Raw genomic sequence first — 72089 nt, forward strand, 5'->3', positions numbered from 1 at the left:
ATCATATATCAGATGTATAACCTCAGACTCTGAATAGAGACACACACATGCAAACATGCATATTAAATAACCAAAAAACACAAGGTCACACACATCACACAGAAATCACACAAGAAGCACACCATTACACAGACACACCTCTTCACAGTCTGGCAACAAACAACATACATGGTCACACCCACACACCCTCATTGCAAAATAAGATGTTCTAGCCTCTAGGTCTACACACAACATAGGTGAAGGTGGTCAGTGAGTGAGATACGTGGGCCCCATTCACTCACAAGAACTACCTGGTAAACACTACCTGCAAATAAAACATAGAGCAAATACACACACACACACACACACACACACACACACACACGACTCATGAAGAAAACATACATATACCACATTACAGGAGCAAAGAAACACCACGCAGACCCACATGGAATGATACCCAGACTTCCAGGCACAGAGATACACCTTGCCCAGCTAGAATTCCCACCTTACTCTGACCTGTGCCACTTCTTAGTGAGCTCAGGTACCTTCTAATCCAAGCAGTTTCCTGAGTCTTGAGCTTCTGTTGAGAATGCCGGGAAGAAAAAAGTAAGAAGAAAGCCTCTATGAGCCCATGACCTCCTGAGATTTCTGTGTCTGTCCCTGAGCTCCAGAGCAACAGGCAGGAGGACACCATTTTACAAGCCTCAGAGAGGATTCAAAAATGTCCCTAAGCTCCCGGTTGAAGAAAGAATCACAGTAGACTAATTGCCTCCAATTCCTGCCAGAGCTTGGGGAGGAGCCTGTGCAGGGGCTGGAGGGACTGAGCTGCTAGAGCCACCTGAGAGGGTGCCCAGATCTCAGCGACACCCTGGGCTCCTTTCTGCCTGCGCACATTTCCAGCTGGGAAGTAGGAATGGCTTAGGCATCCTCCACCACTGCTGCTGCCAAGGCACTGGGTCAGCCTCTCCCAAGAGCACACTGTGGTCCATGAAAAGAAAGTCCGACTTCTGCAAAACCCCACAGCACTTAACACTTGCTAACACGAGAACACAGATCCAGCTTTAACTTCACATCCTGCAGTAACCTTCTCTCCCTGGGGAGGGACTCCAGAGCATGGAAAGGAACCTTTTCCAACAGTGCAGAGGGAGGAGATTGAATCCTTGGGCTCAGTACTCAGAAGAACTGGATCTGGGCTGTGCCACTCATTATCTTTGGCTCTGAGCAAATTAAGTATCCTCTCAGCCCTGTTTCATCAGCTGTAAAGTACAAATAATAACTGCATTATCATCATGACATTATTGAGATTAAATGAGGCGATTCATGCTAACGCACACAATAAGTGCACAATAAATATCAGCTCTTGAAATCACTACTTTTGTATTTTCCAGAAATATATAATTGCATCTAGAATCATTGACATTGATATAGGACTGATATTGAATAAGTGACAATTAATTGACTAATAAATTCTTTTGATCTTAGTAAGAGCCTGCTCCCTCACTAAGAAAGAACTAAATTGTCCCCACAGAATACAATTATGTGACTCAAATTGCAGCAGACTAAGCTATCCACCATTACTCCCCCTTCATTTAACATATATTAACTGACATCCTCATTGACTGGATGACTGCAAACTCCCTCAGTGCTGGAGAAGGACCTCAAGCAGAGCAAAAATGCAAGCACTTCAGTAAGAAGCTGTCAGCATGCTGAAAACTGTCTAATTCAGCATCCAATAAACCCAAGTGAGACAAGGAGCTTCAGGCCAGGCACCAGCTACAGTCTACACCATGTACTACCCACACTACTTGAGTCTGGACCATGGTAGCCAGTCATACACTCTATAAACAGAATTTAAAAGCGGAAGTTAGTGGAACAAACTCCAATCTTTTGCTGCTACAGATGATCCCAAGGCTGTGATTGAAATTCATCATTGCCTTCCTCTGCCATCCACATTGACTTCTTTTATCCTCCTCTAACATGACCAATAGTCAAGATTGCTTCCCTGATGGAGACCCAGATCTTCATTTGTGAAGTGTCAGAATTCTTGGTTTTCCTGCTCTGTTTACCTGTCAAGTGGCAGAGCTATAATTGCATGTTTAATGTTATCACTGGTCAGGGAAGCACCCTAGTCCTTCATGATAATTAGGGTCAATTACTCCTGAACTTAGAGTAACCCTTTTCTTTGTCTCATGCCTTCCAGAATGAAGAACCCAAAATTACCAGGCATCCATCATACTTTAATATCAGGGAACCACTCACATGTTTTCTGTGGAAGCACATCTACCACAATCAAAGACCAAGTCTTCAAAACTCACACTAAAGTTGCAGGGATAGGAAGTAGCCATGGGATGAAAGAGCCATGGGGTTGGATCATAGACCTAAATATAAAACAAAGAACTATAAAACTCCTAAAAGATAAATGGCAGAAGAACCTAGATGAATTGGCCATGACTTTTTAGAAACAACACCAAAGGCACCGTCCATGAAAGAAATAGTTGATAAGCTGGACTTCATTAAAATTAAAAAGTTCTGCTCTGCAAAAGACAGTGTCAAGAGAATGAGGAGACAAACCATAGACTTGGAGAAAATTTTTGTAAACGACCTATCTGATACAGGACTATTATCTGTAACAGGACTATTATCCAAAATATACAAAGAACTCTTAAAACTCAACAATAAGAAAACAAACAAACATTTAAACATACCCCAAAGATCTTAACAGACATCCCACCAGAGAAGATACACAGATTACAAATAAGCAAATGAAAGAAGTGCCACATCATATGTCATCAGGGAAATACAAATTAAAACCACAGTGAGATACCTCTACACACCTATTAAAATGGCCAAAATCTGAACCACTGACAATACCAAATGCTGATGAGGACATGGAGCAATAGAAACTCTCACATATTGCTAGTGGGAATGCAAAATGGGACAACCACTTTGGAAGACAGTTCAGCAGTTTCTTACAATATTAAACATATACACTTGCTATACAATCCAGTAGTCATGTTCCTTGGTATTTACCCAAAGGAATTGAAAATTATGTCTACACAGAAACCTGCACACAGATGTTTACAGCAGCTTCATTCATAATTGCCCAAATTTGTAAGCAACAAAGATGTCCTTCAGTAGGTGAATGGACCAGTAAACTGTAGCACATCCAGACAATGAAATATTATTCAGCCCTAAAAAGAAATGAGCTATCAGGCCATGAAAAGACATGGAAGAATCTTAAATGGGTATTACTAAGTGAAAGAAGCCAGTCTGAAAAGGCCACATACTTTATGATTCCAACTATATGACATTCTGGAAAAGGCAAAACTACAGAGACAGTAAAGATATCAGTGGCTATTGTTGGGGGTCTGGGAGGGGTAAGGATGAATGAGTGGATCCTGGAGAATTTGTGAGGCAGTGAATATATTCTGTATGATATTCTAATGATGGATACATGTCATTATGCATTTTTCCAAACTCATAGAATGCCCAGCATCAAGGGTAAACTCTAAGGTAAACTATGGGCTTTGGACAACTATGGTTTGTCAAGGTAGCTTCATTAGTTGTCATAAAAGCATCACTCTTGTGAGTGATGTTGACAATGGGGGAGGCCCTGCCTGTGTGGGGGCAGGGAGTATATGGGAAGTCTCTGTACCTTCCTCTCAATTTTGCTGTGAACCTAAACCTGCTCTAAATATATATATATGTGCATATATGTGTATATATATATATATATATAGTCCATAGGAGTGAGAACAAAGTGTTTGCATCTTTGTGTCTCATGTCAGTGGCCACCAGAGTGATGGTAAAAAGCCCAAACCTACTTCCACACCTAAGACATATGTATTCTGCACACAGCACTATGCAATGGCCAGAACTAGTGTCTTAGTGCCCTCCTGGTCAGTTACCACACAGCACTATTAATCAAATATGAGGAACTGAGGATTTATTTTGAATACTTGAGAAAAAGGGATGAATATCCCCAAAGATCCATTCATTTTTTAAATACAGTAATTACAAGAAGGTCATTTGATTACATAGGAATAATTGTGCAGCTATACATTGAGAAGACACAAATGTATTGCTATGGTAATTGGTATGTACGAACTGTCCTTTTATAATTGTGGAGGAAAAATGTCTTAGATGTACTTAAGTAAATGAAGAAACAGGTTCTGTATACCTCTATAAGGAAATGTTATCCAAAATATTAGTCTCATATTCCTTTCTTAAAATACTTTGTATCTCTCTGGGGATCTGGGACCTCTCACTGACTGTAGCTAATTCTTGCTACCTTAGGGTCCAGTTAAATCATATAGATAATATGGGCTAAAAATATTCCTATATAGAATACAAAACAAAGTGTAATTATTAGTTTTAGGATTACAATTAGTATAGTTGGAACTTATAGGTGTGGCTATAAGATCAAATGTTTTTGCTTCCATAAAATGGTAGCAAAAAAATAACTCAGATGCACTTAGTTTAGTTTGAAGGTTTGCTAGACATCTGCTAAAATATGCAAGAAATAATAAATAATAGACAGCTATCACTGAAATGGCAAAAACAGGATGGATACAGATAGAAAGGAAAGAAAAAACAAGAAAGTCTGGCTAAGCTGATTGACCAGAAACTTTCAAAGGGCACAGTGTGTCTAGAGCTGACCAACTGGGTCGTTAGGGAAAATTATGGAATATCTGAGAACTCTCAAATGTTCATCTGTGGAGAGTGTCTCTGTGCAATGTTCGCCAGTGTGTTTTCATCAGCACTTCTTGTTTAGATAACTCGTGACCGTACGATTTCTCTCATTAAAATTGCTCAGTGAGAGTAACAGTCGAAACCCCCTCTTAAAGTAGTTGAAAAGACTAAATGAGTTGAAACACATGATGTGCTTAGAACATTGTCTGGCATTTTGTTTATTATCTTGTTATTGTTTACAGACTCATCACCTTCAGCTGCTCACACATGTATACACCATTTGTTTCATGACCATTGTAGGTCATGACAACTCCATGTTGTTCAAACCAAAATGTAGGAATCCTTGACTTTATTTTTCACACTGCTTTCAATTTGTGAGCAACTCTTACTGGTCCTAACTTACAACTAAACATAGTCTTTACCAAATTTTTATTACTTCCTCTGCTATTATCCTAGCCTATCACTTCTTTTTTTTTTTTAATTCTTTTATATTTATTTGTTTATTTTTTTGGCTGCATTGGGTCTTCGTCGCTGCACATGGGCTTTCTCTAGTTGGGGCAAGAGAACAGGGGCTACTCTTTGTTGTAGTGTGTGACCTTCTCATTGCTGTGGCTTCTCTTGTTGTGGAGCACGGGCTCTAGGCATGCAGGCTTCAGTAGTTGCGGCTCACAGGCTCAGTAGTTGTGGCTCACGGAGAGCACAGGCTGAGTAGTTATGGCTCACGGGCTTAGTTGCTCCATGGCATGTGGGATCCTCCCGGGCCAGGGATCGAACCCGTGTCCCCTGCATTGGCAGACAGATTCTTAACCACTGTGCCACCAAGGAAGTCCCCTAGCCTGTCACTTTTTTTTTTTTGGGGGGGGGTACACCAGGTTCAATCATCTGTTTTTATACACATATCCCCGTATTCCCTCCCTTCCTTGACTCCCCCCCCTCGAGTCCCCCCCACCCTCCCTGCCCCAGTCCTCTAACGCACCTTCCATCCTTGCGTTGGACTCCCTTTGTTATATAACAACTTCCCACTGACTATTTTACAGTTGGTAGTATATATATGTCTGTGCTACTCTCTCGCTTCGTCTCAGTTTCCCCTTCACCCCCCGCCCCCTCCCATACCTCCAGTTCTCCAGTCCATTCTCTGTATCTGCATCCTTATTCTTGTCACTGAGTTCATCAGTACCATTTTTAGATTCCATGTATGTGAGTTAGCATACAATATTTGTCCTTCTCTTTCTGACTTACTTCACTATGTATGACAGATTGTAGTTCTATCCACCTCATGACATATAGCTCCATCTCATCCCTTTTTATAGCTGAGTAATATTCCATTGTATATATATGCCACATCTTCTGTATCCATTCATTTGTTGATGGGCATTTAGGTTGCTTCCATGTCCTGGCTATTGTAAATAGTGCTGCAATAAACATTATGGTACAAGTTTCTTTTGGGATTATGGTTTTCTTTGGGTATATGCCCAGGAGTGGGATTACTGGATCATATGGTAGTTCTATGTGTAGTTTTTTAAGGAACCTCCAAATTGTTTTCCATAGTGGCTGTACCAACTTACAGTCCCACCAACAGTGCAGGAGAGTTCCCTTTTCTCCACACCCTCTCCAACATTTGTGGTTTCCAGATTTTGTGATGATGGCCATTCTGATTTGTGTGAGGTGATACCTCATTGTGGCTTTGACTTGCATTTCTCTGATAATTAGTGATGTTGAGCATCTTTTCATGTGTTTGTTGGCCATCTGTATGTCTTCTTTGGAGAAATGTCTATTTAGGTCTTCTGCCCATTTGTGGATTGGGTTATTTGCTTAGCCTGTCACTTCTTAATTGCAGGGTTGCTGTAGCTCCTCTCTGGTCTTCCTGCTTCCACCAGCCCCCTTCAGCTTCAGTCTATTCTCAACACAGTAGCCAGAGTGATCCTTTTTAAAGCTGAATCATGTTACTCTTCTGCTAAAGAGCTTCCAAGAGCTACACAAATAATTCACAATAAAAATCAAACTACAAAGCTTAAAGGACCTAGTCCCCTGTTAGCCCTAAAATGATCTCCTACTGCTCTTCTGCACCTTCCCCTCCCATCACTCTGGTCTTCTGTTTGTTCCTGGAATATAACTGGCACTGTCACTTCTCAGAGCTTTGTAGTTGCTGTTTCCTGTCTCCAAAATGTTTTTTCCTGCAAGTGTCCCCATGCCTCTGTTCCTTGGTGCCTTCAATTCTTTCAAATGTCACCTTCTCAGTGAGACTGATCCTCTTCACACTATTTAAAATTGCAACCTATTCCCCTCATTCCTGATGTCTCCACACTGCTCCATTTTACAGCACTTAAACACTGTGACATTTACTTATATATTATGTTTATTTTTGTTCTCTCCCCACTAGAATATAAGCTCTACAAAGGAAAAATATTTTTGTCTGATGTGTTCACTTCTAGTAATTTCCATAAACACAGTAGACACACAGTAAATACTTGCAAAATAATGAATTACTTCTATATACATTTAGCTTTGTCTTATCTGGAAGTCAGTTCTTGCTGTTTCTGAAGCAAAAGATATCTCATTTTCACAACCTAAAATTAAGCAGGCATCAGTAGTCTGTCCTCACAAAGAAGACCAGCTTAGAAATACATCCTACCTTGGTTTAGGGAAATGAAGTTCAATGCCTTGTGCTCCTCCATTGGGCTTTTGTCACAGACAAAAACAAATTTAAGAATAATAAATCCAAAAGGTTTGTAATATATTTAGATTTTAGGAAACAGACACAACATATAACTAGCAACTACATTAAAAACGCAAACATTCTCAACTTACTTTAAGTAACATTTGCTTTCTATAACTATTAAAAATGATAGACAAAGGGACAGAAACAAAAAAGTTTACTGCTAGCTCATTTACATATATAAATACACACTATGAATTACCATTAAATTTCATCTTAGCTATTTTTATGACATTTTATTTATCTGAAACAATATTCCACAAATCTTGATACTAACTCAACTGTAAGAAATTTTATTCTAAAGAAGAGTAACATATCACATTCAAGAATTCTTACCTTTTCAACTTGATATCAGTAAATTAAGGAGTAAAGAAGATGTAACTTATACAAAATGCAATATTATTGAAACCTCTAATCATAATCTAAGATTGTTTCTCTTCTTAAAGAGGAAACATACATGTAACATTTTCCTTAAGCAAAAGGAAGTTTATGTATTTTGATAGTCTAGTAAGTCATTCATATCTCTTCAAACAGATAAAGGCAGTAGTTTAAGATGTTGACTTGACAAAAATTAGAGTTGCTGGCAATGCAGATTCCAAGGGTTATTAGAGAATAGTGAGGACAAGAGATATACCCAAAGCTAAGACCACGGGTTAGGATCTCCATGATGTTTTAAAGTCAGTGGGTTCTAGAAAAATAGGCAAGGAATACAATCCACGCAGAGGACCTAAAAGGCAGAGAGACCATTGAAATTAAGGAAAGTTTGGAGGGTACCAGGGACAAGGGCAAGTATCAGTATCAGCTGGCTTTGGCTGTATAACAAACCATCCCAAAACTTAGTGGCTTAAACAACAACCACTTGTTTATATGACATTTCCATGGGCTAGCAATTTGGGCTAGAACTGGTCTCAGCTAGATGGTGCTTTTGGTCTCGGCTAGGTTCAACTGTTCTCAGCAAGGGCTCACTCGCACCTCTGCAATCACCTGCCAGGTCACCTGGGAGCTGGTTGATTGTTAGCTGGAGCATCTTGTTTCTCCATGTGGATCCACATCTTCACATAGCCTAACTTGGACTAGCTCACATGGAGGTCTCAAGCTTCTGAGAGCAGCAGGAATAGAGTTTTCCTAGGCTTGGAACTCTCATAACATCACTTTCACTGAATCTATTAGCCAAAATAAGTCACAAGTCCTGCCCAGATTCAATGAGTAGGGAAATAAACTCAACACTTGCAAGGAAGGGCTCAAAGTGTGGTGGCCATTTTTGCCATCTACCACAGTCACCTACACAATTTTTCAAGGGCATGTCTCTGAAAGCATCCCTAGGAAAATTAAAAACATGAGTGGGCAACTGTCACTTGGCAAAAATAATCCCCCTCCTGTAAAGTATCCCCAAAGCCAATTTCATGTCTCGTTCCTCAGACTATAGATAAAGGGGTTTAACTTGGGCGTCACCACAGTACACATAACTGAAGCAATTATGTCTTTGAATTTGGAATTGTTTGATGAAGGAAAGAAGTAAACCATTGCAAGAGTCCCATAGTACAAAAACACCACAAAGAGGTGGGAGCCACAGGTGGACAAGATTTTGCAGGTTCTCTTCATGGAAGGGACCTTCAGGATGGTGGCCACAATGCAAATATAAGAGCCCAAAATAGCACTCAGTGGAAGGGAGGGAAGCACTCCCCCCTCGATGAAGATAACTAACTCATTGAGGGAGGTGTCTGAGCAGGTCAACTTCAAGAGGGCATTGACATCACAAAAGAAGTGGGAGATGGTATCATCAACACAGAAAGACAGGTGAGACAGAAGGAGAGTGTCCAACAGGGCATGGACACAAGAGAAGAACCAGGATCCAGCCACCAATAAGATGCACAACTCCTCCCTCATGATGGTGGTGTAGTGGAGTGGCTGCCATATGGCCACATACCTGTCATATGCCATCACTCCAAGAAAGAGACTGTCAAGACAAACAAAGAGTATCATAAAATACATCAGGGAAATGCAGCCCACATAGGAGATGCATTGTTGCTGAGTCTGCATGTTTAAGAGCATCTTTGGGATGGATGAGAAAGAGACATTAGAGAAGGCCAAGTGGCTGAGGAAGAAGTACATGGGGGTGTGGAGGTGAGAGTCCAGCCTGATGAGCAGGAGGATGAGCAGGTTCCCCAGCACCATGGTCAGGTACATGCCCAGGAACAGGGTGAAGAACAAGCCTTGCTGCTCTGGCCGGATGGGGAGCCGCCAAGAGGAGGGACTCAGACATGCTGCTCTGGTTCTCCCTCCTCATTCTCTTCTTAATCTCTGCTGGGGATGAAGGGAGTAGATACTGAGACTGAGATATGGTGATTATCGTTACCATGTGTACAATACAGCCCCGTGCTTTTCTTCCTGGAGACTGTGTCATAATTCAGACAAATTGCACATTTCACTGGCTGAATTTCCTGTGTGCACCATTCTGGTCACTGAGTACATGAGATTTCCAGTGGCAAACAAGACAAAGGAGACCAGTGTAAATGCCTTCACTTATTCAAACATATTCAAGATGCTATTCTTGACACTGGGAATAGATCAGAAAAAAAAATATCCATCCCCTTCCCTCTTGGAACTTACAGTCTATGAACACATTACAGAGTACTGGTCAAGAGCTAGAGCTTTGTAGCCAAGAGGCTTGAGCTGGATTCCAACCTCAACAATTTACTACCTGAATGGCCTTGGGCATGTTCTCTATCTACCTCAGTTCCTCCTCTGTAAAATGAGAATATTATTACCTGGTTATGGATAGTTGGGGGATTAAAGGATTGAATGCATATAATAAATTTAGAACAGTGCCCTGCACAGAGTAGGTACTCAACAGTGCTTGCTATTATTATAACAGGATATGTTAAAAAGATAAATCTGGCATCAGACTCCAGGAACTCAATAGAACAGAAAAGTGATACGGGCATCAGACAAGACCCATTTGCTGGCCAAAAATCTTTGTTAACCTCCTGGACTTTAACACTCCCTGGGAAACTGCAAAGGCCCAGACCATGGACCCTGGAAACCAATTCCCTGATGGCAATGATCTTAGAAACATTTGTTTCTTATTCACTTCACCTGGCTCTGTTATTCTTTGTCTCCATCTCCCTCTCCTGCCCCTTCTCTCTTTTCCTCTCCTTTTGTTTTCTCTCTCTCTCTCTCTCTCTCTCTAATATAGACATATGTAAGCAGTGAGAGCCTTGAGAATTTGCCCAGGGACCTTTCCAGAGACTTAAGAATATGCTGATGATGTAGGATTTGGGGTATCTATTAGAATTCATAGCCATCTGATTAACTATGACTAATTCCCAAAATTTACTTTAGCATTGATAATAATTCATCTTTAATGAGCACCTACTAGGGAATAGGCATTAATAACGTTAAATTTAGGTTTCAGAAAACTAAATCTCAGGGTGATTACATAAGTAGTCCAAAAATACAAAGGTAATACCTGATGCAATCACAATTCTAACATATGACCATAGACCCCACTCTTCACCATTCCACTGACCCTGACCATCATTTATTTGGCAGAAAATCCTGGGCTTTGTTTGGAATTATTTCATGTCTTCAGAATTATCCCAGCCACCTGTTTGATTATCTACCAACATTCAATACATATAATGACCCTGTATTTTATTATCCAAGTCAGGATGCTTTTAAGAGTGAGAGGAGATGTTATATAGTAACTACACCAGGATGACAGGTCTACACCAAGATTTTCTTGGGCAAACCCGAATGTCTGGTCACTTACTGATGCCACATTTTCCAATTTGCAAAGGACTTTTACATTGAATTCCAATAATCAGTAAACATTGATGGAGTGCCTGTGAAGCAGACATTCCAATGGTTAATTCTTTCACGTTACTATTGTGGAAACAGGTATGAAGTCACATACTTGAGAGTACATAATTGTTAGGGGATCCTGATTGTAAGCATAGGACTACTGATAGTCTTTGCACTAGAGGCCTGACAACTCCTTCACTGGGAGTAAAGTCAGAGTTAGAGAGGGAATCCAGTGAGAGACCATCTCTCAAGGGCATAGGCATCTGACCAAAGAGCCTCTTCAAGAACAGAGAGGAACTCAGCCAACGCAAGTCATCTCCATCAGTCGGGACAAGGAGGAAGGCAGGGACTTAACACCATCGCTGATACTTGGCTGCCCACTGGCATTTATTGGCTCAGACTTCTCCTTGGAACTCAAACATCTCTGGGGAGAATCCAGAAGTTATGGGTCAAGTAGGAGCTTCACATTCAATTATTGGATCAGGAGGAATAGAACCTTGATGCGAGCCACCTCCTGTCTAAGAGGCAGCCAGATACATGCTCAGAAAGGAAGCTGCCAGCTGGAGTTTGACAGGGACTCTTGGGATGTCTTCCCTGCCTTTACATAAAATACTCTGCATTGAACAGTCAAGAAATGACTGGCAAGTTGATGCAATGCTTTTAAGGAATAATCATGATGCTAGCACCCATTTAACGCAGGCTTATGACATGCCACATATTGGGTTAAATATTCTCATCAGTCTCATTTCACAGTTCAGACTTCTAAGCCTCACAGAGGTCAAGCCCAAGGTCATAAATCTATGAAACATCCAAAATACAAGATGTGAATCAAAATGTGTGACACCAGAGCATAAGCACTTAGCCACTACCATATTCCCAAGAGTAAAAAATATGGCATCGTTGAAAGCCAGCGAAGAAAAGTGCCCTCAGAGCACTGTGGGGGCTTCAAATCACATGGACAAATGGCTTACAACTTGGCTTGAGCAGGACCTGCTTAGGGCTCCCTATCTCTGTTTAAAATAAGAGGAGATAAGACATAAGAGGAGAATATAGCTGTGAGTCTATTTACCCCCCGCCCCCCCTCCCCCCCACACACATACACTGCCTTATCATGGTTCTAGTTCCCTCTCTTCTACATCCATTCTTGGTTAAAACAGAGTGTGAGTGTTTTATACATAAAACACACATGTAGCCTCACACACACACACACACACACCATCACAGACCTTGGAAACCAACACCCAATCCCTTTATGATCTATACTCATTCTAGGTAAACAAAGACAATCAGAATTTGCGTTACTTTCACTTTAAATATATGCAGTTTATTGTATGTCAACTGTATCTCAATAAAAGTTCTTTTAAAAAAAAAGAAACCATGAGGTCAAAAAAAAAAAAAAAAACAATTCAACTCCAACCACTGTATTATTCTTCTGTGATTTCCCCTTCCCCATGTGCCTCTATCTCTTATTTACTATATGATTCCTTGCCTGAAGAACTGTTCTTTCTATTCAAACTCTTATGTTAAATTATTTTTTAAATACTTATATTATCTGGTGCCTAGCACAGGGCCATAGAAAAATGTATATAGTCAGCACACTTTTTTCAAATAAATGCATTAGGTGTTTTTTTTTTAAGCTCTTTATTGGAATATAATTGCTTTACACTCTTGTACCAGTTTTTGAGGTACACCAAAGTCAATCAGCTGCATTTATACACATACCCCCATATTCCTTCCCTCCCGCGACTGCCCCCCACCCTCCTATTAGGTTTTTGAAGAAAAAAAAAAAAAGAGTTTGCGTTACTTTCAAACAAATTTACACACAACACACATATACAATGCAATACATAAACATCACACCTAGTCATTGAGACAAAGCACAACCCCCACAAAAAAGCATGTACTATATACACACAGGTGCACATGCAGTCATGCAGTCAAATACAAAACACAGACATAAACCCAAACAGCATGTGCATGTAGACGCGTATGCACGTGCACACAGACACACACACACACACACGCACGCGCAGTACCAGGAAGATTTTTTCAGCCCTCCATAATCTATCTAAACCCTTCCTACATAAAGAGAGTCAATGTATGATTCAGTTACCCACTAAATACACTGGGTTATACGAATACAAGAATGCATACATGCATACACATTCTTGCATAAATAGATACATCCAGTGCCAAGAGATGATTCCCCATCTTCCTCTGACCTGTGGGACAATTGTTAGGGAGCTCAGACACCTCTGCTCAAGGTCGTTTCCTGAGCCTTCACTTTCTATTCAAGAAACCAATATCCAAGGAACAAGAAGAAGTTCTCGTGACCTAAAGATCTTCTGAGTGTTTCATGCCCGTTTTCGAGCAGCAGAAAAATGGGCAAGAAGATCCCCACTCACCAACCAGGTTAATACCAACGGGAAAGCGGCCTGAGCTCTGTTTAGAGAAGGAGGCTACCTGAGCTAGTTACCCAATTTCCTGCCTTCCCCCAGAGAGGTAACCTGTGAAGGTACTAGAGGGGCTGAGCCATGAGTCCAGGAGAAGGTGGCCTTGATGTTAACGTTTATGCCTCAGAAAGCAGAAGTGACATGGTCACCTTGGCTTCTGAAGGAACCACAGCATGGAGCTGGCTCTCTGTACATCACAGAATGGCCCAGACATCCCAGAGAATGCCTGGCACTTGTACATTCCCACATCTCCGGCCCCGGCCTCCGTTACAGCACACATTCCAGGACCCCCTGAGAGTTTACAGGTCTCCCCACTCCCGCAGAGCAAGGGCTGAGGCTTGTTCAGAAAGTAGCAGAGTGGTGGACTTCCCTGGTGGCCCAGTGGTTAAGAATCCGCCTGTCAATGCAGGGGACACAGGTTCGATCCCTGGTCCAGGAAGATCCCACATGCTGCGGAGCAAATAAGCCCGTGCGCCACATCTACTGAGTCTGAGCTCTAGACCCCATGAGCTGCAACTATTGAGCCCTTGAGCCACAACTACTGAGGCCCACACACCTAGAGCCCGTGCTCTGCAACAAGAGAAGCCACCACACTGGGAAGCCTGAGCACTGCAACAAAGAGTAGCTGCTGCTCGCCACAACTAGAGAAAGCCCATGTGCAGCAAGGAAGACCCAATGCAGCCAATAAATAAATTCATTAAAAAATAAAGTAGCAGGTTGTTGAGCTTGCGCCCATGGGCATTGGACACAGATTGACCAGAGATCAGTACCAGCCCTGCCATTTACCCACCGGGGGCCCTAAGCAAGGGCTTAAATTCTGGGAGGTCCTGTCTCCTCAGATCTGATAACAGTACCTGGCTCATGAGGTTATTGTGAGGGTTCAATGAGACACTGTATGTTAAAGTACTAAACCCAGCCAGTTTCTTGAAAACCAGTTGGCCTAGGGTACTCATATCCTGATCAATTTGCCAAATGAAACATTCACTTTAATCATTGTGCCAGTCGTCATCGCCATGTAACATAGCAACCCAAGTCTTCATTTAATTTTAAATTATGATAGTAACTAACTAAAAGCAGACTGTGGATGGGAGATAGGAACACAAAACTTTCATTTTCATTCTTTGCTTTTGAGAGTGCCTGGTCTTTTCTCTGTAAGTAAGACTGGTGGGAGGTTATGTCATCGTAGAACTCGGCTCACTGACAGCAGTGAGGATGACAGCATCCAAGTGGCAGACCCCAAACCATAGTAAGCCAAATGGATCCAATTTTTGTAATGAGTTGGGTATGAGGCAGGGTTCTACAGAGAACAGAACCAATGGGACGTAGATAGATACATGGGGGGTGTGTGTGTGTGTGTATCCTATTATATACATACATACTTTCATACGTGAATGTAACTGTGTGTATGTGAGTATATATATACACACATATATTACATATATAATATATAGTTTGAAAAGATGCAGGCAATCTGAATATCATACAGAACTTAACACTGCTCCACTATATCAATGACACCATGGTAACTCGACCAGAAAACCAGCAAGTTGCTAGCAATTTGGAGCCTTAGCAAGACACATACTATCCTGAGGGTGGGAGATAAACACTACAAAGATGCAGGGACCCTTCGCATCAGTGTCATTTTTAGGTCCAGTGATCTAGGAGAGGAATCAGAAAGCTATGGCTGCATAGAATATTCAGATGACAGAGAAGGGGAAAGCCTGAATGTGGTTTACAAGTGGGTCAGCTCACTGTGTAAGTGCAGGTCAAAAATGGATAATGTCTACACTGTAGCTCATCAAGGGTTGCTTTGCAAGAGAGTCCTCGGCTTTAAGCTTTCTTTAGAGATGGTCTCGGCTGAAAGAAACTGCTTCACCAAGGAGCATGCTTCCTTCCAGGGCAGCCTACATCCAGTGAGCAATGTGAGGGTATAAAGAACCATCCTCCTTGGGACTTCGCTGCTGGTCCAGCCATTAAGACTCTGCGCTCCCAATGCAGGGGGCCGGAGTTCGATCCCTGGTCAGGAAACTAGATCCCACACCCCACAACTAAAGATCCTGCACAACACAACAAAGATCCTGCAAGCCACAACTAAGACTTGGAGCAGCCAAATAAAAAAAAAAAAAAGAACCATCCTCCTTGACATCCTAGCTCCAGAGCCCCCAGTAGAGTCAGTTGAGAACTTCATGGGGACTTCATCACAACCAGCTTCCTCTTCCTAACTCTTCTTCCTTTCCCTCCCTTCCACAGATGCAGATCCCAAAAGCACCCCCTAATAAAATCCTGTGTGCTAGTCTCCATCTCAAAGTCTGCTTCCTAGAGAACCCACTCCCGATTCACCAAACACACACACACACATGCACACACACAATGTTCTATGACTTCTGATTACCCACAGTTGAGGAAACTAAAGCATGTCCTGGAGATTTTAGGGTAAGTTTGAAAGGCTCTGAAAATAGCCTCAGTCTTCAGAAGGGGCCTCAGGAGTCCCTTGCCTGATGGAGGGCAGTTGCACTCAATTTTGCTTCCCGTTGTGGTTTCTGTACCTAGAGAGGTCACAGAGCAACCTCTCTTAAGGGGGCGGTTTGGAATAAGCACACCTTAGCTCCCTCACCAGCAAGGACCCAGAGGAGGCCAGGAGAGCCAAGCTCAAACCCCTGAGAAGCTAGCTGACAGGTTTCCCCAACCAAGAGAGCTCCTGCCACAGTGAGTCCGGGCAGCTCTCCTTCTACAGTGGGAAGCAGAGAAAAACAGAAACATGCTGAGACAGAGGCTGAGAAAGAGACTGTGGTGTGAGGCATATCAAGAAAATGCTTCACCCCTTTAGAATCTACAGAAATCTGCTCTTTCCTCCTTCCTCTCAACTCTTCTCACTTATCACTGGCTAGAAGGTCAAAAAGATCATCTTTGACTGATATGTGAACTTAACCAATTTGGTATAGGATGAACAACAGATTTTTTAAACTGGGAAAGATGAGAAGATGTCTGGATATGCATCAGTAGACTGGCGGCCCACCTGACCATCCACCTCGATCAGGTACTTATTTCAGGAAGAGAAAGAGAAATATTGTATGATATTGGTTGTATGTGGAATCTAAAAAAAAAATGATACAAATGAACTTATTTGCAAAACAGAAACAGACTCACAGACTTAGAGAATGAGTGTATGGTTACCAGGGAGAAGGGTAGAGGGAGGGATAGTTAGGAATTTGGGGATTGACATGTACACACTGCTATATTTAAAATGGATAACCAATAAGAACCTACTGTATAGCGCAGAGAACTCTGCTCAATATTACATAACAACCTAGTTGGGAAAAGAATTTGAAAAAGAATAGATACATGCATATGTATAACTGAATCACTCTGTTGTACAACTGATACTAACACAACATTGTTAATTAACAATATTCCAATACAAAATAAAAAGTTTTTTTAAACGTAATCAAACCCATGGGGGGAAATTCAGTTTTTGAATTTGATTCAGATTCAAAAATCACATGGACACCTGCATATCACAGAGTTCAGCCTAACATTTAAGTACAACTTTGTATTTTACTTTGTATTTTACCCTATTTAAGCACTGGGCCAGGGAAGATTGTTATCCCACGGTTCTTGAGGAAGCAGGTCCCCAATAAGTGGATACAGGGGACTTAGTAGAAAAGAAAAAAATTCCACACGTCCTCCAGACACATCCCAAGCTTTTAGAATTATCCCTCAGATTCTCAGTTCCTAAAATTCCTTCCAATATGTATAACTGAATCACTTTGCTGTACACCTGAAGCTAACACAACATTGTTAATCAACTATACTCCAATATGAAATAAATTTTTTTAAAAAAAATTCCTTCCATTCTCTTAAGTATTCAGCATAGATGAAATGCAGAAATTCCAACCTTACTTGAGCACTTTAAATCTTCTTCATTTCACACTCCCCAGGCATTCCCTTCATGAATAATTTTTTTTTGCTTATTTATGTTTAACAAACTGCACTTATACATGATATTTCATTATCTCTTTAGAATACCTAAGATTACTCAGTGAGCAGGCAATGAAGGTCAGGCACAAACCCCCACCTTCTGCTTCCAAATTCAGTGCACTTTCTACTAAACCCTCAATCCCATGCACACTTAATGTCCCAGCCACCAAAGACCACATTCTTCCTTGTTGTTGTCAGTGTTATATAATGTTATACAATGCTGTATGTTAGAATTTTCAAATTCTACAATCTGTTCAACACGGGAAAAATAGATTTCCCATTGTAACAATAAAGGTCTGTTCTTACCCATGGGATGAAAAACATTTAAAGAAAAAAAATGTGATATGTGTGTGCATATCAAAATAATCAAAATTGGGAAAAAATAGATCCTAAGCATGATTGTTTCAGATATACTTTATAGCTTTACAAAAATATGAGAACATGCGTAGTAGTTAAATCTTGAGATTTAGAATAAGCCTAGAGTTTGAATCCTGTGTCTGCTATTTATTTGATGTATGACTTATTACTTTGTCTCTATATCTGTTTCCTCATCAGAAAAAAAATGAGAATAATAATAGCTTGTGCCTTACAAGGTTGTCATGAGAATTAAAGTACAGCCTATACAAAGCAAGTGTTTAATTACAATTCACTCTCAGGTTATTCAAAATATGGATGAAAATACCATCCAAAAAGATATTATAAACTCATAATGAGGTTAATTTGACCATTAGAGCATTAGAGTGTGAAGGCTAGGGTCATTTTCATATTCAGATTAATTACTTTTGAGAACAGGCACAAATACCTGGTTGGGGGAAATGTCATTGGCAATGACAATGACAGGGAGAGAGGATAGTGGTATCAAATATTTGCTCTGTCCCTAAGTGCTTTAGCACGTGATATCATAAGAACCTCATAAAAATCTTATAGGGTAAATATTAATATGTGCTGTTTACAGATGAGAAAACTGAAGTTTAAAGATTTTTAATAACTTGCGTGATGTTAACCAGTTGGAAAGTAAGCATTTAATTGTTGCATGAATGAATGAATGATAATTCCTTGAATTGTGATTTAAAGTGTCTATCCAGTGAACCCAATCTCCCAGGCTGGATGAATAACTTAAAACACTTTGTGGACATGAGTATATTTGAATCAATGTTGTTCACGGTATCAAAGACTTAGAGGCCATCTAGGGAAACATATTAAGTCAAGTGTGCTGCATGCACAGTGGAAGGAGTGAGAATTAAAGAAGCAGAGCATAGACAGGTCTCAAAAAAATGTATGTAAAGAGAAAAAACAGAATGAGACATATACCACAGCACTATTGAAGTAAATGGAAGAAAAACACACACAAAGCAATAGTGTATATTTTGCAAGGATATAGACATAGGTAAATAAACAAGTGGATGATGGCATCAAAGGACATGTGCTTGCTTCATGGTGTCCAAGATGTGGAAACATGATTAGGTTTAAGGAATTAGAGGAAAAATAGGTAAAAAAAAGTAAATAAAAAAAGATTTGTGTGGACTGGTAGTATAATTTGATGTTCACTAAGGAGTATGAGCTTCTAAATAAGTGACTCTGAAGATAAAACAAACATAGCAGTAAAACTTTGTTGGGTTAGGTCTATTATTCCTTTGATTTCCCTTTTGATTATTTTATTGAGCACCTTTTTTGGCAAGGAAGTTCAGAGGTAAATCTTAGCATGTCATCACTGAAAATTTGTTCTGAAATAGAGAGAAAAATCAAACCACCTTATCTAAAATAAATAAATTCCCCACCTTGTTTCTGTCAGTCTCTATCCCCTTATGTGGCTTTATTTCTCTTTATAAAATGTAGAACTATCTGATCATAGATAAATGATAGATGATAGATAGATGATAGATAGATAGATAGATGATAGATAGATGATAGATAGATAGATAGATGATAGATAGATAGATAGATAGATAGATAGATAAATGATAGATAGATACAGATGATAGGTAGATAGGTAGGTAGGTAGATAGATGATAGATAGATGATAGATAGATGGTAGATAGATAGATGATAGATGATAGATAGATGATAGATGATAGATAGATAGATAGATAGATAGATAGATAGATGATAGATAGATACATAGATAGATGATAGATAGATACATAGATACATAGATAGATGATAGATAGATGTAGATAGGTAGATGATAGATCCTCCATTAGAATGCAAGACCCACAAACAGGCCAAATTCACAATTAGTTCCCCACTCCCAGAAGATTTTTTATAGAGTAGGTGTTTAGTAAACAATTATTTCTAGATTTAAAATTAAACTGAATCAGGAAGGTTCAACTCTGTTCTTTCTCCAGAGTTCATGCTACCAACACAAGAAGTTTGTGAAGTCTTAAGAGTTGGAAGGTAGGGCAGATTCAAGGACCACGAAGTTGACAAGTTGCCTATGTGGTAGCTAATCAACCCTATAGGTGGAAAGTGCTTCATACAGAAGCACAGACTCATCGGCTTGTTTGTGGTTACACTTATGAAGGAGATGTGTGTTACATTGTAGGAGCTTCTCTATTTTACCTGATGCCATGATCATGGAAAAAGTCAACCTAACCAGTAGTGTCTCTGAGTTCATCCTCCTGGGACTTTCCTCCCGACCTGAGGACCAGAAGCCACTCTTTATCCTCTTCCTCACCATGTACCTGGTCACCATAACAGGGAACCTGCTCATCATCCTGGCCATCCGCTCTGACCCCCAGCTGCAGACCCCCATGTACTTCTTCCTGAGTTTCCTGTCTTTTACTGACATTTGCTTCACAACAACTATTGTCCCCAAGATGCTAGTCAACTTCCTATCAGAGAAGAAGACCATCTCCTATGCTGGGTGTCTGACCCAAATGTATTTTATATATGCCTTGGGCAACACTGACAGCTGCCTTCTGGCAGCCATGGCCTTTGACCGCTACATGGCCATCTGTGACCCCTTCCACTATGTCACCACCATGAGCCACTGCCGCTGTGTCTTGCTACTGGCCTTCTCCTGCTCATTTCCTCACATCCACTCACTCCTACACACACTTCTCCTGAATCTTCTTACTTTCTGTGACTCCAATGTTATCCACCACTTCCTCTGTGACATCAACCCTCTACTGAAATTGTCCTGCACCTCCACATTTGTCAATGATATCACAATAAAGACAGAAGGGCTGGTTGTTTTGGTGACCCCCTTCCTATGCATTACTTTCTCTTATTTGCGAATCCTCACTGCAGTTCTCAAGATAACTTCAGCTGCTGGGAAACGCAAAGCCTTCTCCACCTGTGGCTCCCACTTTACTGTGGTGATCCTGTTTTATGGAAGCATCTTTTATGTCTATTTACAGCCCTTGTCCAGCTACACTGTCAGGGACCAAATGGTAACAATTGTCTACACAGTTCTGTCTTCCATGCTCAACCCTTTCATCTACAGTCTGAGAAACAAAGACATGAAAAGAGGCCTGGGGAAGCTAATGGGCAGGGAGAAATCCTAGCCAGAATCTTCGTGGCCATGATCATGGGTGTCTCTGCTGTTCTGGATCCTGTTTCTGCTGGTTCCTGATACACACAATAAAATCTTGTAAGTCAGCAGGTATAACTCACATGTGTCATGGATGTTGGGTTGTGTCCACTTCTTTACATGTGCAACTATCAACTATTGAGACCCTATTATGATTAAATAATTGGCTCCAGGTCTACCAAAATCATGGCTTCCAGTTTACATATAGCTTCCTCTCTCTTCCCATCTTCCTCTTCTCCAGGAAACCACATCGTTTTCATTTGCTCTAAGTGCTATTGAAACCTTTGTTTTCCCACAAAATTTCCTGAAATTGATTTATATCTGACAAATGACTTTTGATTCCCTTGATACCTTTCTAATTTTAATGAACTTTCTGTAATGAAATAGCTTTTTGAAAGTCCTTACAGTGATAGAGGAAAAGAGATAAGCACAGAGACACAGTCAGACACAGCCAAAGTGAGACTCTTATACAATGGAAACTTGCACCAAACAAGGAATGTGTCTGTTCCAACAGTCATGCAAGGATCATGCCTCTTCCTTCTTCCATATCTTAGACAACAGAATGTTCTGGGCTCTGTAGTGAATAAAAGCCCAATGCTTAGCCCTGCTTAGCCAGGTGACCTAGTAGCTCAGCACACAACTGCCCAGATGATCAGGCCAGCGTGCACTGGGCTAAGTTGCCTCTGGATCTCTACCCTGGTCATCTGGTATGTGTGCCTCACAGGCACTGGCTCCTCTTGTCCCCTCTTTTAGCTTCAGTTCCCCTAGAAATTCCCCTGTTTTCACCATCACTACCATTCAGATCTGTCTGCTTCCCAGGGAAAGATTTATTGCATTGTACTTAAACTATTCTCAGTAGCTTTTGAAGAGAGAATTAAAATTCACATGTGAACACTGAAGGTAGATATAACTAGGGGCTTCCAGAACCAGACAGGGACATACTGGGCTGCTCTGGGCAGTAAAGAGTCATCCTGTGCTCCAGGCAAGGACTTTATTCTGTTCACTTTTGTTTCATCCTTTATTCTCTGTTATTCATTCCATGATTTTAGACTTTATTTTATATCTTAATATTTTATCATTTACTATTCTCCTACATTCATCCCAGAGCTATTATTCAGTAGGTCGCATGTGGGACATGTGAATCTGCATTTTAATAAGCCCCCCCACCCCCAGAGAAAACTAATCTGGTCTTTATGTAAGAAGCTGCATGATTGAAATTTTCTGGTCACTCCTTATGTCACACTGTTTGCATTTCTTGGACTCATGCCTATAGTAATACTATATGAACTGTATAAAGCTACACGTATACAGACAGTCACTGATCATAGCATTGTTTATAATAGTAAAAAATTAGAAAAATTAGAAACAACCTAAATGTCCATCAATAGGGAATTAGGTAAATAATGGTGCAATTTTTCCATGGAAAGAAATAACATGTAATAGTTACAAATAATGAGGTATATCTCTATCACTGACCTGAAAAGCCATTATGAATAAAGAGCAAGGGAGGATGAGAGGGAGTCGCGAGAGGGAGGGGATATGAGGATTTATATATAAATACAGATGATTCACTTTGTTGTACAGCAAAAACTGGCACAACAATGTAAAGCAATTATATTCCAATAAAGAGCTTTAAAAAAATGTTTAAAGGTAGGACTGTTAGGGTAAACATACACACACACACACACACATATATATATATGAATGTGTATATATACTTGATGAATATATATGTGTGTATGTTTGTGTATCTGGTGAGATTATATACTCAGAAAGAAAACCTCTCATTTAAAATGGTTAATTCTAGGAAAGAACAATGGACTAGAGAAGAAGGAAATAATGTAAGCTTTTCAGTTTGTTCATATTTGTAATATCTGAATTTTTTAAAACGGGACATGCATTTTTGTATAATTAAAACACTAATCACTAAGAAAAATATAATGAAATCTATTGCTCTGTTATTCATCAAAACTCATCATCAAGCTTTGTTTAAACAGCAATAATATCGCTTCACAATAGGAAAGAAGTGACATAAAGGAGGTCAGATCAGCAAAGGCATCCTCCACTGAATGCCTGATTTTCATTTTGGAGAGAAACTAGATAAAGAGGAAACATTCCATGCATGAAGCAATCTTGCCTCGACACAACATAGAGTTGTCATCACCATCAACACTTTGGCTTTGGAAGAGAAAATCCTGATCTCAACACTTTTCTCTAAGACTGGACATGGCCATAGACCTATGACTATATCCTTTGAGTCAGTCTGCGTGAGGTCCAAGAATTTTCATTTCTAACAAGTCCTCAGGTGACATGACATACTGATTAAGACACAATACTTTAAAAGGCAGCCTCTTCAATAAGTGATGCTGGGAAAACTGGACAGCTACATGGAAAAGAATGAAATTAAAACTCCCTAACAAAATACACAAAAATAAATTCCAAATGGATAAAAGACCTAAATGTAAGCCCAGACACTATAAAACTCCTAGGGGAAAACATAGGAAGAACACTCTTCAACATAAATCACAGCAAGATCTTTCTTGACCCACCTCCTACGGTACTGGAAATAAAAACAAAAATAAACAAATGGGACCTATTGAAGCTTAAAGGCTTTTGCACAGCAAAAGAAACTATAAACAGGACTAAAAGACAACCCTCAGAATGGGAGAAAATATTTGCAAATGAATCAACAGACAAAGGATTAATCTCCAAAATATAAAAAATAGTTCATGCAGCTCAATATCAAAAAAACAAACCACCCAATCAAAAAATGGGCAGAAGACCTAAATAGACATTTCTCCAAAGAAGACATATGGATGGCCAAGAGGCACATGAAAAGCTGCTCAACATCACTAATTATTAGAGAAATGCAAATCAAAACAACAATGTGTTACCTCACACCGGTGAGAATGGGCATCATCAGAAAATCTACAAACAGTAAATGCTGGAGAGGGTGTGGAGAAAAGGGAACGCTCTTGCACTGCTGGTGGGAATGTAAATTGATACAGCCACTATGGAGAACAGTATGGAAGTTCCTTGAAAAACTAAAAATAGAACTACCGTATGACCCAGCAATCCCACTATTGGGCATATACCCAGAGAATACCATAATTCAAAAGGACACATGCACTCCAATGTTCATTGCAGCACTATTTACAATAGCCAGGACATGGATGCAACCTAAATGTCCATCAACAGATGAATAGATAAAGAAGATGTGGTACATACATACAATGGAATATTACTCAGCTGTAAAAAGCAATGAAACTGGGACATTTGTAGAGATATGGATGGACCCAGAGACTATCATACAGAGTGAAGTGAGTTAGAAAGAGAAACACAAATATTGTATATTAACACATATATGTGGACTATAGAAAAATGATACAAATCAACCGGTTTGCAAGGCAGAAATAGAGACACAGATGTAGAGAACAAATATATGGACAGCAAGTGGGGAAAGCGAGGAGGGTTGGGAGGGAATGAATTGGGAGATTGGGATACCAAATTGTACACTCTAAATATATGCAGTTTATTGTAAAAAATAAAAAAAATTAAAAATTAAAAAAAAAAGACACAATGCTTTGAGAATCACTAGTCTATCAGATATCAAGACCTACTATAGACCTATGGTAATTAAGGCTATGTGGTTATTGGTGAAGGGCTAGACAAACAAGCCAACTGCCCTAAGATAGAGAGCCCAGAAACACACCCAAACATTGTTATACACTTGACTTATGAATGAGGCACTGAAGAGCATTTTTTCATAAATGGAGCTAAGACGGTTGGAAATTCACATGGAAAAATGAAATTGGAGTCCTACCACACATTACATGTAAAAATTAACACCTGATGAATTATGAATTTACATATGAAAACCAAAAACTACTCATTTTCAGAAAATAATATAGGAGAATATCTTTGTCTCCTCAGGATAGAAAAATGTTTCTTAAATAAGAAATAGAAAGAAGACACTAACCATAAAAGAAAATAGTAAATTGGAGTATGTTAAAATCAAAAGATATTACAAAAGAAAAAGACAAATAGCAAAATGGTAAAAGATATTTGATATTCATAAAACCAACAAAACAGATTAACAGCCACTGTGGAGAACAGTATGGAAGTTCCTTAAAAAATTAAAAATAGAATTACCATATGACCCAGCAATCCCACTACTGGATATATATGCTGAGAAAACTGTAATTCAAAAAGACACATGCACCCCAATGTTCATTGCAGCACTATTTACAATAGCCAGGACATGGAAGCAACCCAAATGTCCATCAACAGATGAATGGATAAAGACGATGTGGTACATATATACAATGGAATATTACTCAGCCATAAAAAGGAACAATATTAGGTCATTTGTAGAGACGCAGGTGGACCTAGAGACTGTCATACAGAGTGAACTAAATCAGAAAGAGAAAAACAAATGCCATATGTTAACACATATATGTGGAATCTAGAAAAATGGTATAGATGATCTTACTTGCAAAGCAGAAATAGAGACACAGACGTAGTGAACAAAAATATGGACACCAAGGAGGGAAAGTGGGGGGCAGTTTGAGATGAATTGGGAGATTGGGATTGACATATAAACACTATTGATAATATGCATAAAATAGATAACTAATGAGAATCTACTGTATAGCTCAGGGAATGTTACTCAGTGCTCTGTGGTGACCTAAATGGGAAGGAAATCCAAAAAGGAGGGGACATATGTATATGTATAGCTGATTCACTTTGCTATACAGTAAAAACTAACACAACATTGTAAAGCAATTATACTCCAATAAAAATTAATTCAAAAAAAAAGAATACATAAAGATCTCTAGAAATCAGTAAGAAAAAATACAGACAAAGCTGGGAGTGGAGGGAGAGGGGGATCTATGAAAAAGAATTGAATAAATAGTCCATAAAAGAGAAGGAAATCCAAATGACCAATAATCATATGAAAACATGCTGAGTTTCATTAATAACCAGAGAAATTCAAATTAAACCACAATGGGAAGCCACTGCACACTAACAGATGATCAAAATTAGAATTTCGAGGATAAATATTAAGGGATTGAGAAAATATGGAACAACAGAAAATTATGCTGCTAGTAGGAGTATAAATTGGTGCAATCAATTTGGGAAATAATCTGCTATTATATAGTACAGGTAAAGATGCAAATTCTCCATAAATTCCATTTCTTGGTATATATTCCAGAAAAACACATGTACATGTGCAACAGGGCTATGATTAAAGACATTACATCAGGAGTTAACCTTATGAAGCCCAAAACTGGAAATAACCTAAATTATCATCTATGGTAGGATGGGTAAATTCATTTTATAAGGTATGGTATAGTCAGTCATACCATACAGAGAAGGAGAATGGGGCTTACAGCAACCAGTGCTCAGATCTTAGCAGGCCACATTCCTCCTTGCAGCTGTACCCAACCAGATATCACAGCCCATGACACTGCCCATCTGCAGAGCCTAGCTAGTGGACCTATCTAGCCAGGGAGCTCAGTGGTCAGTTCTGTTAGGTTCACCTAACAATGAGCCTTAGTGGCACTGGAGCCTATTCTAACCAAGCTGTAAAGCAAATTTGAAGCCCTGCCTACTGCTGAATATAGCCTACAGCCCCACTGGACCAGGAAGTCTGGCCAAAGAACTTGGGGAGCTGTTTAGCCTATGCAACAGCTGTGTGTTTGTGCAGGGAACCAAAGCAGCAGTCTGGCCCAAGTGTTAAGGGTAGTGATGCTGTACAACCTTGGAACCCAGGCTACAGTGCCACCCAGCTGCAAAACCCAGCCTACAGCCCCTCCCTGAAGTAGAGCCAGCCAATGGCCTTGTCCCATTGCTGGACACAGCCTATGGCCTCATCTAAACAGGGAACCCAGCAAGTGACACAGTCCAATCACAGAGCATACTCTGTGGCTCCACCCAACAAGGTAGTCCAGACAGCAACCATGCTACCTGCAGAGGACCTCTAGCCCCACCCAATAACAGGATACAGCTAAGCTTCCTCCCACCACAAAAGCCTGGTCAGAGACCTTTCCCAACAGCAGAGCAAGTACGTGGCATACCTGATCATGAAGCCCATTCTTCAGTGCTGCCCAACTTTGGGAATCAATCTGCACCCCCCACTAATGACAAAACACAGCCTGAGGACTCACCCCACTGGGAATCCCTGCCTGTGGCCTTGCTGAAATCAGAGTCCAGACTAGGTTACCATCTGGTCAGGGATCACAGCCTGATATTCCACCTGGTGAGCAGTAAATGTGAGCCCATAGCCTTATCCAATCAAGGAATCCAACCAGAGGCACCATGCTGCCAAGGGACACAGCTAGCAGTCCTACCCAACTCGGAGCCCAGTCAGCAGTACCGCTCTAACCTCAGAGCACAGGCTTTTGCCTCACCCAAATAAAGACCCTGAGAGCAAGCCCCACCTACCCAAGGACACCACCACTGGCCTATCCAGGACCCCAAGCTGACCTGACTGGTGAAGGACTATGACTGCATAAGATAATCTGTAAAGTCTGGAAGAGGAGACTATTTATTTGAATGCACAGATACCAACAAAAAGAATCAAAGATCATAAAGAAACAGGTAAACATGACATCCTCAAAGGAAGCTAATAAAGTGCCAATAATTGACCCTAAAGAAATGGAGATCTACAAACTGTCTGAAAAGAATTCAGAAAAAATCCTCTTTAAAAAGTTTAGTGAACAAGAACACAGAACAACTAAACAAAAGTAGGAAAACAATGCAGGAGCAAACTGAATTCAATAATGTATTAAAAGGATAATACACCATGATCAAGTGGGATTCATCCCTTTGATGCAAGGAAGGTTCAACCTATGCAAGTCAATAAATATGTTACACCACATTAGTAGAATAGATAAAATCATATGATTTTTTTCAATAGATCAGAAAAAGCATTTGACAAAATACAATATCCCTTCATGATAAAAACCTCAACAAATTGTTGAGGAACTAACCTCAACATAATAGATCAGAAAAAGCATTTGACAAAATACAATATCCCTTCATGATAAAAACCTCAACAAATTGTTGAGGAACTAACCTCAACATAATCAAGGCCATATATGACAAGCCCACAGCTAACATCATACTCACTGGTGAAAATTTGAAAGATTTTCCTCTAAGATTAGGACAAATACAAGGATGCCCATTCTCATTACTCCTACTTAACAAGTACTAGATATCATAGCCAGAGGAATTAGGCAAGAAAAAGAAATAAAAGGCATATAAATCAGAAAAGAAAAAGTGAAAGTGTCTCTGTTTGCAGAAGAAAGGATAATACATACAGAAAATTTTAGACTTCACCAAAAAACTGTTGGAAATAACAAACAAATTTAGCAAAGTTGCAGGATAAAAATCAACGTACAAAAATCAGTTGCAAACCCAATCCAAAAATGGGTGGGAGAAGTAATTAGACATTTCTCCAAAGAAGACATCCAGATGGCCAACAAACACATGAAAAGATGGCCAGCAAACACATGAAAAGATGCTCAACATCACTAATCATTACAGAAACGCAAATCAAAACCACAGTGAGGGATCACCTCACACCAGTCAGAATGGCCATCATCAAAAAATCTAGAAACAGTATATGTTGGAGAGAGTGTGGAGAAAAGGGAACCCTCCTGCACGGTTGGTGGTAATGTAAATTGATGTAGCCACTATGGAGAAAAATATGGAGGTTCCTTTAAAAACTAAAAATAGAACTACCATATGAGCTAGCAATCCCACTACTGGGCATTTACCCAGAGAATACCATAATTCAAAAGGACACATATACCCCAATGTTCATTGCAGCACTATTTACAATAGCCAGGACATGGAAACAACCTAAATGTCCATCAACAAATGAATGGATAAAGATGATGTGGCACATATATACAATGGAATATTAGCCATAAAAAGAAACAAAACTGAGTTATTTGCAGTGAGGTGGATGGACCTAGAGTCCGTCACACAGAGTGAAGCCAAGTCAGAAAGAGAAAAACAAATACCGTATGCTGATGCATATATATGGAATCTTAAAAAATGGTACTGATGAACCCAGTGGCAGGGCAAGAATAAAGACGCAGATGTAGAGAATGGACTTGAGGACACGGTGCGGAAAGAAAAGCTGGGACAAAGTGAGAGGGTAGCACTGACATATATACACTACCAAGTGTAAAATATATGGCTAGTGGGAAGCTGCTACATAGCATAGGGAGACCAACTCGATGCTTGATGATGACCTAGAGGAGTGGGATAGGGAGGATGGAGGGAAGCTCAAGTGGGAGGAGATATATGTATGCATATAGCTGATTCACTTTATTGTACAGCGGAAACTGGCACGACATTCAGAAGTAATTTTATTTAATAAAGAGCTGAAGAAAAAAATCAGTTGCATTTCTATATGCTAACAACCAATTATCTGAGAAAGGAATAGACAAAAAAATCCCTTCTACAACAGAATCAAAAAGAATAAACTACCTAGGAGTAAATTTAACCAAGGAGATGAAAGATCTATCTGTGCAATGAAAACTAGAAAACACTGATGAAAGAAACTGAAGACAACACAAACAAATGGAAAGATAGACCATGCTTATGGACTGGAAGAATTAATATTGTTGAAATGTCCTTACTACACAAAATAATCTATAGATTCAATGCAATCCCTGTCAAGATTCCAATGGCATTTTTTACAGAAATTTTTTTAAAATCCTAAAATTTGCAAAAAACCCACAATAGACCAAACAGCCAAAGCAATCCTGAGAGAGAACAAAACTGGAACCATCACACTTCCTGATTCCAAACTATACTACAAAGCTGTCATAATCAAAATAGTATCATACTTGTACAAAAACAGAAACATCAACCAAGAAAACAGATTTGAGAGCTCAGTAATAAACCAATGCACGTATAGTCAATTAATATTTGACAAGGGAGCCAAGAATTCTTAATGGAGAAAAGGAGTCTCTTCAATAAATGGTGCTGGGAAAACTGGATATCACATGCAAAACAATGAACTGGACCTCCATCTGATACCACTCACAAAAATTAACTCGAAATGGATTAAAGACAAATGGAAGACTGGAAATTATAAAACTCCAAGAAGTAAATAAGGAAAACCGCCTTGACATTGATCTTAGCAATCATTTTGTGGATATGATGCCCAAAGCACAAGCTTCAAAAGAAAAAACAATCAAGAACAAGTGGGACTATAACGAAAAAGTTTCTGTGTAGCAAAATAATATCAACAAAATGAGAAGACAACCTACAAAATGGAGAAAAATATTAGCAAACCACATATCTGATGAGTTAGTATCCAAAATATATAAGAAACACATACAAACCAAGAGCAAAAAACCCCACAAAAGCAAACAAACAAACATCAATATAATTTAAAAACAGGCGAAGTATCTGAACAGACATTTTTCCAAAGAAGATATTCAAATGGACAACAGGTACGTGAAAAGGTGCCAAACATCACTAATTATCAGGAAATGCAAATCAAAATCACAATATGTCACCTCACACTTGTTAGAATGCCTATCATCAAAAAAGACAAGAATAAAAATGGTTGGGGAGGATGTGGAGAAAAAGGACCCTTTGTGCACTGTTGGTGGGAATGTAAGGATAGGCACTAAGGAGGTACCATATATCCAGCAATCCTACTTCTGTGTATATATCTTACGGAAATGAAATCACTATCTCAAAGAGCTATCTGCACTGCTATGTTCCCTGTAGCTGTATAATAGCCAAGACATGAAAACAACCTAAGTATCCATCAATGGATAAGTGGATAAAGAAAATGTGGGTATGATTAGAATATTATTCAGCCATAAAAAAAGTCCTGCCATTTGAAACAACACACTGAAACTTGAGGGCATTAAGCTAAGTGAAAGAAGTCAGACAGAAAAAGAGAAATACTGTATCATTTCATTTATAAGTCCAATCAAAAAAAAAACCAGAACTTGGAGCACGTTGCTGGTTGCCAGCAGTGAGGAGTCCTGGGTGGGAGAAATGGCTGAAGATAGTCAAAGGGTACAAACTTTCAGTTACTTGATGAATAAGTTTTGGGGATAACTTACAGCATGGTGACTAAGGTTAACAAGACCATGTTGTATATTTGAAAGTTGCTAAGACAATATATTTTAAAAGTTGTCACTACAAAAAGTCGTGACTATGTGAAGTGACAGATACGTTAACTAACATTATTGTGGTAATCACTTTGCAATAAATACATCTATCAAATCGTTGTGTTGTACACCTTAAACTTAAACAGTGTTATATGTCCATTATATCTCAATAAAGCTGGAAATAAATAAATAAATATTTTGTCAAGAGAATGAATGACTAGAAAGAAGGCAGCCCAGATGAATAGTAAATTCAGGATGCAGGACTCAAACTCAGGACTTCCTGTCTTTATAGTATTTAGTCTTAATATGGACATTAAATTTTTTAAATTCAACTCACGGCTAAGGAAAAAGACACATGGGTGTTGTATGAGGCAGTGGTTTATTCTGAGGGCAGTAGCGGAATGTGTTTTATTTTCTATAACGTTGTTGTAGATGATGTTCGCCATGATATACAATAGTCTCTGTATAAAATTCAGAAGGAAATTGCCTCTGATTTTAGTGCCAAGAATAGTTCTTATCCCCATTTAGCAGGGGAAGAAACTGAGGCTCACAGAGGCTAAGTAACTTCTTAAAAGCAACTACTAAGAGGCAAGGCCAGCATTCTAATAAATATCTCTTTTCTTCAACACTGCTGTGAGACTAAACTCTGAAGACACATGCATTATTTTACTCAAAGCCCCTTTGGTCAATATGACAATAATCTTTGCCTGACCCGGTGCTTTAAATATACAAACTCACACTAACCTAATCCCACATACAAAAATGCCCAATCCACATGCATCCCCAGACACTGGAAAGCACATACACACCACTGATCTATCCAAACTAAATCCCCTGAAAATGGCAACCTCCTCATATTGACTTATGACCTGCCCAGATCTAGAATACACTTTGGTCCACATCTGAATTCCCCAAAATAAAAGTATTCACCCACATAAAATTTGTCCACCGTTGATAACCCGTAATTGGGAAAACTGAAGCATGCCCTTGAGATGTTGCAGGTTCAGAAGCTCTGAGATTAGTCCCAAAATCTAAACAGGAAGCCTCAGGGGTTCCCTGTCCCCTTGGAGTCAGCTGTGCCAGCTGTGATTCCCATTCTGCTTTCTCTGCCTACAGAGATCCCAGGACAACTCCCCCCCCCCCCCCGAGAGGTTATCACACCACAACATCCTCAACCTAACAAGTGCCCCAGATGCCAGCAGAGCAGACCTCAGACCCATGAGAAGCTGGCCAGGCTTCCACAGTTGGAGAGCCCTCCCACTTGAGTTGGAGCATCTCTGCCTTCTGTTCTAGAGCTGGGAGAAGCAGCAGTGTGCTGGGGACCAGGCATTAGGAAAGAAATGGGGGTTGAGGCCAGGGACGGGAAAAATGTTATCTCTTTGAAGTAGTATATCAGCTCTTCCTCCTTCCCTGCTTCTCTCCTTGTCAATCAGCCCCAAATTTCATCAGGAAATTCACATGATGAAGCTGAGCTTTGGCTGAGAAGCAAGTTTAGACCTGATTAACAGATCCAACAGACCTGATGGTGAAGATCAGCTTCTGGAGAGGTTGGGAAGGAAAGAACTGCATCTGGACGTGGAGGTGAGCTTTAGGAAGCGGGCCACTCCCTTGGCTAGTCCAACCCAGTTTGGTACCTTACTCTTTTCTCCCTGGTACTTTCAGGGATTCAGAAGTCATAAGGTCCAAGTAAAACTACCATGTGGCATTTAGTTTTAAGTTCATCCAGTTTGGCCTCTAAGGCATCTATACCATTTGTTTTTGCGGAAGCGAAAATCTGATCAGTAGAAGGAAAACAAAAAACTATTGTATTCCCATCCTGATCCATTCACGCTGTGCTTTTAGAACTATTCTTCCTGATTCTCAGATCCAAAACCTTCCTACTTTGTTCTAGTCGTCAGCATGGCTATTCCTCATATCTATGACTTGGAGCACCCAACCCCATTCATTCACCAAATCTCCACTAATTTTTGTATTCTACATTCCCAGGCAGCCCTTTCACAAACGACTCATCTTTGAATATTGATCTGTGTGTGATACACTGCTTTACAGACATGGTCTCTCACTTGCTATTCAAAGAACATCAGGAACCAGCTTGTGAGCAGGTGTTGCAGGACAAATCAACCACCCACATTTCAACTTCAGCCCAGAGCGCTGTCCACTGCATGACACCAGCTCCACACACCAGACATGCCCAGGTCATAAATGGCCAATTTTTCCACCTGATTTTGGCCAGCTAATCATGGATATTCCAATTTTCAAATTCCACCATCTTTACACCACAGAAAGATAGGTCACTTCTCTTGTAACTACAAGGATAGATTCTGAACGTGGAGGAAGAAACATTGTCGGTTAAGGGGGAGAGAAGGGTAAGTCAGGTAGGAAATTATCAAAATGAGGAAAACAGGGCCTGTGCCTGATTGGATAGAAAATAAATATACCTGAACTAGAGGAGGGGGGTAGCATAACGTTTGAGGGCATGAGGCTAGACTGAGTCAGCTTGGAGTTCAAATCCTGATTGCTGTTCACTTCCTTACCAACCTTGAGCAAACCACTTGACCTCTGTAAACCTTAGTCTTCTGAAACAACACGTGCTTCACAATTCCTTATCATGGGATTTAGTGAAATGCTTAGCATAGCTTGATATGTAATGCATATTAAATATTGGTTGTTATTTTAACTTTACTGATTCACTCAAATCATTCAACTATTCCTTCCATAAAATCTTGCAAAATGATAGCGTGCCGTGAGCTGAGGAGCATGAATTTATTCTGTGCCCAGACACGGGAAAAAAACAATGTTGAACTAGCTTCAACATTCGTCTTAAATTTGCCCTGTTGGTCATTTTGCCAAACATTTATTTGTTTCCAAGACATGCAGAATTAAATCTATTATTACAACTAAATGTGCTTTGATAAGGAATGATAGTTCTGTGACTTCTGTGTTCTACCCTCCACTCTCCAGCCATGTCCATTATTTTATATTGCTCTATATTGTTAAAAAATGTATTCCTACCTGGTTATTACGTTATATATTCAGTTTGTTGACGATCTATCCCCAAACTACAACATGAACTACACAAAAGAAAAGATTTCTCTGTTTTATTGCTATGCTTCCAGTAGGGAAACAGTGCTTTTCCCAGAATAGGAACTAAGAAACTTGAATTAGAGAGGACCACCTCTGATGGTTTCTAAAGGAAAACTCTTCTACTGGCCCTACAGCTTTCAATAGGAGGCCCTTATGGTGCCCATGGACTTGGGAACAGAGGACCACATCCAAGGATAATGAGCTTGACAAGCTTTCCCTGAGCAGCTGCTAACAGGGACCACATAGAGGAAACAAAGACTTGCTGGGTTCTCATGATTTGTGCTATGCAATTGGAGCATGATAAATGACAAAACTTCTTGTGTATAACTAGACCCAAGTCAATGGAAAGACTCAGCCAAACCAGCGGTGTGTCTGAGTTCATCCTCCTGGGACTCTCCTCCCGGCCTGAGGACCAGAAACCACTCTTTATCCTCTTCCTCACTATATACCTGGTCACCATAACAGGGAACCTGCTCATCATCCTGGCCATCCACTCTGACCCCCAGCTCCAGACCCCCATGTATTTCTTCTTGAGCTTCCTGTCTTTCACTGACATTTGCTTCACAACAACCATTGTCCCCAGGATGCTGGTGAACTTTTTGTCAGTGAAAACCATTTCCTATGCTGGGAGTCTGACCCAGATGTATTTTATATATGCTCTGGGCAACACTGACAGCTGCCTTCTAGTAGTCATGGCCTTTGACCGCTATGTGGCCATATGTAACCCCTTCCACTATGTCACCATAATGAACCGCCACCGTTGTGCCCTGCTGGTGGCCTTCTCCTGCTCAGTGCCTCACTTCCACTCACTCCTACACACACTTCTGCTGAATCAGCTCACCTTCTGTAACTCTAATGTTATCCATCACTTTCTCTGTGACCTCAGCCCACTGATGAAATTGTCCTGCTCCTCCACATTTGTCAATGAAATGGTGTTGATGACAGAAGGATCTGTTTTTGTGGTGACCCCCTTTCTATGCATTGCTTTCTCTTATACACGAATCCTCATCACGATTCTCAAAATTCCCTCGGCTGCTGGGAAACGCAAAGCCTTCTCCACTTGTGGCTCTCACCTCACTGTGGTAGCACTCTTTTATGGAAGCATCTTCTATGTCTATTTACAGCCTGTGTCCACCTACACTGTCAGGGACCACATGGCAACCATTGTCTACACAGTTCTGTCCTCCATGCTCAATCCTTTTATCTACAGCCTGAGAAACAAAGACCTGAAACAGGGCCTGAGGAAGCTGGTGGGCAGGAGGAAACCCCAGGCAGCACCCTCTTGATGAAGACACAATGGAATCTTCCCCTCTTGAATCTGGTTTCTGCTGGTTCTTGCTGAACAAGAAAGCTCTTGGAGGTTAGCACTTTTTCCCCATGTGACACAAGGCTTGTGGGCACTTACATCCATTAATGAAGACCCATCATTTGACTCTGCCTCTGCTTAAATCATGTTACTCTTCCTTACTGTTCCTCCCCTTCCCTGTGAGGATTCATCACATATCATGATCCAAAGACTGCTTTAAGCTAATCCTTTTCCCACAGATATTTCTTGAACACATTATCTCTTTTAAGACTTGCCCTCCAAAATCCTTCATGTTTCACTATATTGCTAAAAATAATTACTTAATTTGTAACTCTTGAATGTCTTTGTAAACATTTGAAAGGGGAAAGGAGAAAAGGAGAGAGGGAAGAGGAGGAGAAGGAGAAATAGTACACTAGCTAATTTTCAACTTGAAGACTTTTATAATTCCTCATATTTCTCTTTCAAATTTTTTTTCCTGTTTAAAACTTAAGTTTTCACTCTTTCTCTTCTCTTATTTTTCTATTACTCCTTTATTATATTGCTATAGCTTTATTCCCTTTCTATCTCCTTATTTTTTACCAAACAATTAAAAATTGCTAATGACCAGAAAGAATAAGAACCAAGAAATATGCATTCCACGGTGGGAATGTTGAAATCTTTCTTCCCTTTATCTATCCCAAAGCTATATGTGTAAAATATATAATTTAATACTTATTCTAGATACTCCAACTCAAGTGTCTAACTTAAACAAATATTGTCATAATTGTATGTTGAGTACTGAGGTTTTATTTTATTTTAGTGAATCCCAGTCTATAACATAAAAATAGTCTAAAACATAAAATCCTATCAACAGCAAATAGAGAAATTAATTATGACTAATTACACAGAATGTAGCAACAATGCAGCAGGCTAAAAAAAATCAAACAGATCTCCATTATTTCCTTGAAAAGCCATTAAATAGAAAAATCAAGATATAGAGCAAAGTATAAAAGTATGAATCATCATATTTTTGAAAATAATATAAATATATCATGTATAATCATTGGAGTAAGAAAGGCAGTGCAGAGGGGAACAGAGAGGGAGAAAATTATCACTTTTTTATACATAGTTGTAATGTCTGAATTTGTTCAAATAAATATTGCTAGCTCATGAAATTTAAAACTGTTAATAAATCAGATGACCAATGCAATGGTGAAAGACTTTCTTTGTGAGATACGAGCTGAAGAGAAACTTTCTAGGTGCTTGCAATCTGAGAAACACCATTATTTGGTTCTTTCACTTAAATGCTAATTTGATAGGACACAGCATTCTAGGTACTAAGACTTACGGAACTTTAAGGGCATATCTCACTGTTGTGCTGCATCAGTTGTTTTCAGTGAGAAACAAGAGTTCATTTTAATGTGCCCCTTGTGGTCTCCTCCCCTAACCACAGTCTATAGATACCCTACACGAAATAGAGCCACGCTGCCACTGCTTAGGTTTAGGAAAGTGGATCCTGATTCCACCCACTATACTTCAAGACTGGGCACAGGAGATGGTCATTGTCCTTGAAAACACAGCAAATTCTAAAATTTAACTGGAAATGAAATGACGTTGAACAGCCAAGACAATCTTGAAAAAAAATATAGTTGTAGGACATATATTATCAAGTTTCATGACTTCACTACAAAGCTAAAATAATGAATATGTGTAATATTTGTATAAGAATTCATAAATAGATCAATGTAACAAAATAGAGAACTCAGAAATGAATATTTATTTACATAGTCATTAAATTTTTGGCGAAATGCCAATGCAATTTAGCGGAGAGAGGCACTCGAATACATTAGCCTAGAGAAACTGCAAATGCACAGAGGAAACAATTAAAACTTGACCTCTTACACCACACCATACACAAAAATTAATTCAAAGGGGCTTATAGACCTAAATGTGAGGAATAAAACTGTAAAATTTCTTGAGGAAAACAGAAAAATACATATATATATATATAAATGTATTTATGACCTTGAGATGAGTGAAGATTTCTAGGTTGGGAAAGAAAAAGGACTAACCACAAAAGAAAACTTATTAAATTACATTTCATCAAAATTTAAAACTTATGCTCATCAAAAGAAACCTTAAGAGAGTGAAAAGGAGAAAGAATATTCACAATACATATATCTGACAAAAGACATATCCAGAATATATAAGAACTCATACAAATCAGTAAGAAAAAGCATACAGCTCAATGTTTAAAAGTAAGCCAAAAACTTAAACATTTAAAAAAGAAATATTCAAATGGCTTATACCACTTGTGAAGAGACACTCAACATCATTACTTAACAGATAAATGTAAATTAAAATCACAATGTGATACTGCTGAACAGTCAATAGAATGGCTACAGTTAAAAAGACAATAAATATTTTCATAGGATTTGGAGAAACTGAAACTCATATTTCGATGGTAGGAATACAAAATTATGCAATCACTTTGGAAAACTGTGGAAATTCCTATAAATTAAACATACAAATACCTTATGTCTATTAAAAGTTTATAAAAACATTCATAGCAGCTCTTTCCATATTAGGAAAAACTAAACACAACCCAAATGTTCATCAACAAGAAACAGATGACCAAGTCATCAGTAAAAAGCTATACACTTAAGATTTGAGTCATTTTACTATATAAAAATTGTACCTCAATTTAAAAAAAAAAAGTTGGGTAAATTGGAGATTTAGAGTAAAGGCTTTGGGGACAATTGAGCACTGGTGCACAATATAGATTAATACCAGCCAATTTGTGCTCCATCTGAATACAAGGAATGAGAGGGTCAAGGGTGATGCTACCTATCACCTCACAAAATTTATCTTCACCTCACCAATTTTATCTGTCTTGTGAATTCAATTGATTTGACTTGAGGATAACACTTTCATGTCCACACAAAAGGAGATATTGTGGCTCAGAATTCTATTTAAATTTCTCTATATTTGACTGTGTATATTCCTAAAGGAAAATGTCCTGGGTTGTGATTCCACTAGTGGGACCAAATTAAGACTGACCACAGATAATGCATCACTCCTTCCTATTAGAGGTAATCCCATCATCCTTTGCTTTTCTACTCCTTTCTTGAAATGGACAAAAGAAGCAGCTCTGGAGAGCCTCATCTTGCTACATGCCTATGGAAGATAGTAGAGCTGAACCAGAGATGATTATCCAGAGAAGACCAGTCTGGGTTAGGACAGGTAGTAATTGGGAAAAGTGGCAGAACTAAGGCAATTGAGAAGAGATAACACAATGGGAAATAGGGGCAGGAAAGGGTTTCATCAGCTCTTTCTTAAGAAACTACTTCAAAGTAAGAGTATAATGCTCTTAACTGTTTCTCTCATATGCAGTGCTGAGTCATGGCCAGTAAGGAGATATTCGAGGATTCATTTTTGCATGAGACAAAGAATTGGGCCAGAGCCATTCTTTAACAATTTCCTGAGATTTTTTTATAAGCTCTTTATTGGAGTATAATTGCTTTATACTTTTATGCCAGTTTCTGCTGTACAACAAAGTGAATCAGCTGTGTTTATACATATATCCCCATATCCCCTCCCTCCCACAACTCCTTCCCACCCTCCCTATCCCACCCCTCTAAGTCATCACCAATCATCAAGTTGATCTCCCTGTGTTATGCAGCAGCTTCCCACTAGCTATCTCTTTTACATTTGGTAGTGTATATATGTCAATTCCTGACACATTTTATATACAATTTAGAGACAAGACATCAATGAATTCCTTAAAGACCAGGTTAGACAATAGTAAGTTGGGATTATCATTTTAGTCACATATTGTTGCTACATTTATCACCCGGATTCTCTGTAGCACTAAGAGGGTGCCTGCCTTTGAACCTCAGTGACATACTGTGACTGTCAGCTAACAACTGCTACTTTATGTTTCTGTAACCCAGATGACACCCTGGTTAGAGTAAGAACCTGAATATGAGAGAGACACGTTGCTATCCTGTGCCCTGTGCTGGACTCTAATTTGGTCTTTTAACTACATCAGATTTGAATGTGGATGGAAAACTATACTGGAAGGAATTCAAAAGGTTAAAAACAGAACTGCCATATGATCCAGCAATGTCATTTCTGGGTATTAACCTGAAGAAAACAAAAACACTAATTCAAAAAAAAAAAATGCACCGTAATGTTCATTGAAACATTGTTTACCATAAAGAAGGTATGAAAGCTGTGTCCATCAGTAGAAGAATAGATTTAAAAAAAAAAAACTGTGATATGCATATAAAATGGAATATTACACAGTCATTAAAAATGAAATCTTGCCATTTGCAGCAAGATGGATGGACCTAGAGGGTATTATGCTAAGTGAAATGTCACACTGAGAAAGAAAAATACTATATGATCTCACTTTAATGTGGAGTCTAAAAACAAGAAAACATACAAAACAAAACAAAACAAAATGAAACAAACTCATAGATACACAGACAGATGGGTGGTAGCCAAAGGGGATCAGCTTTGGAGGGGATGGGGGAGAGTTGAAGGGGATTAAGAGGTATGAACTTGCAGTTATAAATAAATAAGCTGTGGAGATGTAATATACATCATAAGAAATATGGTAATAATATTGTAATAACTTTGTATGGGAACAGATGGTTACAGACTCACAGATACAGAGAAAGAACTAGTGGTTACCAGTGTAGAGAAGGAAGAAGGGAGGGGAAATAGAGGGGTAAGGAATTTTTAAAAAAGGGTTATTATGGGATTATATGAACTCATGTAAGTGAAGCTATTGAAAACTGTAAAGCACTATAGAATTTAAAGAATCTTGCACTGAGTAAAAACAAAAAACTAAATAAAAAAATTTTCCCCTAAAAAAAAAGTAGAGAAAGACAAATGCTGTATGATATCACTTATATGTGGACTATTAAAAAAACAAACTACTGAAAACCAAAAAAAGGGACAGACTCATAGATACATAGAACAAAGTATAGGTTAGCAGTGGGGAGAGAGAGGGGGAAGAGGCCAGATAGGGGTAGGGGATTAAGAGGTACAAACCACTATGTAGAAAATAAATAACCTACAAGGATATATTGTTCTGCACAGGGAATATACCCAATATTTTACAATAACTATAAATGGATATAATTTTTAAAAATTATGAATTGCTATGTTGGATACCCAAAACTTATATAATATTGTACATCAATTATACCTCAATTAAAAAAAAAAAACTTTTAAAGAAAGACATCTGCTGAGTGGGCAGAATTTAAATTTCTCACCAAAACAAATCAATAAGTTGTAATTATGTGAGAGTATGGATGTATTAACTAACATTATTGTGGAAATTATTGTGCAATAAATACATCTATCAAGTCATTGTGTTTTACACCCTAAACTTACACAATATTATATGTCAACCATCCCAATACAGCTGGAAATAAATAAGTAAATAAATAATTTGTTGGAAGAATGAATAGAAACAAGAGAAAGATGAAGGCCACATGAAGAGTAAGTGCAAAAGCAGGACCCAAACCCAGGGCTTTCTGTCTGTGTAGTACTTACTGTTATATGCAGATTAAAATTTTAAAATTCAACTCAAATCTAAGGGAGAAGACACAGATGTTTTGTGTGAGACGGTGGTTTACTCTGAGGGCAGTAGCAAAATATGTTTCATTTCCTGTAACATTGTGTATGGTGTTCACCATAAGACACAATATTCTCAGTATAAAACTCAAAAGGAAATTTCATCTCTGGTTTCAGTGCCAGAAAGAATTGTTATGCTCATTTTTCAGATGAAGGAACTGATGCTTGTAGAGGCTAAGTAACGCCTTAAAAGCAACTACAAAGTGGCAAGGCGAGCATTCTAATAAATAGTCTCCTTCCCTCAACACTTAACCTCAAAACACTACTCTGAGACTAAACTCTGAAATACATGCTTTTTTTTTTCTAAGCCCCTTTGCTAAATATGACAATAACTTTGGCCTGACCGTGTCCTTTAAGTATACATTAACATTAACCTAATCCCACATAGAAAAAGAATCTAATCCACAAGCCTCCCCAGACACTGGAAAGCACATACACACCATTGATCTCCCCCACTGAATCCCCTGAAAACTGCAACCTCCTCATATTGACTTAGGACCTGCCCGATTATAGAACACACTTTGGTCAACATCTGAATCCCTTAAAATAGAAACATTCACCCACATAAGTGTTTGTCCACCCTTAATAACCCGTAGTTGGGGAAATTGAAGCATGTCCTTAAGATGTTGCAGTGAGGTTCAGAAGCGCTGAGATTAGTCCCAACATCTAAACAGGAAGCCTCAGGGGTCCCTTTGTCCCCTTGGAATCAGCTGTGCCAGCCATGATTCCCATTCTGTTTTCTCTGCCTAGAGAGATCCAAGGACAAACTCCCCAGAGAGGTCATCACACCGCAACTCCCTCAGCCTAACAAGTGCCCCAGAGGCCAGCAGAGCAGACCTCAGACTCATGAGAAGCTGGCTGGGCTACAACAATCAGGAAAGTCCTCCCACTTGAGCCAGAGCATCTCTGCCTCCTCAGATCTGGAGCTGGGAGAGCAACATTGTGCTAGGGACCAGGCGTTAGGAAAGAAATGGGGATTTGAGGCCAGGGAAGGGAAACTGGTTATCCCTACATCAGTTCCTCCCTTCTTTCCTGCTTCTCTCCTTGTCAATCAGCCCCGAACTTCATGAGAGATACATGACGAAGCTGAGCTTTGGCTAAGAAGCAGACTTGGACCTGATGAACAGATGTGGTACAGATTAGCTTCTGAAGAGACTGGAAAGGCAAGAAAAGCATCTAGACGTGGAGGTGAGTTCAGGAAGCTGGCCACCCACTTGGCTACTCCAACTCAGTTTGGTACCTTACTCTTTTCTTCTGGATACTTTCAAATATCTCATGGATTGAGAAGGCATAATGTCCAAGCAAATCTTCTATATGGCATTCTCATTTCCTTAATGAGAATGTGGATTTTTGTGTCCAATATTACACATGAAGTAACTGAGGTTTAAAAATGTTTAGTAAGTTACAACTAAAATGTGTTTATCTATTCAATTAATATATTAATGTAGTAATCATTAATTAATGATTAATATATGAATGGTTAATAGATTAATGTATTAATACATCAATGTATATTAATAATACACCAATGTACGTTCAACATTTCTGAAAAAATATGCTGCCTCTAAAAAAATGATTTTAAACACTTTCATGATATATGTATGTTCATTGTAGAGATTTTTATAGTAACCAATATACAAATAATGTCTCAAAATGTTTGAAAATTCCTATGGAATATGTCTATTCACAAGATATGGATGAATATGCTGACTATAAAAAATTTGATTTTAAAGCACTTTGCTGATGCAAGTTTTTTCATTACATAGTTTTTTTTGCAATACCAAGAAACAGATGCCTTTTTGATGTCCATCACTGGATAACTGGATATGACTGAAAAAAGCTATGAACAGGTTTGTCATAGATATTTTTGAATGAATACATGAAAAAGGAATTTTTAAAACATGAATTGAATAGTCAACAAAGGATACCCAACCTGTATACATGTGATTTAGGACAGGGGATTAAAGGAAGGAAAAACAATTTACGAAAGAGGGGAGACTTGCACAGACTGGTAATGGTAGTATCCCATGAGGTAGGGGGGATGAACCTCTCATTCTGTGCATAGACAAGGAAAAAACACTGTTGAACAGGATTCAACATTCCTTTAGGATTTGCCCTGTTGGTTATTTTGGCAAATGATTATTTCTTTTTTTTTTTACTTAATTTTTTTTTTTGGCTGCATTGGGTCTTCGTTGCTGTGCGCGGGCTGCTCATTGCGGTGGCTTCTCCTGTTGTGCAGCACAGGCTCTAGGTGCATGGGCTTCAGTAGTTGTGTCACACAGGCTCAACAGATGTGCCTCATGGGCTCTAGAGCACAGGCTCAATAGTTGTGGTACATGGGCTTAGTTGCTCTACAGTATGTGGGATCTTCCCGGACTAGGGATCGAACCCATGTCCCCTATATTGGCATGGAGATTCTTAACTACTGCACCATGAGGGAAGCCCAGCAAATGCTTGTTTCTATCCAAAACATGCAAAGTTAAAATCTAGTATTATAACAACTTAATTTGCTTTGATAAGGCATGAGGGTCCTGTCACTTCCCTAACTAAAATACTCTCCATCTCCATGGCCCAGCCATCTCCAATCTTTTTACTGCTCTATTTTGTTAACAAAATGTATCCCTACCTGATATTATAATAGATCTTCTGTTTGCTGATAATCTGTCTCCCAAACTACAGCATGAATTACAAAAGCAAAGACAAAGATTTCTCTGTTTTATTGCTATGTTTGCAGCAGGGAAACAGTGCTTCTGCCAGAATGCAATCTAAGGAACTTGACTCAGAGAGGTCTGCCTCTGATGGTTTGTAAAGGAAAGCTCTTCTCCTATCCCTCCAGCTTTCAATAGGAAGCCCTTATGGTGCCCATGGACTTGGGAACAGAGGACCACATCCAAGGATAATGAGCTTGACAAGCTTTCCCTGAGCAGCTGCTAACAGGGACCAAATAGAGGAAACAAAGACTTGCTGGGTTCTCATGATTTGTGCTATGCAATTGGAGCATGATAAATGACAAAACTTCTTGTGTATAACTAGACCCAAGTCAATGGAAAGACTCAACCAAACCAGCGGTGTGTCTGAGTTCATCCTCCTGGGACTCTCCTCCCGGCCTGAGGACCAGAAACCACTCTTTATCCTCTTCCTCACTATATACCTGGTCACCATAACAGGGAACCTGCTCAACATCCTGGCCATCCACTCTGACCCCCAGCTCCAGACCCCCATGTATTTCTTCTTGAGCTTCCTGTCTTTCACTGACATTTGTTTCACCACAACCATTGTCCCCAGGATGCTGGTGAACTTCCTTTCAGTGAAAACCATTTCCTATGCTGGGAGTCTGACCCAGATGTATTTTATATACGCTTTAGGCAACACTGACAGCTGCCTTCTTGTAGTCATGGCCTTTGACCGCTATGTGGCCATCTGTAATCCCTTTCACTATATCACCACCATGAGCCACCACCACTGTGCCCTGCTGGTGGCCTTCTCCTGCTCAGTGCCTCACTTCCACTCACTCTTACACACACTTCTGCTGAATCAGCTCACCTTCTGTAACTCTAATGTTATCCATCACTTCCTCTATGACTTCAGCCCTCTGGTGAAATTGTCTTGCTCCTCCACACTTGTCAATGAAATTGTGATGATGACAGAAGGATCTGTTTTTTTGGTGACCCCCTTTCTGTTTATTGCTTTCTCTTATGTACAAATTCTCATCGCAGTTCTCAAAATTCCCTCAGCTGCTGGGAAACGCAAAGCCTTCTCCACTTGTGGCTCTCACCTCACTGTGGTAGCACTCTTTTATGGAAGCATCTTCTATGTCTATTTACAGCCTGTGTCCACCTACACTGTCAGGGCCCACATGGCAACCATTGTCTACACAGTTCTGTCCTCCATGCTCAATCCTTTTATCTACAGCCTGAGAAACAAAGACCTGAAACAGGGCCTGAGGAAGCTGGTGGGCAGGAGGAAACCCCAGGCAGCACCCTCTTGATGAACCCACGTGTGGAATCTTCCCCCTGAATCTGGTTTTTGCCCATTCTTGGTGAACAAGCAAGAGGTTAGCATTTTTAACCCATGTGCCACACGGCTGTTGTAGGTGCTTACATCCATTACTGATGGTCCATCAATTGTCTCTGCCTCTGCTTAAATCACGTTACTCTTCCTCACTGTTTCGCCTCCTTCTTATGAAGATTCATCACATCTCATCTTCCAAATGAGATGCTTTAAACTAATCCTTTTTCCACAGATATTTTCTAAACAAATTTATCTCTTCTAAGATTTATCCTCCAAAATCCTTCACATTTCACTTATATTGCTAAAAATAATTACTTAATTTGTAGCCGTCTATGACTTTGCAAACTTTTGAAAGAGGAAAGGAAAAAACAAGAGAGGAAAGTGGAGGAAAAGGAGAAAGAATACATTACAACTAATTATCAATTTGAAGATTTTTATAATTCCTTATATTTCTCTTTCAAAATTTTTTCTTGTTTGAAACTTGTTTTCACTTTTCCTCTTCTCTTGTTTTTCTATTCCTCCTTTATTATATTGCTATGACTCCATTTCTTTCCACTTTCCTCATTTTTTTACCAAACAATTAAAAATTGCTAATGACCAGAAGGAACAAGAATCAAGAAATTACCAATTCCACAGTGGGGATGTTGAAACCTTTCTTTCCTTTATCTATCCCTAAAGCTATATGTTTAAAATATATATTTTAATACTCATTCTAGAAACTTCAACTCTTAAGTGTCTAACTTACACAAATATTGTCATAACTGCATGTTGAGTACTTAGATTTTATTTTATTTTAGCAAATTCTATTTTAAAACATAAAAATAGGCTAAAACAAAATCCTATCAACAGCAAATAGAGAAATTAATTATGATTAATTGCATAGAATATAACAATATGCAGCATATATTCTGTATAGTCATTGGAGTAAGAAAGGAAGTGCAGAGGGGGACAGAGAGGGAGAAAATTATCACTTTTTAACACATATTTGTAATGTATGAATTTATTCAAGTAAATATCATTAGCTCATGAAATTTGAAACTTAATAAATCAGATGACTAAGGCAATGGTGAAAGACTTTCTTTGTGAGATATTAGCTGAAGAGAAACTTTCTAGGTGCTTGCAATCTGAAAAACACCGTTATTTGGTTTTTTCATCTGAATGAAAATTTGAGATAATATAGAATTCTAGGTACCAAAACTTTTGGAACTTTAAGGGCACATCTCACTGTTGTGTTGCATCAGGTGTTTTCAGTGAGAAACAAGAGGTCAGTCTAATGTGTCCTCTGTGGTCTCCTCCCCTAACCACAGTCTATAGATACCCTACACCAAACATCGTCACTGCTTAGGTTTAGGAAAGCGGATCCTGATTCCACCCACTATACTTCAAGCCTAGGCACAGGGGCTTGGTCATTGTCCTTGAAAACACAACAAATTCTAAAATTTAAATGGAAATGAAATGAACTCAAACAGCCATACTATTTGGAAAAAAATAACAAAATTGTAGGACATACATTATCTAATTTCAAGACTCACTACAAAGGTAAAGTAATTAATAAGTGTAATATTTGTATAAGAACTCACAAATAGAGCTATGTAACAGAATAGAGAACTCATAAATAAATATTTATTTACATATGGCAAAGTGCCAGTGTAATTTAATGGGGAAGGAAGGAATCATTGAATACATCAGGCTTGAGTAACTGCAAATGCACACAGAAAACAAATAAACCTACTCCACACGATACACAAAAATTAATTCAAAGGGACTTATAGCCCTAAATGTGAGGAATAAAACTGTAAAATTTCTTGAGGAAAGCATAAACTGTAAAATTTCTTGAGAAAAGCTATACATAAAGCAAACATATATATATGTATATATACGACCTTGAGATGAGTGACAATTTCTAGGTTGGAAAGGAAAATGACTAATCATAAAAGAAAACTTATTAAATTACATTTCACCAAAATTTAAGACTTCTGCTTATGAAAAGAAACCTTAAGAGAGTGAAAAGGGGAAAAAATATTGACAATACATATATCTGACAAAAGACATATCCAGAATATATAAAGAACTCATACAAATCAATAAGAAAATGCATACAACTCAATTTTTAAAAACAGGCAAAAAAAAAAACTTTAAACAAACATTTTACAAAAGAAGATATTCAAATGGCTTATATCACATGTGAAGAGATACTCAACATCATTACTTAACAGATAAATATAAATTAAAATCACAGTGTGATACTTCTGAACAGTCAATAGAATGGCTACAGTTAAAAAGACAATAAATATTTTCATAGGATTTGGAGAAACTGAAACTCTCAGATTTTGATGGTGGGAATACACAATTATGCAGTCACTTTGGAAAACAGTAAACATACAAGTACCTTATGTCTATTAAAAATTTATAAAAATATTCATAGCAGCTTTTTCCATATTAGGAAAAACTAAACACAACCCAAATGTTCATCAACAAGAAATAGATGACCAAGTGATCAGTAAAAATCTATACACTTAAGATTTGAGTCATTTTACTATATAAAAATTACACCTCAATTAAAAAAAGAAGTTGGCTAAGCTGGAGATTTAGAGTAAAGGCTTTGGGGATATTCAGCACTGGTGCACAATATAGATTAATACCAGCCAAATGTGTGCTTCATCTGAATACAGGGAATGAGAGGGTCGGGGTGATGCTACCCACCACCTCACAAAGTTTATCTTCACCTCACCAATTTTCTCTGTCTTGTGAATCCAGTTGATTTGACTTGAAGATAATATCTGCATGTCCACACAAAAGGAAACATTACTGCTCAGAATTCTATTTAAATTCCTCCAAATTTGACTGTGCACATTCCTAAAGGAAAATGTCCTGGATCGTGACTTCCATAGTGGGGCCAAATTAAGACTGATCACGGATAATGCCTCACTCCTTCCTATTACAGGTAATCCCATCATCCTTTGCCTTTCTACTCCTTCCTAAAAATAGACAAAAGCAGCAGCTTTGGAGAGCCTCGTCTTACTACATGCCTATAGAGGGCGGTAGAGCTGAACCAGAGATGATTATCCAGAGAAGCCCAGTCTCAGTTAGGACAGGTACTAATCTGGAAAAGTGGAAGAACTAAGGCAGTTGAAGAGAGATCACATAATGGGAAATAAGGGCAGGAAAGGGATTCATCATTCCTTTGTTAAGAAACTACCTCAAAGCAAGTATGTAATGTTCTTTTTTTTTTAATTTTATTTATTTATTATTTTTTGGGGGTACACCAAGTTCAATCATCTGTTTTTATACACATATCCCCATATTCCATCCCCCCCTTGACTCCCCCCCACCCTCCCCGTCCCAGTCCTCTAAGGCATCTTCCATCCTCGAGTTGAACTCCCTTTGTTATACAGCAACTTCCCACTGGCTATCTATTTTACAGTTGGTAGTATATATATGTCTGTGCTACTCTCTCACTTTGTGTCAGCTTCCCCTTCACCCCCCGCCCCCCCCCAAACCTCGAGTTCTCCAGTCCATTTTCTGTATCTATGTCCTTGTTCTTGTCTTGTCACTGAGTTCATCAGTACCATTTTTAGATTCCGTATATATGAGTTAGCATACAATATTTGTCTTTCTCTTTCTGACTTACTTCACTCTGTATGACAGACTGTAGGTCTATCCACCTCATTACATATAGCTCCATCTCATCCCTTTTTATAGCTGAGTAATATTCCATTGTATATATATGCCACATCTTCTGTATCCATTCATTTGTTGATGGGCATTTAGGTTGCTTCCATGTCCTGGCTATTGTAAATAGTGCTGCAATAAACATTATGGTACATGTTTCTTTTGGGATTATGGTTTTCTTTGGGTATATGCCCAGAAGTGGGATTACTGGATCATATGGTCATTCTATTTTTAGTTTTTTAAGGAACCTCCAAATTGTTTTCCATAGTGGCTGTACCAACTTACAGTCCCACCAACAGGGCAAGAGAGTTCCCTTTTCTCCACACCCTCTCCAACATTTGTTGTTTCCAGATTTTGTGATGATGGCCATTCTGATTGGTGTGAGGTGATAGCTCATTGTGGCTTTGACTTGCATTTCTCTGATGATTAGTGATGTTGAGCATCTTTTCATGTTTTTGTTGGCCATCTGTATGTCTTCTTTGGAGAAATGTCTATTTAGGTCTTCTGCCCATTTGTGGATTGGGTTATTTGCTTCTTTGGTATTAAGCTTCATGAGCTGCTTGTATATTTTGGAGGTTAATCCTTTGTCCGTTGTTTCATAGGCAATTATTTTTTCCCATTCTGAGGGTTGCCTTCTAGTCTTGTTTATGGTTTCTTTTGCTGTGCAAAAGCTTTTAAGTTTCATGAGGTCCCATTTGTTTATTCTTGATTTGATTTCCATGATTCTAGGAGGTGGGTCAAAAAGGATCTTGCTTTGATGTATGTCATAGAGTGTTCTGCCTATGTTTTCCACTAGAATGTAATGTTCTTAACTGTTTCTCTCATATGTAGTGCTGAGTCATGGCCAATACAAGAAGATATTCCAGGATTCATGTTTCTAAGAGACAGTGAATTGGACCAAAGCCACACTACAACAATTTCCTAAGACCTTTTAAATACAGTTTGGAGAGAAGACATCAATCAGTGTGCCTTAAAGGCCTGCCTAGATGATAGTAAGTTGGGATTATCATTTTAGTCACATTTTGTTGTTACTTTTATCACACTGATTCTCTTTAGCACTAAGAGGGCACCTGCTTTTGAAACTGAGTGGCATACTGTGACTGTCAGCTAACAACTGCTACTTTATGTTTCTGTAACCAAGATAACACCCCAGTTAAAGCAAGTACCTGAGTATGAAGGAGGCATATTGCTATCCTCTGCCCCATATGTTGGAATCTAATTTGGTCTTTTAACACACCAGATATGAATGTGGGTGGAAAACTATACCAGCAGGTACTCAAGGAGTCACAGTGATGTCCAAGAGGGGAAAATTGTCATAACACAGTTGTCACATATTAGTGATTTCACCCTGGAACTTCACAAAAATGATTTGGGGAAGGCTTTGTGATACTTGAACTAAACTGCAACTGCTAAGTGAATATAGTCACCTGGTAATCTCTTAAGGAACACAACACTATTTTGGTGCACATAGTGTACTTGAATTCGTCTCATGTCATGAATACTCATGGCAACAACACTTGTGATCACATAATTTTGGCCATGAAACCAAGGGGGACTTAGGAAACTGGGATCTTGATTTAGTGTGTTAAGTAGAAATTGCTTTCCTGAAGTCTCACTGTTATAGTCTACTGGTCACTAGAGGGATTCCTCTCCAGGAAACTGGCTGAACTTGGCGTTTGGCTCAGAAATATTTGAATAGACTATGCATATGCAGAGGACTTCTATCAAACATTTAAAGAAGAGTTCATGAACACCTATCCTTCTCAAACTATTCCAAAAAATAGAAGAGGAAGGAACACCTCTAAACTTATTCTATAGCCAGCATCACCCTCATAGCAAAACCAGACAAAGATACCACAAAAAGAAAATGACAGTTCAATATCTCTAATTAATATAGATGCAAAACTCCTAAACAACATATTAGCAAACCAAATTCAAAAATACATTAAAAATATTATATACCATGATCAAACAGCATTTATCCCAGGGATGCAAGGATGGTTCGACATCCACAAATCAATCAACTTGAAACACCATATTAACAAATGAAGGGTAAAAAGTACATGATCATCTCAATAGATCCAGAAAAAGCTTTTCACAAAATTCCACCTCTATTGCTGATAAAAACTATCAATAAAGTCAGCATAGAGGGAATATACCTCAACATAATAAAGCTCATATATGACAAAACCACAGCCAACATCATGCTCAATGCTGAAAAGCTGAAAGCATTTCCATGAAGATCAGAAACAACACAGGGATGCCCACTCTTGCCACTTTTATTCAATATAGTGTTGGAAGTTCTAGCCACAGCAATCAGAAAAGAAATAAAAGGAATTCAAATTGGAAAAGAAGCAGTAAAATTGTCATCGTTTGCAGATGACAGGATACCATAGATAGAAAATCCTAATGACATTACCAAAAAATTACTAGAACTAATAAATGAATTCAGTAAAGTTGCAAAATACAAAATTAATATACATAAATCTGTTGTGCTTTTGTATGGTTATAATAAACTATCAGAAAGAGAAAGCAAGAAAACAATCCCATTCACAATTGTATCAAAAAGAATAAAATACTTAGGAATAAATCTAACCAAAGAATTACAAGATTTGAATTCCGAAAACTGTAAGACACTGATGAAAGAAATCAAAGAAGACACACAAAAAAGGAAAGCTATTTCATACTCATGGGTTGGAAAAATTAATATTTTTTAAATGACTATATTATCCAAGGCAATCTACATATTCAATGCAATCCTTATCAAAATACCAGAGACATCTCTCACAAAACTAGAGCAAATAATTTTTAAATTTGCATGGAAACACAAAAGACTCTGAATAATCAAAGCAACCTTGAAAAAGAAGAACAAAGCTGGAGGTATCACACTCCTGGAATATAAAATATACCTCAGCCACAGTAATATAAACAGCCTGGTACTGGCACAAAACCATTTAATGGAACAGAATAGGAAGCCCAGAAATAAATCCACACTTATATGGTCACTAATCTATGACAGCAGTGGCAAGGATAGACAATAGGGAAAAGGCAGCCTCTTCAATAAATAGCGTTTGGAAAACTGAACAACTGCATGCCAAAAAATCAAACTGGACTCCTTTCTCACACCATACAAAAATAAACTCCTAATGGATTAACAACTTCATTGTAAGACTGGAAACCATAAAACTCCTAGAAGAAAACATATACAGTAAACTCTTTGACATTGGTCTTAGCAATATTTTTTGGATCTGCTCCTCAGGCAAGGGAAACAAAGCAAAAAAATAAATAGATAATTGGGACTACATCAAACTAAAGAGCTTTTGCAAAGAAATTATCAACAAAACTAAAGGCAGCCCACTGAAGGTGAAAGAAATTTGCAAGTGATATATCCAATAAGGGGTTAATATCAAGAATATATAAAGGACACATACAAGTCAACATCAGAAAGACAAACATCGAAAAATCACTAATCATCAGGAAAATGCAAATCAAAACCGTAATGAGATACCACCTTACAACTGTCAGAATGGCTGTTATCAAAAAGACAAAGCACAATAACTGTTAGGGAGGCTGTGGAGAAAAGGGAACTCTCATGCACTGTTGGTGGGATTGTAAATTGGTCCAGCCACTACAGAAAACAGTATGGAGGTTCTTCAAAAAATTCAAAATAGAACTGTCATATGATCCAGCAATTTCACTTTTGGGTATATACCAGAAGAAAAAAACAGAAACACTAATGGAAGCATTATTTTCATCGAGATATGAAAGCTAACTGAGTGTCCATCAATGGATGGATAGATAAAGAAGATGTGGCATGCAATTCCGATATAAAATGGAATATTACTCCATTTTATATTGAAAAATGAAATCTTACCGTTTGCAACAACATGGATGGACCTAGAGGGTATTATGCTAAGTAAAATAAGTTACACAGGAAAGATGAATACCATATGATCTCACTTTAATGTGGAGTCTAAAAAACAAAACAAAACAAAATGAAAACATACTCATCGATACAGAGAACAGATAAGTGGTAGCTAGAGGGTATGGGCTTTGGAGGGGGTGGCAGGAATAGTTGAAGGGCATTAAGAGGTATGAACTTTTGGTTATAAATAAATAGGCCATGGGGATTAATATACAACATAAGAAATATAGTCAATAATATTGCAATAACTTTGTTGTGGACAGACAGTTACTAGATGTATTATAGTGATCACTTCATAATGTATGAAAATGTCAAATCATTATGCTGCATGCCTGAAACTTACATAATATTTTATGCCAATATATATTTCAATTTAATTAATTAATTTAAATCATAGCCAGAATTAAAAGATCTCTGGGGAAATCAAACTAAAATTTCCAGTTGATGTAATACCCATAAAGACTTATTGGCCATAAGAAAGAAAGAAATTTACCTTTAGAAAAGTGATACATCCAACTAAATGCCTCTGTTGAAGACAACAGAAAATGATATTGAGGTGGAAAACAAAAAGAGAGAGGGAATAGTCCAGCTGAAAAAGATTTATCAGAAAACTTGTGAAGGCATAGAGTCATGGTTTAATGTGATTATTGGGAAGGAACTCCAACTCCTAATTGGATGACAGAGATTCTAGTGTTGCAGAGTTTTTAAATGTCTATTTTTGTTCATCAAATATTATAGAAGCTACCGCATCGAGAATTAACTTTTAAAGACACTCAATCATAAATCATAGAAATATTTTGGAGGATCTGTCTGCTAAGACAAAAGAAATAAAAACAAAAATAAACAAATTTAAAATTGTTTGCACAGCAAAGGAAACCATGAACAAAAAGAAAACACAACCTACTGAATAGGATAAAATAATTGCAAATGATATGACTTATAAGGGTTTAATATCCAAAATATATAAATAACTTATACAACTCAATATTTAAAAAAAAAAATGTTAATGCCCAGAAGAACTGAATAGACATTTTTCCAAAGAGGAAATGCAAATGTCCAACAGGCATGTGAAAAGATGTCCAACATCACTAATCATCAGGAGATACAAATCAAAGCTATAATGAGATATGACCTCCTCACACTTGTCAGAATGGCCATCATCAAAAAGACCACAAATAACAAATGTTGGAGAGGATGTGGAGAAAAAAAAAATTCATACACTTTTTGTGGGAAGGTAAATTGGTGCAGCCACTATGGAAAACAGTACAGAGATTTCTCAAAAAACTAAAATAGAACACCCTTGACCCAACAATTCCACTCTGGGGTATATACCCAAATAAACCAAAAACACTAATTCAAGAAGATACATGCACCCTAATGTTCACAGCAGCACTTGCACTATTTACAATAGCCGAGATGTGAAAACAACCTAAACGTCCATCAACAGATGAATGGATAAAGAAGATGTGGTGTGTGTATATATATATATACACACAATGGACTACTACTCAGCCATTAAAAAATAATGAAATTTTGCCATTTGCAGCAATATGCATGGACTTGGAGAGTATTATGTTAAGTGAAATAAGTCAAAGAAAGAAAGATAAACACTCTATGATATCACTTATATGTGAAATCTAAAAAATAAAACAAACCAGTGAATATCATAAAAAAGAAACAGACATAGATACAGAAAGCAAGCTAGTGGTTACCAGTGGGAAGAGGGAAGGGGGGAGGGGCAAGACAGGGGTAAGGAGAAAAGAGATAAAAAATTCTATGTGTAAAATAAGTTTTAAGGATATATTGTACATCACAGAGAAGGCCAATATTTTATAAATGGAGTATAACCTATAAAAATGGTGCATCACCATGTTATACACACAAAACATAAAATATTGTACAACTATATCTCAATTTTTAAATATAAAAAATTTGCTGAGAGAGTAGATTTTCAAAGTTCTCACCAAAATAAATAAATAAATAAGTGGTAAGTATGTGAGGTTATGGATGTGTTAACTAATGTCGTGGTAATCATTGTGCAGTAAATCTCTCAAATCATGACGTTGGACATCTTAAACTTACACAATGTTGCATGTCCAAATCTCAATAAAGCCATAAATGAATAAATAAATAAATAGTTGGATGAATTAATAGAAACAAGAGAAAGATGAAGGCCACATGAAGAGTAAGTGCAGGAGCAGGACTCAAACCCAGGGCTTTCTGTCTCTATGGTACTTACACTCACATGCAGATTAAAAATTTTAAATTCAAATCAAACTAGGGAAGAAGACAGAGATGTTTTGTGTGAGATAGTGGTTTACTCTGAGGGCAGTAGCAGAATGTGTTTTATATCTCTATATAAAATTTAAAAGGAGATTTTCCCTCTGCTTTCAGTGCCAGAAAGAGTTGTTACCTTCATTTTTAGATGAAGAAACTGAAGCTTTGGAGGCTAAGTAACTTGTTGAAAGAGACTACTAAGAGGCAAGGCAGGCATTCTAATAAAAATCTCCTTTTCTCAACACTTAACTTCAAACACTGCTTTGAGACTAAGTTCTGAAAATACATGCATTATTTTATCCAAAATCCCTTTGGTCAATATGACAATAACTTTTGCCTGACCCTGTGATTTAAACATACACAATCTAACATTAACCAAATTCCACATACAAAAATGTCTAATCCACATGTCTCCCCAGACACTGGAAAGCACATACACACCACTGATCTACCCCCACTGAATCCTCTGAAAACTGCAACCTTTCCATATTGACTTATGACCTGCCCAATTCTAGAATATACCTTGGTCCATATCTGAATTCCCTAAAATGAAAATATTTACCTAAATAAATATTTGTCCACCCTTGATAACCCATAGTTTGGGAAACTGAAGCATGCCCTTGAGATGTTGAAGTGAGGTTCAGAAGCTTTGAGATTAGTCCCAACATTTAAACAGGAAGCCTCAGGGGTCCCCTTGTCCCCTTGGAGTCAGCTCTGCTAGCCATGATTCCCATTCTGCTTTCTCTGCCTAGAGGGATCCCAGGATAATGCCCCATGGGAGGTCATCACACCGCAACATCCTCAGCCTATCAAATGCCCCTGAGGCCAGCAAAGCAGACCTCAGACTCATGAGAAGCTGGCCAGGCATCCACCATCGGAGAGTCCTCCCACTTGAGTCAGAGCATCTCTGCCTTCTGACCTAGAGGTGAAGAAGCAGCAGTGTGCTGGAGACCAGGCATTAGGGAAAGAAATGCGGGTTGAGGCTAGGGAAGGGAAAAGTGTTATATCTTCAGAGTAGTATATCAGTTCCTTCCTCCTTTCCTGCTTCTCTCCTTATCAATCAGCCCCGAATTTCATGGGAGACACATAATGAAGCTGAGCTGTGGCTGAGAAGCAGACTTGGACCTAATAAACAGATGTGGTGCAGATCAGCTTCTGGAGTATCTGGGAAGGAAAGAAAAGCATGTAGACATGGAGGTGAGCTTTAGGAAGCTGGCCACCCACTTGGTTACTCCAACCCAGTTTCCAACCTTGCTCTTTTCTCCCTTATACTTTCAAATATCTCATGGATTGAGAAGGCATAAGGTCCAAGTAGAACTTCTATGTGGCATTTGGTTTTAAGTCCATCCAGTTGGACTTCCAGGCCCCATATACCATATGTTTTGAAGAAAGTAAAACCCATAAGTAGAAAAGGGTTCCTCACATCAGCGACCTGGAGCATCCAATCTCATTAATTCACCAAGTCTCCACTTATTTTTGTATTACACATTCCCCAGGCAGCCCTTTCACAAACGACTCATCTTTGAATATTGATCTGTGTGTGATACGCTGCTTTATAGACATAGTATCTCACTTACTACTCATAAAACATCAGGAACCAGCTCATGAGCAGGTGATTCAGGACAAATCAAACCACCACTTTCTGTCTTCAGCCCAGGGCATGGCCCACTGCACAACCCCAGCTCCACTCACTAGACACACCCCGGTCATGCATGACCAATTTTTTCTGCCTGATTTTGCACCATTAATCATGGATATTCAAATTTCCAAATTCGACCACCACTACAACACAGAAAGATAGGTCACCTCTCTTGCAACTACAAGGATAGATTCTGACCATGGGGGAAGAAAACTTGTCAGTTAGAGGGGGTTGAAGGCAATCATGTAAGGAATTATCAAAATGAAGAAAACAGTGTCTGTGCCTGATTGTGATAGACAATAAATATATGACGCCTAGAGGAGGAGTAGCATAATGGTTAAAAGCATGAGGTTAGAGTGAGTCAAATCAGAGTGTGGTTCTAATCCTTATTCCTATTTACTTCCTTAGTGACCTTGGGCAAACCACTTCACCTCTGTAAGCCTCAGTCTCCTAATAACAACACATGCCTACCAATTCCTTATTCTGGGATTTAGTGAGATGCAGAGCATAAGCTTGATTAGTAATACATATTAAATAAATATTAGTTATTATTAACTTTAATTACTCACTCCAATCATTCAATGGTAAACAAATATTCTTTCCATAAAATCTATAAAAATCATAAAACTTGACAGTTTGGCAGTGAGGGGTATGGTGTATCACACACATGAATGAATTGACTTTGAGAGCATCTAAAAATAGCAGGTAAGGGAAGATGACGCTGGGATTGGTGAAGATCAACAGCTTCTCCTGAGTGTTTACAACATGCTTCTCCATCTACTAAGTGTTTTCAGTGTGTTGGCTCACTAACTTCTCTGGAGAATGTGAAATTTCCTGCCCAATATTACATATGAGGAAACTGAAGTTTAAAGATGTTTAGTAACTTACAACTGAAATGTAAGCATTTAATTGTTAAGTCAATTAATGTTAATTTATAAAAAATGTTAAGGGAATTAATATGTTAATTAATAAATTAAATCAGATTATAAGCTATTTTAAGAATACACTAAAAATTCCAGTGTCATAGGTCCATTCAACATGTGTGAAAGAATGTACTGCCTCTAAATAATTACTCTAAATACTTTGGTCATATAAGTATCTTTCTTGTAGAGATTTTTATGATAAATGAGAATTTATAAATAATAAATTTCTGAAAGTAACTGAAAATCCCTACGTAATATGTCCATTTACAAGGTATAGCTGAATATGGTAGATCTAAAGTAATGATTTGAAGCCCTTTGCTGATGCAAGATCTCTCATTGAAAGGTTTTTTTTTAATAGCAAGAATTGAAGGCCATTTTGATGTCTATCACTAAGTAATTGGACATGACTGAAAAAATATGTATAATAAATAATCTTGTATATATTTATATACAAAAGTTGAATTTTTGAAACATGAAGAGTTAAAAATGAATGCCCATTATGTACAAATGTGATTTAGGATAGTGGGTTAAAGAATGGAAAACTTTATAAAAGAGGGGAGACTTGCACAGAGTGATGATGATAGCATCCCATGAGCTAAGGAGGATCAACCTCTCATTCTCTGCCCAGACAAGAAAAAACACTGTTGAACTGGACTCTACATTCTTCTTAGACTTGTGCTGTTGTTTATTTTGGCAAGTGCTTATTTCTATCCATTTTCATTTTTTTAATTAAAACACAACCCTAATGATGGTAACAAAATGGTCTCCTCTTTCTGAAGTACAGTTGAATATTTTTAACATTTCCAGAAAAAGGAGTTAAATCAGAGAGGTATCAAGAGGAAAGTGATATGTGGATTTTTTTTCTTCTTTGATTTTATTTCTTTAAAGAGGCTTTGTCTTTAAGTAAAACATTCCCCTCATGCACTCTATTTATTTTTCTCAAATTCATGTGATGACTTTGTAAGAAATGGTGTAGGTTTTAAGATAGGTTTCAGTAAATGGATGGCTATAGTCTTACATATTCATTGATCCATGCAAAGATAAATATTAGAATTATGCAATTGAATTTGCTTTGAAGAGAACAACAGTTCTGTGACTTCTTTATCTAAAATACAACCTCTCCATTGGCCAGTCACATCCAACACCTTACACTGCTTTATTTTGTAAAAAAACAAAAATGTATCACTACCAGATATTATATTACGTACTCTGTTTGTTGATGATCTATCCCCAAACCACAACATGAACTACACAAAAGAAAAGATTTCTCTGTTTTATTGCTATGTTCCCAGTTGGGAAGCAATTCTTTTCCAGACTAGGACCTAATGAACTAGAATCAGAGAGGTCCACCTTTAATAGTTTCTAAAGGAAAACTCTTATTCTGTCCCTACAGCTTTCAATATAAGGCCCTTATGATGCTCATGGATCGGGGAAGGGAGGACCATATCCAAGGACCATGAGCTTGACAAGTTTTCCCTGCACAGCTGCTGATGGTGACCACATAGAGAAAATAAAGACTTCCTGAATTCTCATGATTTGGGCTATGGAATTGGAGCATGATAAATGACAAAACTTCTTGTGTTTAACTAGACCCAAGTCAATGGAAAGACTCAACCAAACCAGCGGTGTGTCTGAGTTCATCCTCCTGGGACTTTCCTCCCGGCCTGAGGACCAGAAGCCACTCTTTATCTTCTTCCTCACCATATACCTGGTCACCATAACAGGGAACCTGCTCATCATCCTGGCCATCCACTCTGACCCCCAGCTCCAGACCCCCATGTATTTCTTCTTGAGCTTCCTGTCTTTCACTGACATTTGCTTCACAACAACCATTGTCCCCAGGATGCTGGTGAACTTTCTGTCGAAGAAAATAATCTCCTATGCTGGGTGTCTGACCCAGATGTATTTTATATACGCTTTAGGCAACACTGACAGCTGCCTTCTTGTAGTCATGTCCTTTGACCGCTTTGTGGCCATCTGTAACCCCTTCCATTATGTCACCATAATGAACCACCACCGCTGCGCCCTGCTGGTGGTCTTCTCCTGCTCATTGCCTCACTTCCATTCACTCTTACACACACTTCTGCTGAATCAGCTCACCTTCTGTAACTCTAATGTTATCCATCACTTTCTCTGTGACCTCAGCCCTCTGATGAAATTGTCCTGCTCCTCCACATTTGTCAATGAAATGGTGTTGATGACAGAAGGATCTGTTTTTGTGGTGACCCCCTTTCTATGCATTGCTTTCTCTTATGTACAAATTCTCATCGCAGTTCTCAAAATTCCCTCGGCTGCTGGGAAACGCAAAGCCTTCTCCACTTGTGGCTCTCACCTCACTGTGGTAGCACTCTTTTATGGAAGCATCTTCTATGTCTATTTACAGCCTGTGTCCACCTACACTGTCAGGGACCACATGGCAACCATTGTCTACACAGTTCTGTCCTCCATGCTCAATCCTTTTATCTACAGCCTGAGAAACAAAGACCTGAAACAGGGCCTGAGGAAGCTGGTGGGCAGGAGGAAACCCCAGGCAGCACCCTCTTGATGAAGACACAATGGAATCTTCCCCTCTTGAATCTGGTTTCTGCTGGTTCTTGCTGAACAAGCAAGCTCTTGGAGGTTAGTATTTTTACCCCATGTGAGACAAAGCTATTGTGGGCACTTACATCCATTGATGAAGACCCACTATTTGGCTTTGCCTCTGCTTAAATCATGTTACTCTTCCTCACTGTTTCTCCCCTTCCCTATAAAGAGTCATCACATTGCATATTCCAAATGCTGCTTTAAACTAATATTTTCCCACATACACTTCCTGAACTTATTTCTCTCTTTTATTAAGAATTATCCTCCAGAATCCTTCAATTTAGGTATACAGCTAAAAATAATTACTTAATGTATAGCTGTTTACTGTCTTTGAAAATGTTTGAAAGAGGAAAAAATGAATGGATACAAGGAAAAGGAGAGGAAGGTGGAGCAATAAATTTCAGCTCATATATTCAGCAATAAATTTTCTCAATTTGAGGGCTTTTATAATTCCTTATTTTTCTACTCCAAAACATCTCCTTGATTAAATACTAAGTTTGCAAATTTACTATTCTCTTATCTTTCTATCCTTCCTCAGTATATTGCTATGGCTTTACTTCATTTTCTTTTTATTTTTTACCATACAATTAAAAAATGCTAATGGCAGAAAGAACAGAATCAAGAGTGATAACATAAAATTATTCATTCCACAGTGAGGTGTTGAAACTTTCTTCCCTTCATATATCCTTAAACCTATGTTTAAAATATATGATTTAAGACTGTATTCTACAAACTCCACATCAAGAGTCTAACTTGAAGGAATATTATCATAAGTGTGTATTGAGTGCTGAGATTTTATTTTAGTAATATCCAGTTTATAACAGATAAAAATTGCCAAAACCTAAAATCCTATCAATATGAAATGGGGAAAGTAATTGCAATTTTTTTAAATAATTTTTTTCATCTTTATTGGAATATAATTGCTTTACAGTATTGTGTTAGTTTCTGCTGTACAGCAAAGTGAATCAGCTATATGTATACATACATTCCCATATCCCCTCCCTCTTGAGCCTCCCCCCAACACCCCCATCCCACCCTCCTAGGTCATCACAAAGCATTGAGTTGATCTCCCTGTCCTCTGCAGCAGCTTCCCACTAGCTAGCTATTTTACATTTGGTGGTATATTATATGTCAGTGCTACTCTCTCACTATGTTCCAACTTCCCCTTCTCCCCCTATGTCCTCAAGTCCATTCTCTACATCTGCATCTCTATTACTGTCCTGCCACTAGGTACATCAGTACCATTTTTCTAGATTCCATATATATGAGTTAGCATACAGTATTTTTCTCTTTTTGACTTACTTCATGCTGTATGACAGATTCTAGGACCATACACCTCACTACAAATAACTCAATTTCATTCCTTTTTATGGCTGAGTAATATTCCTTTGTATATATGTGCCACATCTTCTTTATCCACTCATCTGTTGTTGGGCATTTAGGTTGCTTCCATGTCCTGGCTATTGTAAATAATGTTTCAATGAATATTGAAGTACATTTCTTTTTGGATTGTGGTGTTCTCAGGGTATATGCCCAGTAGTGGGATTGCTGGGTCACATGGTAGTTCCATTTTCAGTTTTTTAAGAAACCTCAATACTGTTCTCCATAGTGGCTGTATCAATTTACATTCCCAGCAACAGTGCAAGAGGGTCCCCTTTTCTCCACACCCTCTCCAGCATCTATTGTTTTTAGATTTTTTGAGATGGCCATTTTTAGATAAAATGTAACAATATGCAGCAGCCTGAAAAAAAATCAAACAGCCCTCTATTACTTTCTTAAAGTGTCATTAAGTAGAAAACTTCAGTTACCAAAACATAAAAGTGTGAATTCATTATAGTTTTGAAATTATATGATATATATCTATATAGTCACTGGAATAAGAATGGAAGTGTGGAGAGAGACACGGACTGAGTGAGAGAGAAATTCCAGTTCTTTATACACATTTGTAATGTCTGAACTTCAGATAAATATTTATAGCTCATGGAATATAAAAGTATTAATAAACCAAATGACAAATACAATGGTAAAAGACTGTCTTTGTAAGATAGCAGCTGAAGAGAAACTTACCATGTGCTTGCAAATATGAAAAATATCATTGTTTGGTTCCTTCACTAGAATCATAATTTGATAGGATATAACATTCTAGGTACCAAAACTTTTGGAACTTTAAGAACACATCTCACTGTTGTGCTGTATCAAGTGTTTTCAGTGAGAAACAAGAGGTCATTCTAATGTGTTCTTTGTTATGTCCTCCCTAAACCACACTCTATAGATACCATACACCAAACCTGGCCATACTGCCACTGCTTAGGCTTTAGAGGAGAAGATACTGATTCCACCCAGCACACACCAAGAGTGGGTAAAGGTTATTTTCTTTGGAAATAGACAAGCCAATTCTAAATTTTAATGGAAATGAAAATGACCTGGAACAGCCATATAATCTTCGAGGAAAGTCACAAAGTTGGAGGGTACACTCACCAAACTTCAAGACTTACTACAAAGCTAAAGTAATTAATATGTATAGCATTTATATTAAAATACATAAACACAGCAAGATAACAGAATGTAAGACCCAGAAATAAATCTTTATTAATATAAGCATTTCATTTTTAGCAAAGTTCCAATACAATTTAAAGGGGAGACTAGAACCCATTAAATACATTAAGCTGGAGCAGCTGGATAAACATACACTCTGTCTCACTTCAGGCTAAAGACATACACATACTGAAAGTGAGGAGATGGAAAAGATATTCCCAAAAGGAAATGGAGAGAAAGCTGGGGAAGCAACATTTATATCAGACAAAGTAGACTTTAAAACAAAGCTTGTAAAAATAGACAAAGGAGCTCATTACATATTGATAAAGCAATCAACTGAACAAGAAAATATAAAACTGTAAATATATATAGACCCAACATAGGAGCACCTAAATACATAAAGCAAATATTAACAAACAAAAAGGTAGAAATTTATAGTAACACAATAAGAGTAGGGGACCTTAAAACCCGCTTACATCAATGAACAGAACATCCAGATGTAAAAACAATGAAGAAACACTGGCCTTATACAACACATTAGACCAAACAAAATTAATAGATACAGAAATTTTCATCCAAAAGCAGCAGAACACACATGCTTTTCATGCACACAAGGAACAATCTGCGGGAATAGATCACATGCTAGACCACAAAACAAACCTCAATAAATTGAAGAAGACTGACGTTATATCAGCATCTTTTCTGATAACAAAGTCTGAGATTAAAAGTTAACTACAAAGAAAAAAACCCTGCAAAAAACACAAACAGGAGACTGAACAACATGCCACTATGCAATCAATGTGTTAACTAAGAAATCAAAGAGGAAACTAAAAATACATGGTAAAAAATGAAAATGGAAGCAATGGTTTTAAATCCATGGATGCAGCAAAAGCAGTTCTAAGTGGAAACTTTATAGCAATATAAGTCTACTTTAGAAACAACAAAAATCTCAAATAAACAATAGAGCTTTATACCCAAAGGAAAAGAAAAAGAACAAACAAAACCCAAAATTAATACAAGAAAAGAAATAATAAAGATCAGAGCACAAATAAATGCACTAGAGACTTAAAAAACAAAGGAACAGATCAATGAGACTAACAGATGGTCCTCTGAAAACATAAACAAAATGTGTAAAACATTATGCAGACTCACCAAAAAGAGAGAGAGAGAGGGCCCAAATTAATAAAATCAGAAATAAAAGAAGAGGAGTTACAACTGACAACACAAATACAAAGGATCATGAGATTACTACAAACAATGATACTCCAACGAAATGGATAGAAGAAATAAAATCTTAGAACTATACAATCTCCCAGAGTGTATCACAAAGAAATAGAAGATGTGAACAGACTGATTACCAATAATGAAATTGAATCAGTACTCAAGAACTTCCAACAAACAGAATTCTAAGATGAGACAGCTTCACAGGGGATTTCTACCAAATATTTAAAAACATTTAACAACACCTATCCTTCTCAAACTATTTCAAAAATTGAAGAGGAAGGAAGGCTTCTGAATCCATTTTCCAGGCCAGCATTACCCTAAACAAACCCAGACAAAGACATGACAAAAAAAGAAAATTACAATCCAGGAACACTAAAGGACATAGAGGTTAAAATCCTCAACAACATATTAGCAAACCAAACTCAACAAGAAATTAAAAGGATCATACACCATGAGCAAACAGCATTTATCCCTGGATGCAAGGGTGTTTCAATATCCACAAATCAAGTAACATGAAATACCATATTAACAAATGAAGGATAACCATATGATCATCTCAACAGATCCAGATAAAACTTCTGACAAAATTACTCATCCATTTATGATGAAAAAACTCTGAACAATATTGTTTTCTTTTTATTCTTTTTTTTAATTTTTTTATTTTTTATTATTTTTTGGGGGGTACACCAGGTTCAATCATCTGTTTTTATACACATATCCCCATATTCCCTCCCTTCCTTGACTCCCCCCCACCTCCAGTCCCCCCCACCCTCCCCGCCCCAGTCCTCTAAGGCATCTTCCATCCTCGAGTTGGACTCCCTTTGTTATACAACAACTTCCCACTGACTATTTTACACTTGGTAGTATATATATGTCTGTGCTACTCTCTCGCTTCGTCTCAGTTTCCCCTTCACCCCCCACCCCCTCCCATACCTCCAGTTCTCCAGTCCATTCTCTGCATCTGCATCCTTGTTCTTGTCACTGAGTTCATCAGTACCATTTTTAGATTCCATATACGTGAGTTAGCATACAATATTTGTCCTTCTCTTTCTGACTTCCTTCACTCTGTATGACAGATTGTAGGTCTATCCACCTCATTGCATATAGCTCCATCTCATCCCTTTTTATAACTGAGTAATATTTCATTGTATATATATGCCACATCTTCTGTATCCATTCATTTGTTGATGGGCATTTAGGTTGCTTCCATGTCCTGGCTATTGAAAATAGTGATGCAATAAACATTATGGTACAAGTTTCTTTTGGGATTATGGTTTTCTTTGGGTATATGCCCAGTAGTGGGATGGCTGGATCATATGGTAGTTCTATTTGTAGTTTTTTAAGGAACCTCCAAATTGTTTTCCATAGTGGCTGTACCAACTTACACTGCCACCAACAGTGCAGGAGAGTTCCCTTTTCTCCACACCCTTTCCAACATTTGTTGTTTCCAGATTTTGTGATGATGGCCATTCTGACTGGTGTGAGGTGATAGCTCATTGTGGCTTTGACTTGCATTTCTCTGATGATTAGTGATATTGAGCATCTTTTCATGTGTTTGTGGGCCATCTGTATGTCTTCTTTGGAGAAATGTCTGCTTAGGTCTTCTGCCCATTTGTGGTTTGGGTTATTTGCTTTTTTGGTATGAAGCTGCATGAGCTGCTTGTATATTTTGGAGGTTAATCCTTTGTCCGTTGTTTCATAGGCAATTATTTTTTCCCATTCTGAGGGTTGCCTTCTAGTCTTGTTTATGGTTTCTTTTGCTGTGCAAAAGCTTTTAAGTTTCATGAGGTCCCATTTGTTTATTCTTGATTTTATGTCCATGATTCTAGGAGGTGGGTCCAAAAGGATCTTGCTTTGATGGATGTCATAGAGTGTTCTGCCTCTGTTTTCCTCTAGGAGTTTGATAGTGTCTGGCCTTACATGTAGGTCTTTAATCCATTTGGAGTTTATTTTTGTGTATAGTGTTAGGAAGTGTTCTAATTTCATTCTTTTACATGTAGCTGTCCAATTTTCCCAGCACCACTTATTGAAGAGGCTGTTTTTTTTCCATTGTAAATTCGTGCCTCCTTTGTGAAAGATAAGGTGCCCATATGTGTTTGGGCTTACTTCTGAGTTCTCTAAACTATTCCATTGATCTTCCTTTCTATTTTTGGCCAGTACCATACTGTCTTGATCACTATGGCCTTGTAGTATAGTTTGAAGTCAGGAAGCCTGATTCCACCAACTCCATTCTTCCTTCTCAAGATTGCTTTGGCTATTTGGGGTCTTTTGCGTTTCCATACAAATCGTAAGATTTCTTGTTCTAGTTCTGTGAAAAATGCCATTGGTAATTTGATCGGGATTGCATTGAATCTGTAAATTGCTTTGGGTAGTACAGTCATTTTCACGATGTGGATTCTTCCAATCCAGGAACATGGTATGTCCCTCCATCTGTTTCTGTCGTCTTTGATTTCTTTCATCAATGTCTTAAAGTTTTCTGCATACAGATCTTTTGCCTCCTTAGGCAGGTTTATTCCTAGGTATTTTACTCTTTTTGTTGCAATGGTGAATGGGAGAGTTTCCTTCATTTCTCTTTCTGCTCTTCCGTTGTTAGAGTATAGGAATGCAAGAGATTTCTGTGCATTAATTTTGTATCCTGCTACTTTACTAAACTCATCAAATAGTGCTAGCAGTTTTCTGGTAGAGTCTTTAGGGTTTTCTATATATAATATCATGTCATCTGCAAAGAGTGACAATTTTACTTCTTCTTTTCCAATTTGGATTCCTTTTATTTCTTTTTCTTTTCTGATTGTTGTGGATAAAAATTCCAAAACTATGTTGAATAATAATGGTGAGAGTGGACACCCTTGTCTTGTTCCTGTTCTTAGAGGGAATTCTTCCAGTTTTTCCCCATTGAGAATGATGTTGGCTTTTGGTTTTTCATATATGGCTTTTATTATGTTGAGGTAATTTCCTTCTATGCCCATTCTCTGGAGAGCTTTTATCATAAATGGATGTTGAATTTTGTCAAAAGCTTTTTCTGCATCTATTGAAATGATCATATGGTTTTTATCCTTCAAGTTGTTGATATGATGTATCACATTGATTGATTTGCATATATTGAAGAATCCTTGCATCCCAGGGATAAACCCCACTTGATCATGGTGGATGATTTTTTTCATGTGCTGTTGGAGTCTGTTAGCTAGTATTTTGTTGAGGATTTTTGCATCTATATTCATCAGTGATATTGGTCTGTAGTTTTCTTTTTTTGTGACATCTTTGCCTGGTTTTGGTATCAGGGTGATGGTAGCCTCGTAGAATGAGTTTGGGAGTGCTCCGCCTTCTGCAATATTTTGGAAGAGTTTGAGAAGGATAGGTGTTAACTCTTCTCGAAATGTTTGATAGAATTCACCCGTGAACCCATCTGGTCCTGGGCTTTTGTGTGTTGGGAGATTTTTAATCACTGCCTCAATTTCTGTACTTGTGATTGGTCTGTTCATGGTTTCTATTTCTTCCTGGTTCAGTCTTGGAAGATTGTATTTTTCTAAGAATGTATTCATTTCTTCCAGGTTATCCAATTTATTGGCATATAGTTGCTTGTAGGAGTCTCTCATGATGTTTTGTATTCCTGTGGTGTCCGTTGTTACTTCTCCTTTTTCATTTCTAATTCTGTTGATTTGCATCTTCTCCCTTTTTTTCTTGATGAGTCTGGCTAATGGTTTATCAATTTTGTTAATCTTCTCAAAGAACCAGCTTTTAGTTTTTTTTATTTTTCTTATGGTTTCTTTCCTTTCTTTTTCATTTATTTCTGCTCTGTTCTTTATGATTTCTTTCCTTCTGCTCACTTTGGGGTTTCTTTGTTCTTCTTTCTCTAGTTGTTTTAGGTGTAAGGTTAGGTTGTTTATTTGATCATTTTCTTGTTTCTTAAGGTAGGACTGTATTGCTATAACTTCCCTCTTAGAACTGCTTTTGCTGCGTCCCATAGGTTTTGGGTTGTTGTGTTTTTGTTGTCATTTGTTTCTAGATATTTTTTGATTTCCTCTTTGATTTCTTTAGTGATTTCTTGGTTGTTTAGGAGTGAATTGTTTAGCCTCCATGTGTTTGTATTTCTTGCAGTATTTTTCCTGTAATTGATATCTAGTCTCATGGAGTTGTGGTCTGAGAAGATGCTTGATATGATTTCAGTTTTCTTGAATTTGTTGAGGTTTGATTTGTGACCCAAGATGTACGCTACCCTGGAAAATGTTCCATGTGCCCTTGAGAAGAAAGTGTAGTCTGTCGTTTTTGGATGGAATGTCCTATAAATATCAATTAAGTCAAGATGGTCTAATGTGTCATTTAAAGCTTGTGTGTCTTTATTTATTTTCTGTTTGGATGATCTGTCCATTGATGTAAGTGGGGTGTTCAAGTCTCCCACTATTATTATGTTCCTGTCGATGTCCCCTTTTATAGCTGTTAGCATTTGCCTTATGTATTGAGGTGCTCCTATATTGGGGGCATAGGTATTTACCATTGTGATATGTTCTTCTTGAATGGATCCCTTGATCATTATGTCGTGTCCTTCCTTGTCTCTTTTAATAGTCTTTACTTTCAAGTCTAATTTGTCTGATATGAGTATTGCTACTCCAGCTTTCTTTTGACTTCCATTTGCATGGAATATCTTTTTCCATCCCTTTACTTTCAGTCTATATGTATCCCTTGGTCTGAAGTGAGTTTCTTGTAGGCAGCATATAGAAGGGTCTTGTTTTTGTATCCATTCAGCCAGTCTGTGTCTTTTGGTTGGAGCATTTAATCCATTTACATTTAAGGTGATTATTGACATGTGTGTTCCTATTACCATTTTCTGAATTGTTTTGTGTTTGTATTTGTAGGTGTTTCCCTTTTCTTGTGTTTCCTACTTAGAGAAGTTCCTTTAGCACTTGTTGTAAGGCTGGTTTGGTGGTTCTGAATTCTCTTAACTTTTGCTTGTCTGGAAAGCTTTTGATTTCTCTGTTGAATCTGAATGAGATTCTTGCTGGATAGAGTAATCTTGGCTGTAGGTTTCTCTCTTTCAGGGCTTTCAGTATAACCTGCCATTCCCTTCTGGCCTACGGAGTTTCTGTAGAAAGGTCAGCTGTTATCCTTATGGGTTTTCCCTTATATGTTGTTTGTTGCTTTTCTCTTGCTGCTTTTAATATTTTTTCTTTGTGTTTAATTGTCATTAGTTTGATTAATATGTGTCTTATTGTATTGCTCCTTGGGTTTATTCTGTGTGGGACTCTCTGTGCTTCTTGGACTTGGTGAATTATTTCCTTTTCCATGTTGGGGAAGTTTTCCACTATAACCTCTTCAAATATTTTCTCAGACCCCTTCTTGTTTTCTTCTTCTTCTGGGATGCCTATAATTCGAATGTTGGTACATTTAATGTTATCACTGAGGTCTCTGAGACGGTCTTCTAATCTTTTTATTCTTTTTTCTTTTTCCTGCTCTGTGGCATTTATTTCCCCCATTCTATCTTTCAACTCACTTATTCATTCTTCTGCCTCAGTCATTCTGCTGGTTATAGCATCTAGAGTATTTTTAATTTCAGTTATTTTGTTATCCATTGCTGTTTGTTTTTCTGAGTTCTTGTGAACTGTTTCTTGTACTTTCTCTATTTTGTTATCAAGATTTTGTATCATTTTTACTATCATGACTCTAAATTCTTTTTCAGGCATTTTTCCTCTTTCCTCCTCATTTATTTGGTCTTGTGGGTTTTTTTCCTGCTCCTTTGCCTGCATGGTGTTTCTTTGTTTCCTCATGGTTGTCCAAACTTTTGGGGTTGCTTGTCCTGGAGATAGAGGTGTTTATAGAAGACTGTCCAAGCCTCACACTAATGTCCAAGTATTGGATTAAACGAATATTTAGTCTAGGAAACACATACATGTATAAGACACACAATTCCTGAATCCATTAGGACATAAGGCTCTGGAAAGACCTGACAGAACCCCAGTGTGCTATCAGATATTCAAAGAGAAACCCAACAGAAATTGACAACTGAAACAGAACAAATCAGAGACAAAAGCAAAAGCGAACAAACAAACAAAGAACACCTTACACATACAAACATTAATCCAGGGAGATTTTGTAAGCTAGGATCCAATATAGAAAAGAGCCAGAGTACCACCAGAGAGAATGGAGATTCTCAGAATGTAATTAGACAACTGTACTAAGAACTAAGATAAAGACAAAAGCCTAATATTAAATACCAAGGCAGTGCGTCATCTGGAGAATAGAGCAAGGAGTCTGAGCAGACCGATAGTGTTGCCTATAAGTATGTTAAGATAAAATAAACTTAAAATGGCTGGAAGAAAGGGGAACAGAAGAGCATAATGTGGTTGGAAATTTGCAAATAAAAAGAAAGGAATAGAAATGTATAAAAGATAGGGATGAAAGGAAAGTATGAAAGATATATTGTCCATACTACCAACAACTTAGCTAGATATAGAAGTATATAAAAAGGCAAAAAAAAAAAAGAATAAAAAAATCATTAAAAAATTATGTTATAAAACTTGTAGATCCCTTAGGGCTAAGATTGTATCTAATAAAGAAAAAAAAATCCAGAACTGATCCCAGAATGGACCCGTTCAATAGGTATTGATACTACTATTTCTGTTTCCTTAGCTTCTCAGCTGTAAGTGTCCTTCTCCTTGCCTTGGGTTTTTTTGCATTATTCTGTGACCAGCAGAGGTTCCTTTATTGTTCATCTGTAAGCGTCAGTGTATGGGGAGGGAGAGGGTACAATAATGGCTCCTTCTCCTGGGAGTGAGTGAGCAGTGGCACACTGTTGTTTCAGTCAGGCTTGGAGGTGCCTGATGCAGAGGGACGCCGGTGGCTCAGGCGTAAACAGAAAGTCTTAGAGTTGGGCCTCTCTCGGGTTTTTTTTTGCTGTTGCTGTTGTTTTTTTTTTTTTTTCTCTCGGCAGCCTCCCTGCTGCTGGAGTTGCAAGAGGTTTTAATCTAGCCCCACCCAAGCGCCTGAGGGTGCTTGTTATCCCTGAGCGCCTTAGGTGGCCCACGGGCGTCTCTCCACTGCCTATTGCAGAGGCGCCGAAAGAGAGAGAGAGAGGCTATGCGCGCAGCTCCTCCCCCCCCCCCCCCCCGCCCGGCGCCTATGAGCCTGCAGCCTCCAGCCGATGGCCGGGCAGCTCTCAGGGACGGGCACTCCTCTCCGCGGACCTCCTCCCTCCTGTCCTCTCGGTCCGTCACCCTACCCGCAACAATGTTTCTCACACTGAACCAGCTCTCCATTTCCCACACTCCCGCTCCTGGACCCTCTTTTCAGCCGCGGATCGATGTCTCGGTCCGGGAACACTGAGCTGCGCTGCAGACCCTCCGTATGTTTCTCTCTCCCTCCTGTCTGTCACAGCTCCGCCACTTCACCCTTTTTGAGCCGTCATAGACGCTTCCCTACCAGCTATGTCGGGCTCCCCGCAGTCCTTTCTGGTGTCCGAGGCCGTCTGCTGGTGTTCAGCTGGTTCTCTGTGGGAATTACTGCGTCCTTCCATGCATTCCCAATGCATCTGTGGAGAGGGATGCACTCCATGTCTCTCTACTTCACTGCCATCTTTTTTCTCCAACAATATTGTATAGAGGCAACATACCTCAACATAATACAGGCCAAATACAACAAACCCATAGCCAACTGCATGCTCAGTGATGAATAGCAGAAATCATTTCCTCAAAGATCAGAAACAAGACAAGGATACCCACTCTTGCCAGTTTTATTATTCAACATGGTGTTGGAAGTCCTAGCCATAACAATCAGAAAAGGAAAGGAAATAAAAGGAATTCAAATTGAAAAAGAAGAAGTAAAACTGTCACTGTTTGCAGATGACAGGACACTATATGTAGAAAATCCTAATGAAATTATGAAAAAACTATCAGAACTAATAAATGAATTCAGTCATTTTGCAAAATACAAAATTAATATACAGAAATCTGCTGTGCTTCTACACAGTTATAATGAACTATC

The 72089-nt window shown here is 38.4% G+C and overlaps 4 protein-coding genes and 1 pseudogene across 4 annotated transcripts; 4 read left to right on the forward strand and 1 right to left on the reverse strand.

The window, feature by feature from the left end:
• Positions 1–8791: 8791 nt before the first annotated feature.
• Positions 8792–9677, reverse strand: LOC130845457 (olfactory receptor 1J4-like; annotated as a pseudogene).
• A 10515-nt stretch (positions 9678–20192) lies between these two features.
• On the forward strand, positions 20193–21131 carry LOC130846013 (olfactory receptor 1L8-like). The gene has a single exon (XM_057723963.1). The coding sequence runs from the start codon at positions 20193–20195 to the stop codon at positions 21129–21131; it is 939 nt and encodes a 312-aa protein (XP_057579946.1).
• A 13593-nt stretch (positions 21132–34724) lies between these two features.
• Positions 34725–35681, forward strand: LOC130846086 (olfactory receptor 1L8-like). Its single transcript, XM_057724095.1, has one exon. It carries the CDS (start codon positions 34737–34739, stop codon positions 35679–35681), a length of 945 nt encoding a protein of 314 aa, XP_057580078.1. The 5' UTR covers positions 34725–34736.
• Positions 35682–44360: 8679 nt separating this feature from the next.
• On the forward strand, positions 44361–45317 carry LOC130846116 (olfactory receptor 1L8-like). The gene has a single exon (XM_057724134.1). It carries the CDS (start codon positions 44373–44375, stop codon positions 45315–45317), a length of 945 nt encoding a protein of 314 aa, XP_057580117.1. The 5' UTR covers positions 44361–44372.
• A 14059-nt stretch (positions 45318–59376) lies between these two features.
• LOC130846111 (olfactory receptor 1L8-like) lies at positions 59377–60321 on the forward strand. Its single transcript, XM_057724125.1, has one exon. It carries the CDS (start codon positions 59377–59379, stop codon positions 60319–60321), a length of 945 nt encoding a protein of 314 aa, XP_057580108.1.
• Positions 60322–72089: the final 11768 nt, after the last annotated feature.

This window comes from Hippopotamus amphibius, chromosome 2 (genome assembly GCF_030028045.1).
Source record: "Hippopotamus amphibius kiboko isolate mHipAmp2 chromosome 2, mHipAmp2.hap2, whole genome shotgun sequence".
NCBI classification, from domain to species: Eukaryota; Metazoa; Chordata; class Mammalia; order Artiodactyla; family Hippopotamidae; genus Hippopotamus; species Hippopotamus amphibius.

Coding starts and splice junctions, on each gene's coding strand:
- LOC130846116 (XM_057724134.1), top strand. CDS start 44,373: ATGGAAAGACTCAACCAAACCAGCGGTGTGTCTGAGTTCATCCTCCTG.
- LOC130846086 (XM_057724095.1), top strand. CDS start 34,737: ATGGAAAGACTCAGCCAAACCAGCGGTGTGTCTGAGTTCATCCTCCTG.
- LOC130846111 (XM_057724125.1), top strand. CDS start 59,377: ATGGAAAGACTCAACCAAACCAGCGGTGTGTCTGAGTTCATCCTCCTG.
- LOC130846013 (XM_057723963.1), top strand. CDS start 20,193: ATGATCATGGAAAAAGTCAACCTAACCAGTAGTGTCTCTGAGTTCATC.